This window comes from Pan troglodytes, chromosome 1 (assembly GCF_028858775.2).
Source record: "Pan troglodytes isolate AG18354 chromosome 1, NHGRI_mPanTro3-v2.0_pri, whole genome shotgun sequence".
Classification (NCBI taxonomy): domain Eukaryota; kingdom Metazoa; phylum Chordata; class Mammalia; order Primates; family Hominidae; genus Pan; species Pan troglodytes.
In genome coordinates this window covers 218,476,217-218,535,654 of record NC_072398.2, presented here as the reverse complement: position 1 = coordinate 218,535,654, position 59,438 = coordinate 218,476,217, and the positions used below count along the sequence as shown (strand labels likewise).

Below are 59,438 nucleotides of genomic sequence, written 5' to 3'. Positions count from 1 at the left end.
GCTACAACAGCCTGAAGAAGATAGTGATGTCATTCCCAAGAAAACAGAATAAAAAGCTGTGTATATCGAATGGTCACCTCGGTTTTATGCTATCTAACATAGCAGATCATATGCACATTCAGGTAGAAGAAAGGAACCACTGAGGGTGTGATCTATCTCAAGACTAAGTCAAGGCTTCACTGAAGGAAATCAGCACAAAATGACCAAGTGAGGTGCGAACTGAGCGGAATGAGACTAGGTTTTCTAATGGGAACCTGCAAAGGAAACAAGACAATGTAAAACATGGTGGTTATCTTGTGGGCATCTAGATGTCAGGACTCAAAGTCCTTTGTCAAGATTGAGTTTATTTATTGATTGTTTAATTTCAGACTGGGCCAACATCTGTCACCCAGGCTGGAGTGCAGTGGCATGATTTCAGCTCACTGCAACCTCAACCTTCTGGGTTCAAGCGATTTTCTCACCTTGCCTCCCGAGTAGCTGGGAATTATGGGTGCGCTCCAACATGCCCCACTAATTTTTGTATTTTTAGTTGAGATGGGGTTTCACCATGTTGGCCCGGCTGGTCTCGAACTCTTGACCTCAAGTGATCTCCCCACCTCAGCCTCCCAAAGTGCTGGGATTACAGGCATCAGCCATCTCACACACCCTAGATTGAGTTCAGAAATTCAAAGGAGAATCATCAAAAGAGATAGGTCAGACTCTTAAACCATAACATTGGCTTTGAGAACACAGGGGGCAGGTATAGTCTTGGCCCTACTAGAAGGTAAAGGGTGTTTACCCACAAAAATGATGGGCTCCTCTCAGAAAACCAGCATGCAAAGATGGAATCTGAGAATGTGAGCTGAAGCAGAGGCCAGAGAGAAGATCGGGGCCACACTTGGGAAGGGAAAGCAAGCAAGCTCAGGCCTCCAATCCCAGCCCTTTGGGAAGCCAAGAAAGGCAGAGTGCTAGAGCTCAGGAATTTGTGAGGAATATGGGCAATGTGATGAGACCCTGTCTCTAATACAAATACAAGATATTAGCCGAGGGGAGGCAGTGTGCACCTGTAGGCCAAGCTGCCCGAGAAGTTGAGGTGGGAGGATCACCTGAGCCCAGTGAGGCTTCTACTTCCCACGCCCCACTTTGTCAACCTGAGGCTGAGGGTGAGCTCAGCACCAATAATGGTTGTGAGAATCTGTGTTCACTGAGCATCCACGAGGCACAACAGACGGCTGGTACCGATCATCCCGGACCTCAGCTCTTCCTCATGGAGAATCTAAGGCATGTTGCTATTTTCCCCATTTCTAACCTGATAAACCTGAGACTTGGCCAGAGAAAAACCTGCCCATGTTCTGGCAGCAAATGATTGGCAAACAGGCATGAGCCACCACGGTCAGCCATAAAAAAGTACTTAATAAATTACCAGCTAACTAAATGCAACACTGCATTAGAAAGTGATAGACAGGCCAGGCTCCATGGCTCATGCCTGCAATCCCAGCACTTTGAGAGGCTGAGGCAGGTGGATCACCTCAGGTCTGGAGTTCGACACCAGCCTGCAACATGGAGAAACCCCATCCCTACTAAAAATACAAAATTAGCCAGGCGTGGTGGCGCATGCCTGTAATCCCAGCAACTCAGGAGGCTGAGGCTGGAGATTCGCTTGAACCAAGAAGGTGGAGGTTGCAGTGAGTCAAGATCGTGCCATTGCACTTCGGCTTGGGCAACAAGAGTGAAACTCCATCTCAAAAAAAAAAAAAAAAGAAAGAAAGAAAACAATATAGTGATATATAATGGCCATTCCAGGAATGCCAGCCAATCACAGAAAAATCGAAGTGTAATTCAGCATACTGACAAACTAAAGGGGGAAAAGCAAGGTTCCTACAAAATGCAGAAAGGAATTGAAGAAAAATCAAATTAAATTTATCATAGCATATTTTGGAAAATGAAATGTTGTGCTAAAAACTTGCATTAAACATCAGATGTAATGGATAAACATTAGCTCCCTTCCTACTGAGATATGAAACAAGGTAAGACCCTCAGCACCTTAGGATTTGAAGGCACGTAGGTATTTTGGTTAGTAGTAAAGACTCCAGATCCAGCAGATCCAGACTGTTTAATTTAAGTTCAAAACTGGCTCAGTACCATCCTGGCTAACACGGTGAATCCCCATCTCTACTAAAAATACAAAAATTAGCCAGACATGGTGGCAGGCACCTGTAGTCCCAGCTACTCGGGAGGCTGAGGCAGGAGAATGGAGTGAACCTGGGAAGCAGAGCTTGCAGTGAGCCGAGATCGCGCCACTGCACTCCAGCCTGGGCGACAGCACGAGACTCTGTCCCAAAAAAAAAACTGGCTCAGTGGCCAATGGCTCTGTGGTCTTACCCAACTTACTTAACCTCTCTGTGCCTTAGCTCATTCACATATAAAATGGGATAATATCAATATTGACTTCACAGAGTGTTATAAGTTAATCTATTTAAGTACTTCGAGCTGGATTTGACATAGGGCAAGCAAGGATATTTTTATTGTTATTATATTTGAAAAATATATTAGTTACAAACTTAGGTGAGAGACCAAGGTCTATGGTAAAGTTGATTATAAGCCTTCATACACCCCTGTCATTCTGAAAATCTTAATTATAACAAGGCCCGGTGGAGTGGCTCACGTCTATAATCCCAGCACTTTGGGAGGCTGAGGTGGGTGGATCACCTGAGGTGAGGTGGGCGGATCACCTGAGGTCAGGAGTTCGAGACCAGCCTCACCAAAGTGGCAAAACTATCTCTCTATTAAAATACAAAAAATAGCTGGGCATGGTGGTGGACACCTGTAATCCCAGGTACTCGGTAGGCTGAGGCAGGAGAATCACTTGAATCCAGGAGGCAGAGTTTGCAGTGAACCAAGATGGAACTATTGCTCTCCAGCCTGGCGACAGAGTGAGACTCCATCTCCAAAAAAAAATAATTAATTATAACAGCATGTCCATTCACTCTCCAAAGTGTCTAGGACTGGACAATTAATTGTCAGGCCCTCTTCTGTAGCACCCTACACTATAGCATATATGTGGATTAATATAAATACACATACAAAGTTCAAGTATATATTCCATATACTTTCTATATACTTATATTCTAAGAGGTCACATGCAAATTCAAGGCTACGTCAAAGAGTAGAGTGGCTATCTATGGAAAGGGGAGTGGAAGTGAATCATGGTAATAAAAAATAGGTGTAGATATAGATATGAATATGTAGACATACACACACATAGCGGCAAGAAAAGGGAATGTCATGGACCAATGATGACAGTGAGCCATGTAAAAAGGCTACAATTTTTGTGATTGTGTGTCCATTTTCAGGATGGGTTGTAGCTTACCTTTTTAGAAAGGCTGATGGCATAGTCATAGTGAATAAATGATTATAAAATGTGTTTCATTTCTGGTGCACCTCTGGAGAAACTTGACACAGAGTCTCTGATGCCCAAGCTGGAGTACAGTGGTGCTATCTCAGCTCACTGCAACCTCTGCCTCCTGGGTTCAAGTAATTCTCATGCCTCAGCCTCCCAAGTAGCTGGGATTACAGGCATGCCACCACACCCAGCTAATTTTTGTATTTTTAGTAGATAATGGGGTTTCACCATGTTGCCCAGGCTGGTCAACTCCTGGCTTCAAGTGTTCCGCCAGCCTCAGCCTCCCAAAGTGCTGAGATTACAGGTGTGAGCCACCACGCCTAGGAAGACTGGATTACTTTAATATAATTTTTACCACCCCATGGGAAAATACAGCCAGACCCCTCATAAGGTATTTTTTTTCACCAACTACAATCAGAAGCACTGATCATAAAGTATTTACTGGAGAACCTATGCCTTTGATAATAGAACCTCATGTATCCCCTGCACATTTTAGCTCTGACCGTGTAATCAGGGGTTCAACTCCAACGGATTAACCATTGCTTAAGTTGCAAAGCCTAAATTGCTCAGGCATGTCCGATGGGAAAAAGGTTTAACCTCTTAACTGTTAACACAGCCTGGCTGACTGTTTGAATTGGCATCACCTGAAACCAGTTGGAAAGGCCATGTGAGCTTGCTCCACTATCTCCAGATTGGGGAGACAGGCTTGGAACTTGTCTCCTGTCTCCCTGTCAGTTAACTATTTTTTATTTTTTTTTTATTTTTTTCTTTGAGACAGAGTCTTGCTCTGTTGCCCAGGCTGGAGTGCAGTTGCATGATCTCAGCTCAGTGCAAACTTGGCCTTCCGGGTTCAAGTGATTCCTGCCTCAGCCTCCCCAGTAGATGGGATTACAGGCGTGCATCACCATGCCTGACTAATTTTTGTATTTTTAGTAGAGAGGGAGTTTCACCATATTGGTCAGCCTGGTCTGGAACTCCTGACCTTGTGATCTGCCCGCCTCGGCCTCCTAAAGTGCTGGGATTACAGGCATGAGCCATTGTGCCCAGCCCAGTTAACTCCTAATAATTTTTAATTTTTTCCCAAAATGGAGTCTTGCCCTGTCACCCAGGCTGGACTGCAGAGGTGCAATCTCAGCTCACTGCAACCTCTGCCTCCCAGGATCATGCCATTCTTCTGACTCAGCCTCCCGAGTAGCTGGGATTACAGGAATGGATCACCACACCAGCTAATTTGTGTATTTTTAGTAGAGACAGGGTTTTCCCATGTTGTCCAAGTGGTCTCAAACTCCTGACCTTGTGATCTGACTCCCTCGGCCTCCTAAAGTGCTGGTATTATAGGCACGAACCACCGTGCCCAGCCTTTTTTGCTTTTCTCAAACCATGGTGGTGTACTATTGGGTTCTATGCACTTAGGAGAGTGAGCTCATCATTCAGTAACAATATGACTCAGTACCACGAGACCTTTCAAAGACTATTTCCAGTAGGTGAAGGAGGCTTTCGATGATGATTGGACCTTCATGCCCTATCATTTGGAGATTGTGTCTTTTAAAATGGCCCTAAGGGAAATCTGCCCATGAGCAGCATTGGATGAGACCATACCAGGTGACTTAAAATTAAGGATAACCAAGGAAAAAAGCCTTTCTTAGAAGCAGACATCATCACATGGTAGACAGCTTTTTTAAGAAAATGGAACAAAACTCCATTCGATCTCCTTCCATTGACTGAGACTTGGTTTTGTTTTGTATTAACACAAAATGATCAAGCCTACATTTTATTTTCTTACGTACTTTCACCACTCAAAGCAAACACTTTCTAAGGTCTCTTGTTCAAAATTTAGCCACTGTCACTAACCAAAGCAATTGCTGGCTATGGAGTCATTTAGATGAATGGGAAGGATCACAACTAATAGTAGAACCTGCTCTCACACACGGTTGGGTAATATTTATAATTAAATGACTCGGCACTGAGAAGAAGCTATAGATGCAAATGGGTGGCCTATGACTATTATTGATTTCATTACTGGTAACTTATCTCTATGCATAGGAAACATTAGTGTAACTGGGTCTAATCTAGGTGGTGTCCCAGACTCTTGTTGCCCAGGCTGGAGCGCAATGGCACAATCTCAGCCCACTGCAACCTCCACCTCCCGGGTTCAAGTGATTCTACTGTCTCAGCCTCCCAAGTAGCAGGGATTACAGGCATGTGCCACTACAGCCAGCTAATTTTGTATTTTTAGTAGAGACATGGTTTCTCTGTGTTGGTCAGGCTGGTCTCCAACACCCAACCTCAGGTTATCCTCCGGCCTTGGCCTCCCAAAGTGATAGGATTACAGGCACGAGCCACCGAACCTGGATAGAGAACATTTCTGATGGCTCCATATTGATGGAACTTCAAATAACTCTCTGGTAAATTATTTTCTGTAATACCCTTAAATAAAAAATGGAGAAGCTGAGATCCAGATCAATGTAGACTTTGGTACAGAGTTGGTGGTACCAGGGCTGCCATATCCAGTTTACACCCCAACCTGATATATCAGCAAATCTCTTGGAGTAAGGAAAATATTTCTGAGGAGGGGTTTCACATGAAGTTCAGAAAACTCCTGTGTTTGAAGCAGTCCAAATGACATTTTGTGGCAACAAAATATATGGTCTACTTAACAGAGAAGGAGACTATGTAAGAAAAAAAAAAAAAGATGTTTATCCTGAAATGAGCAAAGCATTGGGAATGGATGTGAGATTATTTTGGGAGAAAAATAGAAGACGAAGGTTTTGAAAGGAAAAATAAGGAGGATTATATAAATTGTTTTGAAAGACCCATCCTTGGTCCTAATAATCAAAACCAAAGGGGCATCAGTGAAATGTTGGATAGATTCCTCCTCCACCCCCTCAGTAACCCCCAACATGTTTACCAAGTCTTGGTTCACTCCCTGGATCCCATTAAAACACCAAGCTCAACCAAGCCCATCCTCTACCCTCACTTGCCTTTGCAATTTTGACATGATTTTGTTACAGGACCATCAGATTCCTATGCCTGCTGCACAGTAGCTTACCAATATTTTGAGACAGCAGTGTTTGCAGCAGAGAGTTTAATGATCACAGGGTGGCTAAATGAGAAGCTAGGAGGAGATCCTCAAATTCATCTCCCCAAGGAGTACTGAGGGTTTCCAGTGGATCCTGGATAGCAAGGGGCTGGAAAGTTGATATAGAGTTAAGAGGGATGAAGTCATCAGGATGTCAAAACTGCATTCTTTGGTGAGTTGGTGCCTTGCAGAGCCCTTCAGATCAGCTGGCATCTGTACTTTCACTGACATGCAGAACGTAAGAATATCTCAAATGAAAAAGTTAATGTTTTACAAGGCTTAAATTGTTGTCTGCAGGGCAGTTAAGGGGAACTGTAATCTAAGGTCTAAATGATTTGGGGACAGTAGGCTGCCAGCAACCATGAGGAAGAAGGTCAGAGAGCAAGCTGACCTCATGGTGAATGCTGAATGCACTGCAAGCTTGGTTTATTTTTGTTTCTCCCCCTCCCTTCTTCACTGATTAAATTTATAAAGTTTATAGGTATCGTTTCAATTTCTTCCAAAGAAGCCTTAACCTAAGCACTGAGACCACTCACGCCCTGAGCGGCACCTCTCTTCCACCAGCACGAGGGAATAAACTGCTACCTTAGGTGATATAAAACCCACAAGACCATTCCATACATGGAGATTTTTATTCTTATTTTGTAGGGATGACTCCTCTGTTTTTATAAAGCTGTTTTAACTAGAAAGCATTTTTATAATTTTGATGTGGCCAAAGATCTCCCCACAACACTACTTTCAGGTTTTATTTTTCTGTCTAATATCCGGAACAGATCAACCCCTTCCCTGCCTCACACTCAGGACATGAAGGCAACATATCAGTAAAATTCCATCAGTGTTTGTGGATTTCATGAATGAATGCATTTTTTTTTTTTTGACAAAATCTCCCTCTGTCACCCAGTCAGGAGGGCAATGGTGTAATCTCGGCTCACTGCAAACTCAGCCTCCAGGGTTCAAGGGATTCTCCCACCTCAGCCGCATGAGTAGCTGGACTACAGGCAGCCACCATCGTGCCTGGCTAACTTTTCTATTTTTGTAGAGACAGGGTTTCACCATGTGGGCCAGGCTGGACTTGAACTCCTGACCTCCCGTGATCCACCTACCTTGGCCTCCCAAAGTGCTGGGATTACAGGTGTGAGCCACCTCACCTGGCCTTGAGTGAATGAATTCTTGACTTCCACTGTATCCCTAACGCTGTCAATTTCTTAATTCATGAAATGAATATGCATATGTGATATGAATGGATATCTGGTTCAATCCATTAGTCTTCGGACAGCCAAAAACCCAATCAGGATTAACTGAGTGGAGCTTCAGAAATGCAACCAGATATCGCTTTTTGATTGGAAGCTAGCAGCGGATATGGGGAGGGGCGTGGGTGGGAGTTGTGATGAGAAAGGTCAATAAAAGCTTCTAAAGACCCACAGGACAGACTCAAAGTCTTCAAGCCTGGAGTTCCTGCTTGGCTCTTCCTGAGGTCTGAGCACCTTCTAAACTACATCCAGATCTGGTAAGTCACTAATTTCTGTAAGGACACTCCCATCTGACCTACAGTCAGCCGATGTAGAATGATGACAGTGCAGCCTACGACGGCACAGAACTATATCCTGTCTTTTTTTCTTTTTTTCATAAGAACGGTTTCAAGCTTTGATCTTTTTTTTTCTAAATGCAGTTTTGTCCTTATTTCAAAAATGTTGATTGTGCTTTTCTTTACGTCATTTCAGAATTCTTGTTGGGAGCCATTTTGTGAAGAGAGGAAGACTGAGCTGTTTTGGCTGCATTTCTGGCCTCGAGCTGCAGTCAGCTTCTCCACGTAGAACCCGGCAGTAGGAGACTTAGAATCGAATCTCTTCTCCCTCCCGCCTCCTGTTTTTGGCTTTTGGAGAAACCTTATCATCCAACACAATGGCCAGCAACGTTACCAACAAGATGGATCCTCACTCCATGAACTCCCGTGTGTTCATTGGGAATCTCAACACTCTTGTTGTCAAGAAATCGGATGTGGAGGTGATCTTTTCCAAGTATGGCAAAATTGCGGGCTGCTCTGTTCATAAGGGCTTTGCCTTCGTTCAATATGATAAGGAGAAAAATGCCCGGGCTGCTGTAGCAGGAGAGGATGGCAGAATGATTGCTGACCAGGTTGTAGATATTAACCTGGCTGCAGAGCGAAAAGTGAACCGAGGAAACGCAGGTGTGAAACGATCAGCAGCGGAGATGTACGGCTCCTCTTTTGACTTGGACTATGGCTTTCAACGGCATTATTATGATGGGATGTACAGTTTCCCAGCACGTGTACCTCCTCCTCCTCCCATTGCTCTGGCTGTAGTGCCCTCGAAACGTCAGCGTGTATCAGGAAACACCTCACGAAGGGGCAAAAGTGGCTTCAATTCTAAGAGTGGAAAGCGGGGATCTTCCAAGTCTGGAAAGCTGAAAGGAGATGACCTTCAGGCCATTAAGCAGGAGTTGACCCAGATAAAAGAGAAAGTGGATTCTCTCCTGGAAAACCTGGAAAAAATTGGAAAGGAACAGAGCAAACAAGAGGTAGAGGTGAAAAATGCTAAGTCAGAAGAGGAGCAGAGCAGTAGCTCCATGAAGAACGATGAGACTCATGTGAAGATGGAGTCTGAGGGGGGTGCAGAAGACTCTGCTGAGGAGGGGGACCCACTGGATGATGATGATAATGAAGATCAGGGGGACAACCAGCTGGAGTTGATCAAGAATAATGAAAAAGAGGCTGAGGAAGGAGAGGATAACAGAGACAGCACCAATGGCCAGGATGACTCTTAAGCACATAGTGGGGTTGAGAAATCTTATCCCATTGTTTCTTTACCTAGGAGCTTGTCTAACAACAAATTTTTCACCAGATCCTCTCCCTTAGTATCTTCAGCACATGCTTACTGTTCTCCCCATCCTTGTCCTTCCCACATTCATTAATTCATATTGCCCTGCACCTAGTCCCATTTTCACTTCCCTTGACACCCCTAGTAGTTTTCCTAAGTCTTACCCTGTAATTTTTGCTTTTAATTTTGACACCTCTTTATGACCTAACAGTAAAAAGGACGTATGGTTTTTATCAACTGTCTCCAAAATAATTTCTTTTTTTGCAGGGAATACGGTTCTTTTCTTTCATACATAAGTTCAGTAGTTGCTTCCCTAACTGCAAAGGCAATCTCATTGAGTTGAGTAGCTCCTGAAAGCAGCTTGGAGTTAGAAGTATGTGTGTTACACCCCATATTAGTGTGCTGTGTGGGGCAGTTCAACAAAAATCTAACAATGTATTTTTGTGAATGAGAGTTGGCATGTCAAATGCATCCTCAGAAACACAATTGGTGTTATAGTCTTCAAACGTGTTTTCTAAAGTTGATACTGTGGGTTATTTTTGTGAACAGCTTCATGTTTGGGACCTTTTTCCTCAAAATAAACAAGTCCTTATTAAACCAGCAATTTAAAGAAAAAAAATTCTTGGTGGGAGCAGTGACCCATGCCTGTAACTACAACACTTTGGGAGGCCAAGGCGGGAGGATCATTTGAGCCCAGGGGTTCGAGACCAACCTGGGCAACATGGCAAAACCCTATCTTTACAAAACATTTGTTTTGAGGGGTGGGATGGAGTTTCACTCTGTTACCCAGGCTGGAATGGAGTGGCACAATCTCAGCTCACTCCAACATCCACCTCCCAGGCTCAAGCAATTCTCATGCCTCAGCCTCCTGAGTAGCTGGGATTATAGCCACCCGCCACCATGCACAGCTCATTTTTATATTTTTGGTAGAGACGGCGGTTCACCATGTTGGCCAGGCTGGTCTCGAACTCCTAACCTCAAGTGATCCACGTGCCTTGGCCTCCCAAAGGGCTGAGATTACACCAGTGAGCCACCAATGCCCTGCCTCTTTTTTAAAAAATTAGACGGGCATGGTTGAAGAGGAGCAGCCCCTCCACACCTGTGGGTATATCGCATCAGGTGGGACGAGAGACTGAGAAAAGAAATAAGACACAAAGTATGGAGAAAGAACAGTGGGCCCAGGGGACTGGTGCTCAGCATAAAACATGTGAGAAAAGGAATGTGTGTCACAAATAAGTTCAAGGGAAGGTACTCTGCCTGGATGTGCATGTAGGCCAGATGTATGCTTCTCTCCACCCAAGCATCTCAGTGGAGTAGAGAATAACAGAGCAGCATTGCTGCCAACATGTCTCACCTCACACCACAGGGCAGTTTTCCTCCTATCTCAGAATAGAACAAATCTGCAATTGGGTTTTATCCTGAGACATTCCATTCCCAGGGGGAGGCAGGAGACAGAGGCCTTCCTCTTATCTCAGCTGCAAGAGGCCTTAATCTTTTACTAATCCTCCTCAGCACAGACCCTTCACGGGTGTGGGGCTGGGGGATGGTCAGGTCTTTTCCATCCCAAGAGGCCATATCTCAGGCTATCACATGGGGAGAAACCTTGGACAATATCCGGCTTTCCAGGACAGAAGTCCCTGTGGCTTTCCACAGTGCATTGTGCCCCTGGTTTATCGAGAATGGAGAATGGCAATGATTTTACCAAGCATATTGCCTGTAAACATATTGTTAACAAGGCACATCCTGCACTGCCCTAGATCCCTTATACCTTGATTCCATACAACACGTGTTTTTGTGAGCTCAAGGTTGGGGCAAAGTTACAGATTAGCAGCATCTCAGGGCAAAGCAATTCTTCAGGGTACAGGTCAAAATGGAGTTGCTTATGTCTTCCTTTTCTACATAGACACAGTAACAGTCTGATCTCTCTTTTCCCTACACATAGTGGCATGCATCTGTAGTCCCAGCTATTTGGGTGGCTGAGGTGGGAGGATCCCTTGAACCCAGAAGATTGATGCTGCAGTGAGCCATGCTCACACCAGTGCTGTACTCCAGCCTGGGCAGCAGAGTCAGACTCTGTCGGAAAAAAAAAAAAAATCTTAACCAAGCAGTTAAAAAAAATCCAATTAATTGTAATCAGTAGGCAGATCCCAAATGCCTCAAAGAGGGAGAGAAAGAGTTTAGAAGGCTCTACATGCTAGCATCCCATTCAGACTGTTTAATCCTACCATTGTGGTTTTGTAAGAAAAACAGTCTTAAAGATTTCCAATAATTCTCATTATGGTCATAAATTATCCTGGCTGTCATTTTCCCATCAACTTAAAAAGGCACGTGAGAGGCCGGGCACAGTGGCTCACACCTGTAATCCCAGCACTTTGGGAAGCCGAGGCAGGTGGAACACCTGAGATCAGGAGTTCGAGACCAGCCTGGCCAACATGGAGAAACTCCATTTCTACTAAAAATACAAAAAATAGCCGGGCGTGGTGGTAGGCATCTGTAATCTCAGGTACTTGGGAGACTGAGGCAGGAGAAACAGTTGAACCCGAGAGGTGGAGGTTGCATTGAGCCAAGATAGCACCTTTGCACTCCAGCCTGGCCACAGAGCAAGACTCCATCTCCAAAAAATACTACTAATAATAATTATAACAGCATGTCCACTCACTCTCCAAAGTGTCCAGGACTGGACAATTAATTGTGAGGCCCTCTTCTCTAGCACCCTACGCTATAGCATATATGTGGATTAAAATAAATACACATAAAAATGCAAGTATATATTCTATATACTTTCCATATACTTATATTATATAAGGTCACATGCAAATTCAAGGCTAGGTCAAAGAGTAGAGTGGCTATATGTGGAAAGGGGAGTGGAAGTGAATAATGGTAATAAAAGGAAACAGATAGATATAGATATAGATATGAACAAGTAGACATACACATATATAGCTCCAAGAAAGGGGGTTGTCATGGACCAATGATGACAGTGAGCCGTGTAAAAAGGCTAAAATTTTTGTGATTGTGTTTCCATTTTCAGGATGAGTTGTAGCTTACCTTTTTAAAAAGGCTGATGATGCAGTCATAGCAAATAAGTGATTATAAAATGTGTTTCCTTTCTGGGGCAATTCTGGAGAAATCTCTAATGGTATGAGAATTCAGTTTACTGGGCAGGTTATCACACAGATAAAATTTTACAGATCCAATGACACTAGCATTAACTTCATTATCCTTGGTATTCTATAAAGGTTGAGTGAACAAATGGTATCTTTAAACGAAAATTAGCTAAACTGACAAAGAAAATTGGATTATTATTATTTATTTTTGAGACAGAGTCTCTGTTGCCCAGGCTGGAGTACAGTGGTGCTACATTGGCTCACTGCAACCTCTGCCTCCCGGGTTCAAGGGGTTCTCCTGCCTCAGTCACCTAAGTAGCTGGGATTACAGGCACACACCACCACACCCAGCTAATTTTTGAATTTTTGGCAGAAGCGGGATTTCACCATGTTGGCCAGGTTGGTCTCGAACCCTTGACATCGGGATCTGCCTGCCTCGGCCTCCTAAAGTGCTGGGATTATAGGTGTCAGCCACCATACCAGGCCGAATCTTTTTTGCTTTTCTCAAAGATGGTGTCATAGTATTGGGTTCTATGCACTTAAGAGAGTGATCCCATCATTCAGTAACAATATGAATCAATACTGCAAGACCTTGATGCAGAATTTCAAAGACTATTTCCAGTAGGTGAAGGAGGCTTTCAGTGATGCTTAGATCTTCCTGCCATAGCATTTGGAGATTGCATCCTTTAGAAATGACACCAAGGGAAATCTGCCCATGAACAGCATTGGATGGGACTGTACCAGATGACTTAAACTTAAGGATATCCGAGGAAAAGCCTTCCCTAGAAGCAGACATCATCACATGTTAGACAGCTTTTCCAACACAATGGAGCAAGACTCCATTTGATCTTCTTCCATTGACTGAGACTTGGTTTTGTTTTGTATTAACACAAAATTCTCAAACCTGTATTTTATATTGTTACGTACTTTCACCACTCAAAGCAAACACTTTCTAAGGTCTCCTGTTCAAAATGTAGCCACTCTCACTAACCAAAGCAATTGCTGGCTATGGAGTCATTTACATGAAAGGGAAGGATCACAAATAATAGTAGAACCTGCTCTCATACACAGTTGGGTAGGAATTGAGGATGCTAACTTCATGATAAGGTTTGTTATCCTTCCTTTGGAAGGTTGGTTAATATTGATAATTAAATGACTTGGTACTGAGAAGAAGCTCTAGGTGCAAATGGGTGGCCTATGACTATTATTGATTTCATTACTGGTAATTTATCTTTATGCCTAGAAAACATTAGTGTAACTGGGTCTAACCTAGATAGTGTTCCAGACTCCCACTGGAATCAAACTCTTTGGTTTGACACGCATTATGTAGATGGGAATGCTATAGATATCGACATAGACATAGAGTCAGAACATGACCATGTTACCCTCTGCCAAATAATCAGAGAACTTACTGAAACTAGGCACTGGTTCACTGGAAACTCTAGAGGCAAATAGAATGCATCTATAGCTCTACTGTATGAAATAATAGTTTTATTTATTGGATGCATCAATACTCAGGACATATTTGGAGAGGAAACTATTCTTTCTTCAATGGAGATGGCATGCAAGGATTACTTTATAAAACACACAGAAATATTTTTTCTTCCCACCCCAATTCCAACCATTACCGTGCAACCTGTTGTCAATAGACGTTAAGGCAGTTGAGGCAGAAATAATTAAATAAAGCTTCATTGGAAGCTAAATGTCAGGATCGACTTGGAAGACACACACTGACAAAATCAGTGTTTTCCAAAGTCTGTTACAAGTTGGAATGCTTTTATAAGAAAGGTTGAAAGAAGGGAATGGGACTCCTCCTATCAGTTGTTTTTTTTTTTTTTAATTTTCTTTTGTTTTATCCTGGCAAGGCTCTAATAGAGTTGAGCTTTTTTGTTTTTGTTTTTTCCATTGGAAGGGACAATACAGAGGTTACAATCATTGACTTTAGATGACAACATGACAGGCAAAAATATTTTCCTTGCAAGACAACCAGCAAAACTTCACGATCAGAATCAAATCAGTGTCCTTCTCACTGTCACTGGGTGAAGCCTTCATCAGTACTTGAAGAGTCTCAGGCACTCATGAAGTCAAGATCAGATTCTTTACTCAGGGACAGGATGTAAGCCAATCATAAGACCTTCCACAGATGATTAATTTGGAAGTCTACCTAATGTGACCTGCAGGTTTTCACTGGCAATATGCAGGTGCAGATATGACAAAGAATAATCCTGACCTTCATATCACCCCCAGCTGATGAGGATTGGGATTCTTTTGTCCCTTTCTCTCCATAAAACCAGGTTACTCATCTTGTGTGGCAACAAAATATATGGTCTACTTAACAGAGAAAGAGACTCCACAGAAAAAAAAAACGGATTTTTATTATGAAATGAGCAAAGCCATGGGAATAGATGTGAGATTACTCGGGGAGGTAAAGGAAGACAAAGGTTTTGAAAGGAAAAATGAGGAGAATTACATAAAGTTTTTTGAAAGACTCATTCTTGGTCACAAGTATGAAAACCAAGGGAGCCTCAGTGCAATGTTGGAAAGATTCCTCCTCCACCCTCTCAATAACCCCCAACACATTTACCAAGTCTTCGTTCACTCCCTGGATTCCATTAAAACACCCAGCTCAACACTGAGCAGCCTCCACCTTCACTTCCCTTTATAATTTTGACATAAATTTGTTACAGGACCATCAGGTTCCTATGCCTGCTGCACAGTAGCTTAGCAATATTCTGAGACAGCAGGGTTTGCAGCAGAAAGTTTAATGATCACAAGGTGGCTGAATGAGAAGCTGGGAGGAGATCCTCAAATTCATCGCCCCAAGGAGTACTGAGGGTTTCCAGTGGATCCTGGATAGCAAGGGGCTGGAAAGTTGGTGTAGTTTGATGGCAATAAGAGGTATGAAGTTATCACGATGTCAGAACGGCATTCTTTGGTGAGTGGATGCCTTGCAGGGCCCTTCAGATCAGCTCGCATCAGTAGTTTCACTGACATGCAGAACCTGAAAGAATATCTCAAATGAAAAAGTGAATGTTTCACAATGCTTAAATTGTTGTCTGCAGCGTAGTTAAGGGGAATTGTAGTCTAAGTTCTACACGATTTTGGGACAGTAGGCTGCCAGCAACCATGAGGAAGCAGGTCAGAGGGCAAGCTGACCTCCTGGTGAATGCTGAATGCGCTGCAAGCTTGGTTTGTTTTTGTTCCTCCCCCTCTCTTTTTCACTGATTAAATTTATAAAGTTTAGAGATACGGTTTCAATTTCTTCCAGACAAGCCTTAACCTAAGCCCTGAGACCACTCAAGCCCTCAGTGGCACCTCTCTTCCACCAGCATGAGCAAATAAATTGCTACCTTAGGTGATATAAAACCCACAAGACCATTCGATACATGGAGATTTTTTTTCTGATTTTGTAGGGATGACTTCTCTGTTTTTATAAAGCTGTTTTAACTATAAAACAATTTTATAATTTTAATGTGGCCAAAGATCTCCCAACACTACTTTCAGGTTTTATTTTTCTGTCTAATATCCGGAACAGATCAAACCCTTCCCTGCCTCAAACTCAGGACTATATAGGTCATATATCAGTAAAATTCCATCAGTGTTTGTGGAGTTCATGAATGAATGAATTCTTTTTTTTGTTTTTTTTTGGACAAAGTCTACCTCTGTCACCCAGAACTGTGTGAAATGGTGCAATCTTGGCTCACTGCAACCATTGCCTCCTGGATTCAAGCGATTCTCCCACCTCAGCCTCCTGAGTAGCTGGATTACAGGCACCTGCCATCATGCCAGGATAATTTTTGTGTTTTTGTAGACATGGGGTTTCACCATGTTGGCCTTGCAGGTCTTGATCGCCTGACCTCAGGTGATCCAGCCAACTTGGACTCTCAAAGTGCAGGGATTACAGGTGTGAGCCACCTCACCCGGCCTTTAATGAGTGAATTCTTGATTTCCACCCTATTCCTAACACTGTCAATTTCTTGATTCATGAACTTAATATGGATAGCTGATATGAATGGATATCTGATTCAATCCAGTAATCTGGGGACAGCCAAAAACCCAATCAAGATTAACTGGGTGGAGCTTCAGAAATGCAATCAGATAGCACTTTTTGACTGGAAGCAAGCACTGAATACTTGGAGGGGTGTGGGTGGGAGTTGTGATTAGAAAGATCAATAAAAGTTTCTGAAGACCCACAGGAGAGACCCAAAGTCTTCAAGTCTGGAGTTCCTGCTTGGTTCTTCCTGAGATCTAAGCATGCTGCAAACTCAGTCCAGATCTAGTAAGTCACTCATTTCTGGAAGGACACTCCCATCTGACCTGTAGTCAGCCGGTCTGGGACGGGGACAGTGCAGCCTATGATGGCACCGAGCTATATCTGTCTTTTTTATATATTCCAGCTAACTGGGAGACTGAGGCAGGAGAATCACTTGAACAGGGAGGCAGAGGTTGCAGTGAGCCGAGATCGCACCATTGCACTCCAGCCTGGAAAACAAGAGTGAAACTCCATCTCAAAAAAAAATTAATAAATAAATACATTATAAATAAATTAATTAATTAATGCTTTAAAGAAAAAAGAAATAAACTTTGCCTACAAGTTTCATATGCAATAGAATACCTCTTAAATTTTGATGTGAACCGACCAGGCATGGTGGCTGAGGCCTGTAATCCCAGCACTTTGGGAGGCCGAGGCGGGCAGACCACGAAGTCAGGAGATTGAGACCATCCTAGTTAACATGGTGAAACCCCGTCTTTACTAAAAATACAAAAAATTAGCCAGGTGTAGTGGCATGCACCTGTAGTCCCGGCTATTTAGGAGGCTGAGGCAGGAAAATTGCTTGAACCCGGGAGGCAGAGGTCGAAGTGAGCTGAGATCGTGCCACTGCATTCCAGCCTGGTGACGGAGCGAGACTCCATCTCAAAAAATAAATGAATAAAATAAATAAATCAATAAATAAATAAAAACACTGTGACAGGAACCAACATTGCTCAACTTGTACACTAATGTCTTACAAAATCCTTTCCTTGTCACCTTCAAATCTCCATTTCAAATGCTACACTTTGCAAAACTCTACCACTTTGTTGCCATTTCCTGATGATGGAGAAGACCATACGTGTGTGTGGCATCAGAACTATTGACTCCTCCTATTGATGTTTAAGATATTCCATTACACAAACCTGGGTTCATACTTTTTGTTGATAGATCTTATGCCAAAAATGTAGGCAAAAAATGCCAAGCAGGAAATGCTATCAGTTCTGAAGATGAATTCATAGAGATGGAAATTCTTTCAGAATTTATTTTTCCAGCTTTTTTCTTTGTTTGTTTGTTCCTTTGCGTTTGTTTGTTTTCAGACGGAGTCTCGCTCTGTCACCAAGTTGGAGTGCAGTGATGAAATCTTGGCTGACTGCAACCTCCTCCTCCTGAGTTCAAGCGACTCTCCTGCCTCAGTCTCTTGAGTAGCTAGGATTATGGGTGGGTGCCAACATGCTCAGCTAATTTTTGTATTTTTAGCAGAGACAGGGTTTCACCATGTTGGCTAGGATGGTCTCAATTTTTTGGCATCGTGATCTACCTGCCTTGGCCTCCTGAAGTGCTGGGATTACAGGTGTGAGCCACCACCGTGCCCGGCCTTTTTTTTTTTTTTCTTTTGAGATGGAGTCTCACTCTATTGCCCGGGCTGGGAATGGGACTCCTCCTATCAATTATTTTTTTAAATTTTCTTTTGTTTTATTGACCTGACAAGGCTCAAATAGAGTTGAGTTTTTGTTTTCGTTTTTTCCATTGGAAGGGACAATACAGAGGTTACAATCATTGGCTTTAGATGACAAGATAAAAGAATAAAACATATTCCTTGCAAGACAACCAGCAAACTTCATGATCAGCATCAAATCAGTGCCTTCTCACTGTCAGTGGGTGGAAGCCTTCATCAATACTTGTAGAGTTTGAAGCACTCATGAACTCACGATCAGACTCTTTACTCAGGGACAGGATGTAAGCCAAGCAAAAGACCTGCCACAGGTGGTGAATTTGGAAGCCTGCCCAATGTGACCTGCAAGTTTTCACTGGCAACATGCAGGTGCAGATATGACAAAGAATAACCATGACCTTTACATCACCCCCAGCTGTTGAGGAATGGGATCCTTTTGACCCTTTCTGTCCAGAGAACCAGGTTGCTCATTTGTGTGGCAACAACATATATGGTCTACTTAACAGAGAAGAAGACTCTGTAAAAAAAAAAATGTTTATTATTAAGTAAGCAAAGAAATGGGAATAGATGTGAGATTATTTGGGGAGATAAAGGAAGTTGAAGGTTTTGAAAGGAAAAATAAGGAGGATTATACAAATTGTTTTGAAAGACTCATACTTGGTCATAAGGATTAAAACCAAAAGGGCATCAGTGCAATGTTAGATAGATTCCTCTTACACCCACTCAATAACCCCCAACATGTTCAGCAAGTCTTAGTTCACTCCCAGGTTCCCATTAAAAACCCAGCTCAACCCTGACCAGCTCCACCCTCACTTCCCATTTGTAATTTTCACATGACTTTATTACAGGACCATCAGGTTCCTATGCCTGCTGCACAGTAGCTTAGCAATATTCTGAGACAGCAGGGTTTGCAGCAGAGAGTTTACTGATCACAAGGTGGCTGAATGAGAAGCTAGGAGGAGATCCTCAAATTCATCTCCCCAAGGAGTACTGAGGGTTTCCAGTGGATGCTGGATAGCAAGGGGCTGGAAAGTTGGGGTAGCAGTAAGAGGGAAGAAGTCAACAGGATGTAGAAACTGCATTCTTTGGTGAGTTGGTGCATTTCAGGGCCCTTCAGATCAGCTGGCATCAGTAGTTTCACTGACATGCAGAACCTGAAAGAATATCTCAGATGAAAAAGTTAATGTTTTGCAATGCTTGAATCGTTGTCTGCAGGGAAGTTAAGGGGAACTGTAATCTAAGGTCTATATGATTTTGGAACAGTAGGCTGCCAGCAACCATGAGGAACCAGGTCAGAGAGCAAGAAGACCTCCTGATGAATGCTGAATGTGTTGCAAGCTTGGTTTATTTTTGTTTCTCTCCCTCCCTTCTTCACTGATTAAATTTATAAAGTTTATCGATGTGGTTTCAATTTCTTCCAAAGAAGCCTTAACCTAAGCCCTGAGACCACTCGCGCCGTCAGTGGCACCTCTCCTCCACCAGAACGAGCATGTAATCTGCTACCTTAGGTTATACAAAATCCCGAAGACCATTCAATACATTGAGATTTTCATTCTGATTTCGTAGGGATGACTCCTCTGTTTTTAGAAAGCTTTTTAAAGTATAAAGCATTTTTATATTTCGATGTGGCCAAGGATCTCCTAACAACACTACTTTCAGATTTTATTTTTCTGTCTAATGTCGTAAACAGATCAAATCCTTCCCTGCCTCACACTCAAGACTATGAAGTGCACATATTAGTAAAATACCATCAGTGTTTGTGGAGTTCATGAATGAATGATTTTTTTATTTTTTGACAGAATGTCCCTCTGTCACCCAGACTGGAGTGCAGTGGCACAATTCTGGCTCACTGCAACCATTGCCTCCTGGGTTCAAGCAATTCTCCTGCCTCAGCCTCCCAAGTAGCTGGGTTTCAGGCACCTGCCATCATGCCCAGCTAATTTTTGTATTTTTGTATTTTTGTAGAGACGGGGTTTCACCTTTTTGACCTGGCTCCTCTTGAACCCCTGACATCAGGTGATTTACTCACCTTGTCCTTCCAAAGTTCTGGAATTACAGGTATGAGCCACCTCGCCCACCCTTGAATGAAAGTATTCTTGACTTCTACCCTATCCCTAACACTGTCAATTTCTTGCTTCACGAACTGAATATAGATATGTGATATGAATGGATATCTGACTCAATCCATTAATCTGGGGAAAGCCAAAAACCCAATCAGGATTAACTGGGTGGAGCTTCACAAATGTAATCATATATTGCTTTTTGATTGGAAGCTAGCAGCGGATACGTGGAGGGGCGTGGGTGGGAGTTGTGATTAGAAAGGTCAATAAAAGCTTCTAAAGACCCACAGGAGAGACCCAAAGTCTTCAAGCCTGGAGTTCCTGCCTGGTTCTTCCTGAGGTCTGAGCACCTTCTAAACTACATCCAGATCTGGTAAGTCACTAATTTCTGTAAGGACACTCCCATCTGACCTACAATCAGTCGGTCTGGGATGGTGACAGTGCAGCCTACGATGGCACAGAGCTATATCCTGTCCTTTTTTTTTTTTCATATGAACAATTTGAAGCTTTGAATGTTTTCCTCTAAATGCAGTTCTGTCTTTATTTCAAAAAAGTTGATTGTGCTTTGGTTTAGGTCATTTCAAAATTCTTGAAGGGAGCAGTGACTCATGCCTTTAACCCCAACACTTTTGGAGGCCAAAGTGGGAGGATCATTTCAGCCCAGGGGTTTGAGACCAACCTGGGCAACATGACAAAAACCCTCCTCTACACAGTGTTTTTTTTTTTTTGAGGGTGGGGATGGAGTCTCACTGTGTTGCCCAGACTGGAGTGCAGTGGCACGATCTCAACTCACTGCAACCTTTACTTCCCGGGTTCAAGCAATTCTCATGCCTCAGTCTCCATCCTCAGAAGCTGGTGTCACAGACATCTGAAACCATGCCTGGCTAAGTTTTGTATTTTTAGTAGAGGTGGGGTTTCACCACGCTGGCCAGGTTGGTCTCAAACACCTGACCTCAAGTGATCCACCTGCCTTGGCCTCCCAAAGTGCTGGGATTACAGCTGTGAGTCACTGGTGCTTGGCCTCTACTTTTTATTTTAATTAGCTGAGCATGGTGACATGCATCTGTAGTCCCAGCTATTTGGGTGGTTGGTGTGGGAGAATCACTTGAGCCCAGAAGGGTGAGGCTGTAGTGAGCCATGCTTACACCACTGCTGTACTCCAGCCTGGGCAAAAGAGAGAGACCCTGTCCAAAAAAACAAAAACAAAATCAATCAAAAAGGATCTTTGACGTTAATTTTAAACCAATCACATCCTCTTCCACCCAAATGGAGACATGGGTGTGGGGGTGCATGCCTGTAATCCCAGCTACGTGGAAGGCTGAAGCATGAGAATTGCTTGAATCTCAGAGGTGGAGGTTACAGTGAGCTGAGATGGCACCGTTGTACTCCAGCCTGGGCGACAAAGTCAGACTTAGCTTCATCCACACCAAAAAAAATTAGATTATACCACCCAGGTGATCATTAGATACATGAAGATTTCTACTGTGTTTTCTTAGGGACTGTCATCTCTGTCTTTGAAAACTGTTTTAACTCTGAAATATTTTGATAAATTTGACGTGGCCAAGGATCCCTCAACAAAGATACTTTCAAGTTTTTTCTTTCTGTCTAATATCAGGAAGAGATTCAACCCTTCCCTATCTCACACTCAGGACTGTGAAGGACACATATTAGTAAAACTCCATGTTTGTGGAGGGAATCAGTGAATGAGTCCTGGACTTTCACCCTAACCCTAAATCTTTCACTTTCATGGATGAATATCTAATTCCATCAGTAAACCTGGAAGAAACCCAAAAATCCAATCAGGATTAACTGGGTAGAAGTCGAATCAAATGTAGTTCTCTTTCTCTCTTTTTTCTTTTTCTTTTTCTTTTTTTCTTTTTTCTTTTTTTTTTTTTTTTTTTTTTTTGAACCTAGCGTATTTTCCAGGCTGGAGTTCAGTGGTGTATTGTCAGCACACTGCAACCTCTGCCTCCTGGGTTCAAGCGATCCTCCTGCCTCAGCCTCCCTAGTAGCTTGGACTATAGGCGCAGACCACCGCAACTGGCTAATTTTTGTAATTTTAGTAGAGGTAGGGTTTTACCATGTTGGCCAGGCTGGTCTCAAACTCCTGACCTCAGATAATCCACCTGCCTCTGCCTCCCAGAGTGCTGGGATTACAGGTGTGAGCCACTTCGTCTGGCCTTGAATGAATGTATTCTTGACTTCTACCCTATCCCTAACACTGTCAATTTCTTGCTTCATGAAGTGAATATAGATATGTGATATGAATGGACATCTGATTCAATCCATTAATCTGGGGAGAGCCAAAAACCCAATCAGGATTACCTGGGTGGAGCTTCACAAAAGCAATCAGATATCATTTTCTGATTGAAAGCTAGCAGCGGATACGTGGAGGGGTGTGGGTGGGAGTTGTGATTAGAAAGGTCAATAAAATCTTCTAAAGACCCACAGGAGAGACCCAAAGTCTTCAAGCCTGGAGTTCCTGCCTGGTTCTTCCTGAGGTCTGAGCACCTTCTAAACTACATCCAGATCTGGTAAGTCACTAATTTCTGTAAGGACACTCCCATCTGACCTAGAGTCAGTCAGTCTGGGATGGTGACAGTGCAGCCAACGATGGCACAGAGTTATATCCTGTCCTTTTTCTTTTTCATATGAACAATTTGAGGCTTTGAATTTTTTCCTCTAAATGCAGTTCTGTCTTTATTTCAAAAAAGTTGATTGTGCTTTGGTTTAGGTCATTTCAAAATTCTTGAAGGGAGCAGTGACTTATGCCTTTAACCCCAACACTTTTGGAGGCTAAAGTGGGAGGATCATTTCAGCCCAGGGGTTTGAGACCAACCTGGGCAACATGACAAAAACCCTCCTCTACACAGTGTTTTTTTTTTTTTGAGGGTGGGGATGGAGTCTCACTGTGTTGCCCAGACTGGAGTGCAGTGGCACGATCTCAACTCACTGCAACCTTTACTTCCCGGGTTCAAGCAATTCTCATGCCTCAGTCTCCATCCTCAGAAGCTGGTGTCACAGACATCTGAAACCATGCCTGGCTAAGTTTTGTATTTTTAGTAGAGGTGGGGTTTCACCATGCTGGCCAGGTTGGTCTTGAACACCTGACCTCAAGTGATCCACCTGCCTTGGCCTCCCAAAGTGCTGGGATTACAGCTGTGAGTCACTGGTGCTTGGCCTCTACTTTTTTTTTTTTAAATTAGCCGAGCATGGCGGCATGCATCTGTAGTCCCAGCTATTTGGGTGGCTGGTGTGGGAGAATCACTTGAGCCCAGAAGATTGAGGCTGCAGTGAGCCATGCTCACACCACTGCTGTACTCCAGCCTGGGCAAAAGAGAGAGACCCTGTCCAAAAAACAAAAACAAAATCAATCAAAAAGGATCTTTGACTTAATTTTAAACCAATCACATCCTCTTCCACCCAAATGGAGACATGGCTGTGGGGGGTGCATGCCTGTAGTCCCAGCTACGTGGAAGGCTGGAGCATGAGAATTGCTTGAATCTTGGAGGCTGAGGTAACAGTGAGCCGAGATGACACCACTGCACTCTAGCCTGGCCGATGAAGTGAGATTCAGCTCCCTCAACACCGAAAAGAATTTCGCCACCTAGGTGATCTTTGGATATATGAAGATTTCTACTGTGTTTTCTTAGGGACTGTCATCTCTGTCTTTGAAAACTGTTTTAACTCTGAAATATTTTGATAAATTTGACGTGGCCAAGGATCCCTCAACAAAGATACTTTCAAGTTTTCTTTCTTTCTGTCTAATATCAGGAAGAGATTCAACCCTTCCCTATCTCACACTCAGGACTTTGAAGGACACATATTAGTAAAACTCCATGTTTGTGAAGGGAATCAGTGAATGAGTCCTGGACTTTCACCCTATCCCTAAATCTTTCATTTTGATGGATGAATATCTAATTCGATCAGTTAATATTTAAGAAAGTCAAAAATCCAAACAGGATTAACTGGGTAGACATTAAGAATTCTAATCAAATGTAGCTCTCTCTGTCTCTCTGTTCAATCTAGCCTATTTCCCAGGCTGGAGTGGAGTGGTATAATGTCAGCTCACTGCAACTTCTGCCTCCTGGGTTCAAGCGATCCTCCTACCTCAGCCTCCCTATTAGCTTGGACTACAGGCGGAGACCACTGCATCTCACTGAAATTTTCAATAATGAGGCTGGGGCGGAGGCTCACACCTATAATCCCAGTATGATGGGAGGCCAAGAGGGGTAGATTGCTTGAGACTAGGAGTTGAAGACCAGCTTGGAAAACATAGCGAAATCCACTGTCTTTACAAAAAGTCAAAAAATAAAAGATGAGCTGGGTGTGGTGATGCATAACTGTGGTCCCAGCTACTTGAGAGGCTGAGGAGGAAGAATCCTTTGAGCTGGAAGGTCAAGGCTGCACTGAGCTGAGATCCCACCACTACACTCCAGGCTGGGTGACAAAGCAAGACCCTGTCAGAAAGAGAGTGAGAGAGGGAGAGAGAGAGAGAGAGAGAGAGAATGAGAGAAGGGAGGCAGGGAAAGAAGACAAGAAAGAAAGAAGGGAGAGAGAGGGGGAAAGAAAGAAAGAAGGGAGTGAGAGAGGGAAAGAAGGAAAGAAGAAAGAGAGAGAAAGAGAAAGCAAGCTTAAATAATGAAAAGAAAACAAATAGAACCTGTTCTAGGCATGCCCCATGAATGTTCCCAACAAGCTTATTTGTAGGAACTGAAAATGTGGGCATGTAGGCTTGTGACACTCCCATTCCCATTGTTTTAGAAACTTAAGGAATTAGTAATTTCCCCCAATGGTAGGAGGGGTTCGCTTTCAGGTTCCTCCACACTCACTAGTCACTGGATGGAACACTGGATAGAAAGGAAGGGCTAGTGGTGGCCCTGCTTCCTCACTCCTTCGGAGACGCTCATGCTGATGCAGCAGAAGCAGAATGCTGGCTTAATGGCCACTGAGTACAGAGCAGAATTGGACTAAACTGAGGGCTCTTTCACCATTGCCAGAGCAGTGACTTTGGCCCTGGGAGAAGATGAGATTGCATGGGCTTGGCCTGAGAGTGATGCCTTTTCTCTGGGTTTGTCCTCTGGAAGTTTTCCCTGCAGATTCATGAAGATGAGCATCCGGACTCCACCCAGAATCCTGGAGCTTGCGGGGCGGAACCTGCTGAGGGATCAAGCCTTGGCCATCTCCGCCCTGGAGGAGCTGCCCACAGAACTTTTCCCCCCACTGTTCATGGAGGCCTTCAGCAGGAGACGCTGTCAGGCCCTGAAGCTGATGGTGCAGGCCTGGCCCTTCCGCCGCCTCCCTCTGAGGCCTCTGATAAAGATGCCTTGTCTGGAGGCCTTCAAAGCTGTGCTCGATGGGCTTGATGCACTGCTTACCCAAGGGGTTCGTCCCAGGTGAGGTGGCCCAGGTGGGCTGGTGGGGAGGGCCCAGGTGTCCAACAGAAGGAACAGCTGGGTCATGAGAAGTGAGGAGGCCCGAGTGGGGGATGGTGGTGGTGAGGAAGCTGAGAGGACTTGGCCATTCACCAGCTCCTCAGGGAAAGCACTGCTCGCCACACAAGGTCCATGGAGGTAAGAGGAACCTCTCCTCTAATGGCACTGAAAGGCACCATGAAAAGTGAGAACTGGGCCAGGCACGGTGGCTCACAATGTAATCCCAGCACATTGGGAGGCTGAGGTCAAGAGTTGGAGGCCAGCCTGTCCAACATGGTAAACCCCAACTCTACTAAAAATACTAAAATTAGCTGGGCATGGTGGTGGGTTCCTGTAATCCCAGTTACTTGTGAGGTTGAGGCAGGAGAATCATTTGAACCCGGGAAGCAGAGGTTGCAGTGAGGTGACCTCACACCACTGCACTCCAGCCTGGGTGACAGAGGGAGACTTGGTCTCAAAAAAAAAAAATGTGGAAGTGGGCAGGATCCAAGGGGAAAACAGGGTGAAGAAAAGTCAGAGAGAGGGACAAGAAGCAGGGAGGGGAGGAGCTGCTATCCAGGATGTGGAGTTTAAGATCAGAAATGAGTTCTGAAATTCTCAGTCTCACCTCTATTTTCCCACAGGAGGTGGAAACTTCAAGTGCTGGATTTACAGGATGTCTGTGAGAACTTCTGGATGGTTTGGTCTGAAGCTATGGCCCATGGGTGCTTCCTCAATGCCAAGAGGAACAAAAAACCAGTGCAGGACTGTCCAAGGATGAGAGGACGGCAGCCCTTGACTGTGTTCATAGAACTTTGGCTCAAGAACAGGACTCTGGATGAATACCTCACCTGCCTCCTTCTATGGGTCAAGCAGAGGAGAGATTTACTACACCTGTGCTTTAAGAAGCTGAAAATTTTGGGAATGCCCTTCCACAATATCAGAAGCATCCTGAAAATGGTGAACCTAGACTGTATCCAGGAGGTGGAAGTGAATTGCAAGTGGATACTGCCCATCCTGACAGTTTACCCCATACCTGGGCCACATGAGGAATCTTCAGAAGCTCGTTCTCTCCCACATGGATGTCTCTCGCTACGTTTCCCCAGAGCAGAAGAAGGAGATTGTTACCCAGTTCACCACTCAGTTCCTCAAGCTGTGCTGCCTCCAAAAGCTTTATATGAACTCTGTTTCTTTCCTCGAAGGCCACCTGGACCAGCTGCTCAGGTGAGGGAGAGTGGTGAGATTTCTCTGCAGACCACAGCAGAGCCTGTTACAGTAAACACTAGTGGGCATCTACTGTGAGCCAGCCTATGAGGATGAAACAGTGAAGGGGATACTAGAATGTCCATGCATTGTCCTGTTGGCGGCCCTGTCCTGAAATGGGTATCATGCAACCCTCCCAATAGAGGCAGAGGGATCAGCTAGGGGAGATGCTATAGAGAGGCTGCCATGCTAGGAAGCTAGCTACTGGAGGGTTCAGATCTAGTGAGGGTGCCTTTCTGGATTCTTCCTGAGGACGTGTGTCTAAGTTAAGATGAGGAAAATTGGCCAGGGGCGGTGGCTCATGCCTGTAATCCTAGCATTCTGGGAGTCTGAGGCAAGAGGATAGCTTGAGCCTAGGAGTTTAAGACCAGTCTGGGTAACATACCAAGACCCCTGTCAGAAATGAATAAATAAAAGTAAAAACAAACAAGATAACTTTTTTTTTTCTGAGATGGATTTTCACTTTGATGGTCCAGGCTGGAGAGCAGTTGTGACATCTCAGCTCGCAGCAACTTCTGCCTCCCAGGTTCAAACGATTCTCCTGCCTCAGCCTCCCGAGTACCTGGGATTACACGCGTGGGCCACCACACCTGGCTAATTTTTATATTTTAAGTAGAGACAGGGTTTCACCATGTTGGCCAGGTTATTCTCCAACTCCTGATTTCAAGTGATCCACCGACCTTGGACTCCCGAAGTGCTGGGATTATAGGCGAGAGCTACCATGCCCAGCCAACAAGATAATTTTTAAGAAGATGATGTGAAGTAGGGAAGTGAAGTGGGCACTGAAGAGGGGAATGCTCAGCAAACCTGCACATGTCAGAAAATCAGCTTACTGCCCCACAGTTTGGTGAACATGAATGATCCCATCTCTAATTCCCTGTTGTAAAAGTTTCTTTTGAGCTCCAGGTAAATTAATTACCTAGGAAATGTATGATTCTGAAACAGAGGGTCAGGGAGCAGGCACAAAGAATGGTGAAAGTGATAGATGGTTTGCTGATGATACAGGCGTGTCAGGGACGCCTGCAGCCCGCCCACCCCAGCTGATGCTGCAGGATCCTGTCTGGGTTTGTCCTTTATGCCTGCATCTCCACTGGGCTCCTGTGGCCCAGGGATGTGGTTTTCTGCCTGACAGATGAGGAAAGGGAGCTTTAGGGATTCTGTGAACTTGATCCATTCCTATAAATGATGGTGAAATGAGTCAGCCTCAAATGGAATTATTTTTTCTCCTTTTTTTTTTTAATAGAGTCTCGCTCTGTCACCCAGGCTGGAGTGTAGTGGCATGATCTCTGCTCACTGCAACCTACACCTCCTGGGTTCAAGCGATTCTCCTCCCTCAGCTTCCCAAGTAGCTGGAATTGCAGGCTCCCACCACCACACCTGACTAATTTTTGGATTTTTAGTAGAGAGGAGGTTTTGCCATGTTCACCAGGCTGGTCTCAAACTCCTGATCTCAAGGAATCCACCAGTCTCAGCCTCCCAAAGTTCTGGGATTACAGGTGTGAGTTACTGGGCCGGGTCTAAAGTGGAATTGACCTCGGTGGCAAAGCTCTTCATCACGCATCATCCTAAGTGTTGACCATCAGGCCATGAGAATGATCCTGGACTTGGGCAAAATGGTCTCCATCCATTACCTTGAAGCCATTCCCCACCACCCTCCACTCACCCCTATGATTCCCGAGAATTACCTTCTTGCTCTCTCTCCCCAGCTGTCTGAAGACCTCGTTAAAGGTCCTCGCAATAACTAACTGTGGGCTTTTGGAATCAGACTTGAAGCATCTATCCCAGTGCCCGAGTATCAGTCAACTAAAGACCCTGGACCTGAGTGGCATCAGACTGACCAATTACAGTCTTGTGCCTCTCCAAATTCTCCTAGAAAAAGTTGCAGCCACCCTTGAGTACCTGAATTTAGATGACTGTGACATCATAGACTCCCAAGTCAATGCCATCCTGCCTGCCCTGAGCCGCTGCTTTGAGCTCAACACCTTCAGCTTCTGTGGAAATCCCATCTCCATGGCCACCCTGGAGAACCTGCTGAGCCACACAATCATACTCAAAAACTTATGCCTGGAGCTGTATCCTGCCCCGCGGGACAGTTATGGTGCTGATGGTACTCTCTGCTGGAGCAGATTTGCTCAAATTAGGGTTGAGCTGTTGAAGAGAGTGAGGGACTTCAGGCACCCCAAGAGGATCTTGTTCTGTACTGACAACTGCCCTGACCGTGACGACAGGTCATTTTATGACCTGGAGGCAGATCAAGACTGCTGTTGAATGCCTGCCTATTTGGATGGATAAGTCAAACGCTTTCTTCTGGACACTTGGAAACTAAAACCTAGGTCTTAGGTACATCCTAAAGGGAGCACAGAACCCATCGTTTCACACATGGGCTCTGAAAGTGGGAAAGGAAAGGTGATCAAGCAGGGGCAGGACTTGGGGGAAATGTTGCCATGGATTTGATGGGACTTTGGGAACCTGTATCCTGTAGAGTCGAAAATGGGAATCTGAATGTCTAGAGTGGAATTCAGGCTTGAGAATACATGAGGGAGTTACTCTTGCATGGATGGTTGTAAAGAAACAATCAGAAATAAAGGAAAACTGAGCAGAATCTGTCTGGTGCCGTCTATTATTAAGTAACCTGTTTTCCAGTTTAAGCCTCAGGAATCTTCAGTTATTGATGGAAAAACAAAAGGCACTGACTGAGTTGTCCAATCAATAAGATGCAGCCCAAGAAAATCAAGGCATTGAAATGAAATTTGGTTATTGTAACCAATTTCCTCCCATTCTTTTATTTGAGACAGAGTTTCACTCTTGTTGCCCAGGCTGGAGTTTAGAGTGCAATGGTGCCATCTCAGCTGACTGCAACCTCCACCTGGGGTTTCAATGATTCTCCTGCCTCAGCCTCCCAAGTAGCTGGGATTACAAGCATGCACCACCATGCCCAGCTAATTTGTGTATGTTTAGTAGAGACAGGGTTTCCTCACTATGTTGGCCAGGCTGGTCTCAAACTCCTGACTTTGGGTGATTCATGCAAGTAGGCCTACCAAAATGCTGGGATTACAGGTGTGAGCCACTGTGTCAGGCTTTTGTTTTTGTTTTTGTTTTTTAAAGGTCTCCTGTCACTCAGGCTACAGTGCAGTGGCACAATCATACCTCATTGCAGCCTCAATTTCCTGGGTTCAAGCGATCTTCCCACCTCAGCCTCCTGAGTAGCTAGGACTACAGCTGTGTGAGCCACCACACCTGGATACATTTTTTTAGTAGAGACAAGGCCTCGCTGTCTTCCCCAGGCTGATCTGGAACTCCTGAGCTTGTGATTCTCCTGCCTTGGCCTCCCAAAATGCAGGGAGTATAGGCGTGGACCACCACGCTTGGCTTGGCCTCCTCCAGTTCTTCACTTCTTTAGATGTCTGTTAACTCCTTGTTAGTTGCTGTGGCTGTTCAGTGGGTTAATACACACTAGGTGGACACCAAAGGCCTGGAACATTACTGGGCAAGAACAGTGAGCCAATCCACACGGAAAGCACCTTCTTCTCAGGTTCTTTCACCGCTAGCCAGATGCTGAGACCCCGCCCACTCCCTGTGAGTCTCCACATGCTTCCAGAAGCCTTAGTTGGTGGACGTCAGCTTCACTGCACAAGGAGCCACTCTCTTCCCGCTGCCGTGGAAGGGGATGTCCATATTGTGTATTAGCTGGAGACTCTGGGCAGCATCAACCCTTGCTTGTTCTCCTGATGACCAGCAGCCCTTCTTGAATTAAACTCGTTGTAGCCAGTAAAGACAGCCACATTCCCTTTAAGTAAAATACTAAAACTATAAAGGCATGTAACACTTTTTAAATATTTCCATCTGACATTTTAAAAGTTACATCTTTTTGGGGAGCTAGGTCAGATTGATGAGAGATTTTCTCATAACACCTTCCCTCTCTCCCTATCAAGGAAGAGACTAGTGCAGCGTGTTCTGGAATCTGACAGCATCAAAGGGTGGATAACGATCAAGGGCCTGTGGGTGATGAGTGACCTTCCCTGTGCTGAGGAAGCCTGCATAATGGGCACCCAAGTGAAGGATCCTGCTGAGTACTCAGGGGCTGGTGTTGCTGTCAGGGATGTTAGCCAAGAGCCTCAGCTTCCTGTAAAATGAGGATGATGATGTCCAACAGCTTATAGGACCTTGGTAGGATCCAATAAGACGGTCCATGTTTAGGGCTTGGCATGGGGTCTGGCACACAGTAAGATCAATACATCTTGTTCTTTTTTCTCTTCTCAGCAGAAGTGCCAGCATTTTTCATCTTTCAATCTCACCTCCTTTTCCTGATAATAGAGAGGCAACAAGAACTCAGGGCATGCAATGGGGCTCAACTTCTACCCTCTGCCACAACTTCATCATGACTCCCCCAAACAGCAGAGCCCCAGGAGCCAGCAGGGGGCAGGGTGGGCATTTCTGGACTGGATTCATTCATAATAAGATCAAAATTTCCAATCCGTATGTCTCGGGTGCCATCTGCTGATAGATCCGACCAGATGGTATAATTGAGTGTTGCAAGGATTATATTTTATGGTGTTTTTAAAAATTTACTATTATGAGCCAGGTGCAGTGGGTCATACCTGTAATTCCAGCACTTTGGGAGGCTGAGGCAGGTGGATTACCTGAGGTTGGGAGTTTGAGACCAGCCTGAGCAACATGAAGAAACCCCTTCTCTACTTAAAATACAAAAAATTAGCCAGGCGTGGTGGCGCACGTCTGTAATTGCAGCTACTTGATAGGCTGAGGTGGGAGAATCGTTTGTACCTGGGAGGTGGAGGTTGTGGTGAGCTCAGACTGAGCCATTGCACTCCAGCCTGGGCAACAGTAGCAAAACTCCGCCTCAAAAAAAAAAAGATAAAATAAAATTTATTATTATGGCCGGGCATGGTGTCTCACACTTCTAATCCCACCACTTTGGGAGGCCAAGGCAGCCTCGGGATTTTGAGACCAGCCTGGCCAACATGGTGAAACCCCGTCTCTACTAAAAATACACAAAATTTGCTGGGAATGGTGCCATTCGCCTGTAATCCCAGGTATTCAGGAGGCTGAGGCAGGACAATCACTTGAACCCGGGAGGTGAGGGTTGCAATGAGACGAGATCGCACCACTGCACTCCAGCCTGGGCGACAGAGCATGAAAAAAAAGTTACTATAATGTGAATACTATTAGAGTATAAATATTTGTGTTGTAACTTATGTATATGAAAGATTAGAAGTTTTAAAGAATGCAACGTGATATTTCAAGAATGGTTAATGGCCAGGTGTGGTGGCTCATGCCTGTATTCCTGGCACTTTGGGAGGCCGAGGTGGGCAGATCACGAGGTCAGGAGTTCCAGACCAGCCTGGCCAACATGATGAAACCCCGTCTCTCCTAAAAATACAAAAAATTAGCCTGGCGTGGTGACAGGTGCCTGTAATCCCACATAGTCAGGAGGCTGAGGCAAGAGAATCGCTTGAACCTGCGAGGCAAAGGTTGCAGTGAGCCAAGAATGCACCACTGCACTCCAGCCTGGGTGAAAGAGGAAGACTCCGTCTCAAGGAGGGTGAGAAAAAGAATACTTAACTTGGTTTGAAATGTCAAAACAAATGAGATTTTAAAAACTAATTTTAAATACACTGAACAATAATCATTTCTGCTTTAAAATATATTTAGAATAATACAATTTTAGCTTTGAAAGGAAACATTACAGTTTTTAAAAATATTGAGTTTATTTTATTTTATTTTATTTTATTTGGAGACAAAGTCTCACTCAGTCGTCCAGATTGGAGTGCAGTGGCATGATCACGGCTCACTGCAGCCTTGACCTCCTAGGCTCAGGTGATCTCCCTGCCTCAGTCCCCCGAGTAGCTGGAACAACAGGCATGCACCATCATGCCTGGCTTATTTTTGTATTCTTAGTGAAGACCAGGTTTCACCATGTTGCCCAGACTGGTCTTGAAATTCTGGGCTCAAGCGAACCACCTGCCTCGGCCTCCTAAATTGCTGGGAGTGAGCCCTTATAGGCATGAGCCACCGCACCCAGCCTTGAGTTTATTTATTTATTTTGGAGATGGAGTCTTACTCTTTCACCCAGGCTGGAGTGCAGTGGTACGATCTCAGCTCACTGCAACCTCTGCCTCGAGAGTTCAAGCAATTCTCCTGTCTCAGCCTCCAGAGTAGCTGGGATTACAGGCATGCACCACCACACCTGATTAATTTTTGTATTATTATTATTATTTTTTTTTAGTAGAGACAGGGTTTTGTCATTTTAGCCAGGCTGGTCTGGAACCCCTGACCTCAGGTGATCCACCCGCCTCGGCTTCCCAAAATGCTACGACTATAGACGTGAGCCACCACGCCCAGCCTATTTTTTTCTTTACAGCAGTTTTAGATTCACAGAAAAACTAAGCAGAAACTGCAGAGTTCTCATCTACCTTCTTCCCCCTTCAATACACAGCACCCCCACAGGATCAGCACCCACACCAGCACAGAGCATTCATCACAAACAATGAGCCACAGGGACACATCATTATCACCCAATGTCCATAGTTCACATGAGGGATCATTGCTGGTTTTGTAAATTCTGTGTATTTTAACAAAGGGATAATGACATGTATCCACCATTAGAGCATCATGGAGAGTAGTTTTCTTTCCCTAAAAGTCCTCTGTCCTCTTCCCATTCATCCCATTGTACTCCCAACCCCTTGCATCCACTGGGCTTTCTACTGTCTCCTTAGAAAAATGCAAAAGCTTTTTCTGGAATGTCTAACAGGATGAGTCTTTTCAGATTGCCTTCTTTCACTTGTACAATAACGTGCATTTAGGAATTTTTCATGTCTTTTTACAGCTTTATAATAGTTCACTGACTGGATGGATCAGTTTGCTTATCCAGTCACTGACCGAAGGGCAACTTGCTAGCTTCCAAGTTTTGGCGATTATGAATAAGTTGCTGTAAACATCCAGGTGTGGGTTTACTCACTTCATTAAATATCCAGGAGCATGATTACGGAATTGTAGGGGTATGGTATGTTTTACAATGATTTCTTCTTTCTTGACAATCTCACTTGTTCGATATTGTTGCTAAAGGTCAGGAACTTTGTCTCCATCATCCTGTGTTCCCACTGCTGAGCATGGAATGTGGCACTTGGTAGCAAATGCTGTTGACCACGTGATGCATGGAAACGTTTATCATTGGTATAGTCACTAAATTGCTACCTTGGGGACATCAACATTAGCTCACTACCAATAATATAAATAAATTGGATTATGGAAAAAAATGGCCCTTGTGATACTGTGGATACTCCAGGTGTATCATGAATGTCCAGCAATTGACCAGGCACAGTGGCTCACATCTGTAATCTCAGCACTTTCAGAGACTGAGGTGGGTGGATCACTTCAGTCAGGAGTTCGAGACGACTCTGGCCAACATGATGAAACCCTGTCTCTATTAAAGATAAAAAATTAACTAGGGGGTTGAGCCAAGATGGCCGAATAGGAACAGCTCCAGTCTACAGCTCCCAGCATGAGCGGTGCAGAAGACGGGTGATTTCTGCATTTCCAACTGAGGTACCAGGTTCTTCTCACTGGGGAGTGTCAGAAAGTGGGTGCAGGACAGTGGGTGCAGTGCACCGAGCGTGAGCCAAAGCAGCGTGAGGCATTGCCTCTCCTGGGAAGTGCAAGGAGTCAGGGAATTCCCTTTCCTAGTCAAAGAAAGGGGTGACAGATGGCACCTGTAAAATCCGGTCACTCCCACCCTAATACTGTGCTTTTCCAACAGTCTTAGCAAATGGCACACCAGGAGATTATATCCCGTGACTGGCTCAAAAGGTCCTATGCCCACGGAGCCTCACTCATTGCTAGCACAGCAGTCTGAGATCAAACTGCAAGGCGGCAGCAAGGCTGGGGGAGGGGCGCCTGCCATTGCCGAGGCTTGAGTAGGTAAACAAAGCAGCCAGGAAGCTGGAACTGGGTGGAGCCCACTGCAGCTCAAGGAGGCCTGCCTGCCTCCGCAGACTCCATTTCTGGGGGCAGGGCATTGCCAAACAAAAGGCAGCAGAATCCTCTGTAGACTTAAATGTCCCTGTCTGACAGCTTTGAAGAGAATAGTGGTTCTCCCAGCACGCAGCTGGAGATCTGAGAATGGACAGACTGCCTCCTCAAGTGGGTCTGTGACCCCTAAGTAGCCTAACTGGGAGGCACCCACCAGCAGGGGCAGACTGACACCTCACATGGCCAGGTACTCCTCTGAGACAAAACTTCCACAGGAACGATCAGGCAGCAACATTTGCTGTTCACCAATATCCACTGTTCTGCAGCCTCTGCTGCTGATACCCAAGCAAACAGGTTCTGGAGTGGACCTCCAACAAACTCCAACAGACCTGCAGTGAGGGTCCTGACTTTTAGAAGGAAAACTAACAAACAGAAAGGACATCCATACCAAAACCCAGTCTGTACATCAGCATCATCAAAGACCAAAGGTAGATAAAACCACAAAGATGGGGAAAAAACAGAGCAGAAAAACGGGAAACTCTAAAAATCAGAGTTCCTCTCCTCCTCCAAAGGAACGCAGCTCCTCACCAGCAATGGAACAAAGCTAGAGGGAGAAGGATTTTGATGAGTTCAGAGATGAAGGCTTCAGATGATCAAACTACTCTGAGCTAAAAGAGGAAGTTTGAACCCATGGCAAAGAAGTCAAAAACATTGAAAAAAAATTAGATGAATGGCTAACTAAAATAACCAATGCAGAGAAGTCCTTGAAGGACCTGATGGAGCTGAAAACCATGGCACGAGAACTACGTAACAAATGTACAAGCCTCAGTAGCTGATTCAATCAACTGGAAGAAAGGGTATCAGTGAGGGAAGATCAAATGAATGAAATGAAGCGAGAAGAGAAGTTCAGAGATAAAAGAATAAGAGGAAATGAACAAAGCCTCCAAGAAATATGGGACTATGTGAAAAGACCAAATCTATGTCTGACTGGTGTACCTGAAAGTGATGGGGAGAATGGAACCAAGCTGGAAAACACTCTTCAGGATATTATCCAGCAGAACTTTCCCAATCTAGCAAGGCAGGCCAACATTCAAATTCAGGAAATACAGAGAATGCCACAAAGATACTCGTTGAGAAGAGCAACTCCAAGACACATAACTGTCAGGTTCACCAAAGTTGAAATGAAGGAAAAAATGTTAAGGGCAACCAGAGAGAAAGGTTGGGTTACCCACAAAGGGAAGCCCATCAGACTAACAGCGGATCTCTCGGCAGAAACTCTACAAGCTAGAAGAGAGTGGGGGCCTATATTCAACATTCTTAAGAAAAGAATTTTCGACCCAGAATTTCATATGCAACCAAACTAAGCTTCGTAAGTGAAGGAGAAATAAATTCCTTTACAGACAAGCAAATGCTGAGAGATTTTGTCACCACCAGGCCTGCCCTATAAGAGCTCCTGAAGGAAGCACTAAACACGGAAAGGAACAACTGGTACCAGCCACTTCAAAAACATGCCAAATTGGAAAGACCATCGATACTAGGAAGAAACTGCATCAACTAAAGAGCAAAATAACCAGCTAACATCATAATGACAGGATCAAATTCACACATAACAATATTAACCTAAAATGTAAATGGGCTAAATGCTCCAATTAAAAAACACAGACTGGCAAATTGGATAAAGAGTCAAGACCCATCAGTGTGCTGTATTCAGGAAACCCATCTCACATGCAGAGACACACATAGGCTCAAAATAAAGGGATGGAGGAAGATCTTCCAAGCAAATGGAAAACACAAAAAGGCAGGAGTTGCCATCCTAGTCTCGGATAAAACAGACTTTAAACCAACAAAGATCAAAAGAGACAAAGAAGGCCATTACATCATGGTAAAGGGATCAATTCAACAAGAAGAGCTAACTATCCTAAATATAGATGCACCCAATACAGGAGCACCCAGATTCATAAAGCAAGTCCTTAGAGACCTACAAAGAGACTCAGACTCCCACACAATAATAATGGGAGACTTCAACACCCCACTGTCAACATTAGACACATCAATGAGACAGAAAGTTAACAAGGATATACAGGAATTGAACTCAGCTCTGCGCCAAGAGGACCTAATAGACATCTACAGAACTCACCATCCAAAATCAACGGAATATACATTCTCCTCAGCACCACACTGCACTTATTCCAAAAATTGACCACATAGTTGGAAGTAAAGCACACCTCAGTAAATGTAAGAGAACAGAAATTAAAACAAACTGTCTCTCAGACCACAGTGCAATCAAACTAGAACTCAGGATTAAGAAACTCACTCAGTGTGTGACGTTCCCTTTCCTGTGTCCATGTGTTCTCATTGTTCAATTCCCAGCTATGAGTGAGAACATGCAGTGTTTGGTTTTTTGTGCTTGTGATAGTTTGCTGAGAATGATGGTTTCCAGCTTCATCCATGTCCCTACCAAGGACATGAACTCATCATTTTTTATGGCTGCATAGGATACCATTAGGAGGTATACCTAAGGCTAAATGACGAGTTAATGTGTGCAGCACACCAACATGGCACACGTATACATATGTAACAAACCTGCACGTTGTTCACATGTACCCTAAAACTTAAAGCATAATAATAATAAAAAAAGAAACTCACTCAAAACCGCTCAACTACATGGAAATTGAACAACCTGCTCCTGAATGACTACTGGGTACATAACGAAATGAAGACAGAAATAAAGACATTCTTTGAAACCAATGAGAAAAAAGACACAACATACCAGAATCTCTGGGACACTTTCAAAGCAGTGTGTAGAGGGAAATTTATAGCACTAAATGCCCACAAGAGAAAGCAGGAAAGATCTAAAATTGACAACCTAACATCACAATTAAAAGAACTAGAGAAGCAAGGGCAAACATATTCAAAAGCTAGTAGAAAGCAAGAAATAACTAAGATCAGAGCAGACCTGAAGGAAATAGAGACACAAAAAACCCTTCAAAAAATCAATGAATCCAGGAGTTGGTTTTTTGAAAAGATCAACAAAATTGATAGACTGCTAGCAAGACTAATAAAGAAGAAAAGAGAGAAGAATCAAATAGATGCAATAAAAAATGATAAAGGGCATATCACCACGGATCCCACAGAAATACAAACTACCATCAGAGAATACTATAAACACCTCTATGCAAATAAACTAGAAAATCTAGAAGAAATGGATAAATTCCTCAACACATACACCCTCCCCAGAATAAACCAGGAAGAAGGTGAATCTCTGAATAGACCAATAACAGGCTCTGAAATTGAGGAAATAATTAATAGCTTACCAACCAAAAAAAGTCCAGGACCAGATGGATTCACAGCCGAATTCTACCAGAGGTACAAGGAGGAGCTGGTACCATTCCTTCTGAAACTATTCCACTTAATAGAAAAAGAGGGAAACCTCCCTAACTCATTTTATGAGGCCAGCATCATCCTGACACCAAAGCCTCGCAGAGACACAACAAAAAAAGAGAATTTTAGACCAATATCCCTGATGAACATCGATGCAAAAATCCTCAATAAAATACTGGCAAACCGAATCCAGCAGCACATCAAAAAGCTTATCCACCAATATCAAGTCGGCTTCATCCCTGATATGCAAGGCTGGTTCCACTTACGCAAATCAATAAACGTAATCCATCACATAAACAGAACCAATGACAAAAACCACATGATTATTTCAGTATCTGCAGAAAAGGCCTTCGATAAAATTCAACACCCTTTCAGGCTAAAAACTCTAGATAAACTAGGTATTGATGGAATGTATGTAAAAGTAATAAGAGCCATTTATGACAAAACCACAGCCAATATCATACTGAATGGGCAAAAGCTAGAAGCATTCCCTTTGAAAACCAGCACAATGCATGGATGCCCTCTCGCACCACTCCTATTCAACATAGTATTGGAAGTTCCGGCCAGGGCAATCAGGCAAGAGAAAGAAATAAAAAGTATTCAAATAGGAAGAGAGGAAGTCAAATTGTCTCTGTTTGCAGATGACATGATTGTATATTTAGAAAACCCCATCGTCTCAGCCCAAAATCTCCTAAAGCTGATAAGCAACTTCAACAAAGTCTCAGGATACAAAATCAATGTGCAAAAATCAAAATCATTCCTATACATCAACAATAGACAAACGGAGAGCCAATCATGAGTGAACTCCCATTCACAATTGCTAAAAGAAAATAAAATACATAGGAATACAACTTAGAAGGGATGTGAAGGACCTCTTCAAGGAGAACTACAAACCACTGCTTAAGGAAATAAGAGAGGACACTAACACATGGAAAAACATTCCATGCTCATGGGTCTGAAGAATCAATATCATGAAAATGGCCATACTGCCCAAAGTAATTTATAGATTCAATGCTATCCCCATCAAGCTCTAATGGAGTTTCTTCACAGAATTAGAAAAAACTACTTAAAACTTCATATGGAAGCAAAAAAGAACCTGTATACACAACACAATCCTAAGCAAAAAGAACAAAGCTGGAGGCATCACGCTACCTGACTTCAAACTATACGACAAGGCTACAGTAACCAAAACAACATGGTACAGTTATCAAAACAGATGTGTAGACCAATGGAACAGAACAGAGGACTCACAAATAATGCCACACATCTACAACCATCTGATCCTTGACAAACCTGACAAAAACAGCTAATGGGGAAAGGATTCCCTATTTAATAAATGGTGTTGGGAAAACTGGCTAGCCATATGCAGAAAACTGAAACTGAACCCCTTCCTTTCACCTTATACAAAAATTAACTCAAGATGGATTAAAGACTTAAATGTAAGACCTAAAGCCATAAAAACCCTAGCAGAAAACCTAGGTGATACCATTCAGGACATAGGCATGGGCAAAGACTTCATGGCTAAAACGCTAAAACCAATGGCAACAAAAGCCAAAATTGACAAATGGGATCTAATTAAAATAAAGAGCTTTTGTACAGCAAAAGAAACTATCATCAGAGTCAACAGGCAACCTATAGAATGGGAAAATTTTTTGCAATCTATCCATCAGACAAATGGCTAATATCCAGAATCTACAAGGAACTTAAGCAAATTTACAAGAAAAAAACAAACAACCCTGTCAAAAAGTGGGTGAAGGATACTAACAGACAACTCTCCAAAAAAACCATTTATCCAGCCAACAAACATATGAAAAAATGTTCATCACCACTGGTCATTTAATTTGCATTTCTCTAATGCAAATCAAAACCACAGTGAGATACCATCTCATGCCAGTTAGAATGGTGATCATTAAAAAGTCAGGAAACAACATATGCTGGAAAGGATGTGGAGAAATAGGAATGCTTTGACACTGTTGGTGGGAGTGTAAATTAGTTCAACCATTGTGGAAGACAGTGTGGCAATTCCTCAAGGATCTAGAACCAGAAATACCATTTGATCCAGCAATCCCTTTACTGGGTATATATCCAAAGGATTATAAATCCTTCTACTATAAAGACACATGCACAAGTATGTTTATTGCAGCACTATTCACAACAGCAAAGACTTGGAACCAACCCAAATGCCCATCAATGATAGACTGGATAAAGCAAATGTGGCACATATACATCATGGAATACTATGCAGTCATAAAAAATAAGTTCATTTCCTTTGCAGGGACATGAATGATGCTAGAAACCATCATTCTCAGCAAACTAACACAGGAACAGTAAACCAAAACACCACATAAGTGGGAGTTGAACAATGAGAACTCATGGTCACAGATAGGGGAACATTACACATCAGGGCCTCTCGGGGTGTGGAGGCCTAGGAGAGAGGTAGCATTAGGAGAAATACCTAATGTAGATGACGGGTTGATGGGTGCAGCAAACCACCATGGCATGTGTATACGTATGTAACAAAACCGCACATTCTGCACATGTATCCCAGAACTTAAAGTGGAAAGAAGAAAGAAAGAAAGAAAGAAAGAAAGAAAGAAAGAAAGAAAGAAAGAAAGAAAGAAAGAAAGGAAAGATGGAAGGAAGGAAGGAAGGAAGGAAGGAAGGAAGGAAGGAAGGAAGGACGGAGAGAGAGAGAAAGAAAGAAAGAAAGAAAAGAAAGAAAGAAAGAAAGAAGAAAGAAAGAAGGAAAGAAAGAAAAGAAAAGAAAAAAGAAAAGACAGTGGAGGGGAGTGGAGGGGAGGGGAGAGGAGGTGAAGGGAAGGGAAGGGAAGGGAGAAGAAAAGAAATACCCATAAAATAGGAAAGCGGGCTGGTCACAGGAGAAGCATGAAAATATCAAGCAGTGATTTCATATAGCAGCAAGAAAAGAGCTTGTAAAATTAGCTGCAAGAATAAGGATAAGCCTTGACCAATAAGATCCGAGCAAGCAGGAAGGGGCTATGCTGGCTGACACTGAATTGGTCAGACATGGCACTGGGTTTGACCCTTGCCCTACCCCAGGCCTAATTATACACCTATTATGACAGTAAGTCACAAACCAGCGCCAGGACGGTTCTGAGAATGCCCATATTTAGTATAAAAATAGTTAACACCTAGCCAGGTGCAGTGGCTCATGCCTGTAATCCCAACATTTTGGGAACCTGAGGCAGGCGGATCACCTGGTGTCGGGAGTTTGAGACCACCCTGACCAACATGGAGAAATCTCGTCTCTACTAAAAATACAAAATTAGCCGAGTGTGGTGGTGCATGTCTGTAACCCCAGCTACTCCAGAGGCTGAGGCAGGAGTATTGCTTGAACCCAGGAGGCAGAGGTTGCAGTGAGCCAAGATCGCGCCATTGCACTCCAGCCTGGGCAACAAGAGCGAAACTCCATCTCAAAACATAAATAAATAAATAAATAAATAAATAGGTGACACCTCAGTTCTAAGAAAACTTCACCATTTTTTCTTAAAATCCTAATGATTACTTCCACCTCTCCTTAGAAATCCTATAAAATTAGAAACCCAAACTCTCTTGTACCTGACTCGCTCTCCTGAATAAGCCCTCTCTTGAGTGTGTTCCTTTGCTTTGCAATAGACACTTCTTGCCTTTTGCTTCATTCTGCCTACTTCCTAAACTCTTTCTTGCAGCGGTGACAAGAATGTGGACACTGGTTGGTGATTGAGTCTCTGGGCACCTGGAGACGACCTAAGCACTATGGCAATAGTCAGTCTAAAAATCACACAGGATATCCCAATTCACTCTCTGGTTTTCTTGGGGGAAAAATCCAGTAACTTTGGCCCCATATCCCCAAGGGGCATCACTCAGCACAAACTGAGAAGCAGCAGTCCTACCGCTGGGTTGTAAGTATGTGGCTTTATTCCGGGGTTCTCTATTCCATTCCATTGGTCTATGTCTCGACCTTCATACTGGCACCACGCAGTTTTGCTTACTATTGCCTTACTGTATAAATTGAAGTCAGGTAATGTGATGCCTCCATATTTGTTCATTTTGCTTAGGATTGCTTTGGCTCTTCAGCCTCTTTTTCATCTCCATATGAATCTTAGGATTCTTTTTTTAATCTTGTGAAAATGGTGTTTGTATTTTGGTGTATGAAATTTTTAGACTGACACTTTTAGATTGATGTTTGATGTTTGCAGTTTTTAGATTGCTTTGGGCAGTGTGGTCATTTTCACAATATTGTGTCTGTCAATCCATGAGCATGGGATGTTTTTCTACTTTTTTGTTGTCTATGATTTTTTTCAGCAGTGTCTTGTAGTTCATCTAATAGAGATCCTTTACCTAATGGTTAAGTGTATTCCTAGGTTGTTTTTGTTATTGTCACTGTTTTTGTTGTTGTTTTGCAACTATTGTGAAGGGATGGAGTTCTTGAATTGATTCTCAGCTTGCTTGTTGTTGGTATCAAACAGTGGTACTGATTTGTACATATTCATTTTGTACCTGAGATTTAAGTGAATTCACTTATCGCATCTACGAGTCTTGGTGGAATCTTTCCAGTTTTCTAAGCACATATGATCACATCATTGGCAAACACAGGTAGTTTCACTTCCTTCTTTCCAATTTAATTATACTTTATTCCTTTTGCTTACCAGATTGCTCTGACAAAAATTTTCAGTCCTATGTTGATTACAAGTGGATAAAGTGAGCATTTTTGTCTTCTTGTAGTTCCTAGCAGGAATACTTTCAACGTTTCTTCATTCAATATGATGTTGCATGTGGATTTGTCATTTTTGGCTTCTATTATTTTGATGTATGTTCTTTCTAGGCAGAGTTTGTGTAAGCGTAGTCTATTATTTTACAAGCTCAGATTTGTATTCTGTTTTACCTGAGTGCATTGTGAGATTTGGCATCTATTTTACCTGATATAAGTACAGCTACTCTTGCTGTTTTTGGTTTCCAGTTGCATGGAATATCTTATTCTACCCCTTCACTTTCCATCTACATGTATGCTTATAGGTGAATTGAGTTTCTGGAAAACAGCCTACAGTAGGGTCTTATTTTTTTACTCATTCAAAGACCCTATGCCTTTCACTTGCAGAAGTGAGATAAATTATATTCATTGTTTTTATTGATAAAGGCTTAGTGCTCCCATTTCATTTCTTGTTTTTTGGTTGTTTAGAGACTTCTCTCTTCCATCCTTTTCTTATTGTCTTTCTTTGTGTTTAAGTAATTTTCTCTTCTGGAATCCTTGGAATGTGACTCTTCTGGCCAGAAACCTCTGTGGCTGGGGGCACCTTTGCCAGAGTTTTGATGGGGTTCACTGGGTTCGTTCTGCCCGTGCAGCCTGGTAGACTATGCTTGACTCATGTTTTAGGCCTGGAGCACATGCCTATTAAGGGCGGGTCAGGGCTGGAGTGGTGAGGGGTGTGTGAGTGAGCAGGGGGTCTGGCCACTTTGGACGGTCACCGGCTGCTGCTGCTGCAGCAGTGGGATGGGCAGCTCCAGGTGCCAGCATGGGTGCCAGATTTCTTCAAGGCTGCAAATGAATCAGGCACAGCACAAACAGCTTCCATGGTTGTCACTGGAATACACAGTGACACCAACACTGAAAGCTTGGAAATGCCAGGAACTGCAGAACCCCCAAAAGGGAGTCACAGCCCTGGCTCAGGAAGCTCCCACATCTGGGCTCCTGGAAGAGTAGTCGCTCTTCTCTTTTTCTCTTCACCTACAATTTGGTGAGCAAGGGGCATGTTTCAGCTTTATTTGTGTTATTGCTCTTTTACCCCACCATTAGGCGGGTCTCAAGTTTTTGTCCTGTGACCAGGAAGAGTGAAATATGCAGGCAAGTGGAGGGTGAGTGAGATAAAGAGGAGCTTTACTGAGCAATAGAATAGCTCAGAGACCCACAGTGGGTAACTTCTTTCTACAGCCAGGGCGTCCTGATGAGTGTTTAGCTCTGAGCAGAGAGGAGGCCCTGGGGTGCGTGACCCCTCCCTCCTGGCAGGTTATTCGATCATCACCACAGCTCTCAGTAGAGAGGAGGCCCTGGAGTGGGTTGCTGCTCTCTGCAGGAAAGTCATCTCATCATCTCTACAGCTCTCAGCAGAGAAAAGGACCCGGAGTGGGTTGCTTGTCTCTACAGGAAAATCATCCCAACAGTGGGTAGTTCCTCTCTGCCACTGGTCTTCCTAATGTTCTCCCTGAGTCTGGGGTTTTTTTGACATCAGACAGGAGAAAGTACGCACTCATTGGGTCATAGGTGGCCATGAGCAGGCACAGAAAAGGCAACACATGTTCCCACTCTGGTCCATAGGACTGGTGGCCCAGCCCACGGGCTTCATGCCCTCCTTGATCAGAAGGTGGAGCTTCACCAGTGACCCTCACCTTCCTGTCCAGGATTCTGTCTGCCTCCCACCACCAACCATGGAGTCCAGGTCACTTGTACCAAGGAGCATCCAAAGACCAGTGCTGATCAGTCCGCAACACCCCTCAGCCTCCCTCCTACACTCATCAAGGCCCAAAGTCCAGAGGGTTCAAGACAGCAGTGGGATGGTGCATCAGCACTGACCCGAGTGTGCACAGACCCGCCTGGGCTGTGACAGCATCTGGGCTTGACCACAACCACACTCCAAAATTAGAGCAGGTGCCATGAGAGATGAGGCAGTGAGAGCGGACACCCCCAAGCTGCAGGAGAAGGGGGGATCTCCTGGACCCTCGAGAGTACTGGGGGACCTCATTTGGTAACTGTGACCTGGACAGCTTCAGTTGCATCTTTGGAGCTACTGCCCTGCCAACTCAGGAGGACCAGGACTCCCTCTTGTCCCAGGCTCCCATCAGCTCTGAAGTGTACGCAGCCTTGGCTGTGCCCTTTCTCTGTGTTTCCCTGCAGAAGTGACAGGTGAGAAGCAGGTACACAGCAGCTCTGGCCAACCCCGCACAAACAAACCCAATGCTCCTGGGTGTGGTTTAACCAGCCCCAACTGCACTATCATCCAGGAGCTTGCAGGCTAACAGCAGGCAGTGAGCAGTGAAGTAGAGGCTGTGGTGGAGACTCCAGACCTGGGACAAGGTTCCATTTTGCCATGAGAGGGTTTGGGTGGCACAGCTGGCTGCCTCAGGGAAATGGAGCACAGGCCTGCCTCATGACCCAGTCAACGGGGGTGCCTCCAGGAGTGGTTCATGGTTCCCAGGCCCAGCAATCGGGCTGGTCACCCCTATGGGGGGCGGATCTCGGAAACACAGCATGGGGTGGATCTGCATAGAACCTCCCTTCAAGACCTGGGAGCTTGACACTGTTAGCAGGATGGGCACAGTGGCCAGATAGCTGGCCAGGTCCTTGAAACAGGTGCCATTTCTGCTTCTCACCCTGGCCCCCTAATGGATGGCCCCAGCTATGCCTTCTGGGCCTGGCATCCGCACATCTTGTGCGAGCGTGGCACCACCCCATTCCTATCTTCTCCTTGGGGCCCCTCTCTGCCCGTCCCTTCGCGCCTGACCGAGCTGCTCCCCTTGGGTAAAAAAGTAAGAAAAAAACTGATGACTGAAGAGAAGTAAAGAATGGGTGGAGATCATCTGTATGCCTGTTTTCCCAGCGCTTTGGGAGGCCAAGGTCAGTGGATCACTCAAAGCCAGGATCTTGAGACCAGGCTGATCAACATGGAAAAACCCCATCTCTATTAAAAATACAAAAATCAGCCAGTCTTGGTGGAACGTGCCTGCAGTCCCAGCTATTTGAGTGGTTGAGGCACAAGAATCACTTGAGCCCTGAAGGAAAGGATTGCAATGAGCCCAGATTGCACCACCGCACTCCAGCCTAAATGACAAACTGAGATATTGTCTCCAAAACAAAACAAAGAACAAGAATGGGTGGGAAATACTTAAAATGATCAAATTTTATTTGGTTGCTTTGATGTTCTACAGCTGAAACTCAATCACAGACAAAGTAGTATTTCATTATTTTTCCATCAGTAACTCAATAACTAGATATTTCTGGTGGATAAATTGCTACAACAGGTTAAAAGTTTTCATTCAGGTGCTCTTTATTTCTGATATTCCTTGGTAACCATCCTTGCAGGGATAACATTCTCATCACTGTAGAACTTTAGCTTCTCTTTCCGACTCTGTAGGACACGGGTCCCTGAAGTTCTCATTCATGTCACCTCAATATTTTCCTCCAGCCTTGCCCCCTGCTGTTATGTTTTTTTCCCTCACACTGAGCACTTCCCTGTGCTTCCTTTAAGTTGCATGTGGCCTGGACACAGTCACTCATGCCAGTAATCCCAGCACTTTAGGAAGCTGAGGCAGGAGGATCCCATAAGCCCAGCGGAGGCAGGAGGATCCCAGAGCAACACAGAGAAACCCTGTCTCAAATTGTCTTTAATAAAAATTTTGGAATTATTAAAAAATGAAATAAATAAGAAAAGAGAAAAATAGTTTGCACCTACATAGTAGATTTTAGTGTCCAAGTGCCTGGAAGAGAACTTTGGATTTCTCTACCCCACTGGGCACGCCTTCCCTAGCAGCAAAGATGGAGCTCCAGTTCCTCAGACGGTGATGAGCCACAGGAAGGGCAGGGGGTGGGGCCAATGAAGATCCTCTTGGGCTGCCTGACTTCCCTCAGTGTACACATCAGCTCAGCCCGAAGTGGGGTGAAGATCTCCCAAATGACACGAACCAAGGAATTCAAACTCTCCTCAGGGGCAGGATATGTCTCCAGGCTTAACTTGCTCAGCCCACGGGTGTGGCACAACAGGTCCTTCAGGGCGTCAATAGACATGCAATTTCTGCCAAAGTAGAAGGTGGTGAGCTGGGAGCAGTGGCTCAGGCCAGGCAGGACGGCACTGAGTTGGGAGTAGTGGATCTGACAGCCCTCCAACACGAGGGTCTCAAGAGAGGCAGCAATTTTCTCTAGCAGAGCTCCTAGGGGTTCAAGACTGATGCGGAACAGCAGCACGTAGCTGAGATTCAGATGCTTTAGGTAACCGAGGCTTGGGAACTGGGAGAGACACTTCACATCCTCTTCCAATAGGTTGCCACAAGTTAATTCCAAGTTCTACAAGGGGTTCTGGAGGCACCTGTGGAGATCAAGAAGTTAGTTCTGGGCAATGGTACCAGTTAGATGAAGGTAGTGGGGAATAACCTCAAGGAAAATACCTGCTTCAACCAAACACAAGTTTGTTGCCACCATCTGATGATGGTCCTCATGCAAGTTGCTGCATCATGAGGACCCTGATCGTTCAGGGGCTGTCCCATTTTAGCCTCAGCCCTTTCACCATGGCTTGTGTGATTGGCTCAAGGCCATGAAATCTCTAAAGCCTTTTTTTTTCATCTTTTAGCAGAAAACTTCATCTCTGGGCCACAGGTACCCGGTGGGAGATGTGCACAAAGAACTCAACTGAGCAAGGTCTAGGGACATCAGCTAGGGCTACATGTCAGCAGGGGCTCCCTGACATGCCTGCATCTGCAAACCAACTGTCACTTTTTACCACTCTCATGCCTACTCCCTCACCTCCATCCCCGAAGCACACATTTCCCATGTCAATTACCTTTCCTGGAGTTCAAAACAACCTTTTACAAACAGGGAATTAGAGACAGGATCCTTCGTGATCACTAAGCTGGTGAGGACAGACCTTCTATTGTGAAATGGACAGGTTTGATGTGCTTTCCCTCCTTTCATACCCTCCTCTATTATCTCTTTGACATCATATCAACTTGAAACACACTTTGTAACAGGAAATTCACACGTGCACCCCCAATAGAGCTGAAACCCCCACTAACTAGCTTGTACATGATGTCCCTCTCTAGCTTCTACCCCAGGTGACCCCTCTGCCCTTATTGCAGTGATCCTGTGATAGCCACTCCAGGACATGGAACACTGAATGGGACAATGTGTTGACATTCTGGTGTCCCCTTCACTGTGACGTTGCCACTGGCTGGCACACAGTACATGCCTTCTAGTGTTTGCTGTAACAGAACAAGTCTGTGCTGTGGTCTGCATACAAAGTGCACAATCCTTTCTCACCTGATCAGCTGTTCCAGGTGCCCACTGAAGAAGGTGATCAATTTTATTTTAAGCAACTGGAGGTGTTCCAGCCTGAGGAACACAGAGCTGAATTTGGCGACTAACCATCCCTGGAGTTCATTATCTGACGTGTAATGATGGCACCTGGAGAAAACAAGTTTGCCAAGAGTCTTCATCTCCTTCAGGTAACAACGAAGCTTTCTTATCAGATGTGGCCAGCACGTGTTGTGAATTTCTAGCTCCTCAATACTATTCAGGTATATTATTTTCTTTTTTTTATTATACTTTAAGTTTTAGGGTACATGTGCACATTATTTTCAATGACTTTCTGAGATATTTAATTGACATTAGATAATTGACCAGCTTACTACAGCACAGGTGTACTAAACTTCTCCTTTGGTAAACCCACTGAAAGAGGTATCTCAGGCATTCATCCTGGGGTATTTCCTTGAGGCAGATGTCTATGAACACCTTTAAGGGCTGGTGCTCTCCCGTCCTTGGACAGTCCTCTGCTGTCTGCCTCTTACTCATGGCCTCTGGGAAGCAGGACAGGGCCCAGGCTCCAGGCCATATGGCCCAGAAATTCTCATCAACATCCCACAAATCCAGCACTTGAAGTTTCCACCTCCTATGGATAAAGTAAGGGAGAGGCTCAGAATTTAGAAGGACCCATCCCTGACCTTTGCTTTCATTCTCATCCCATAAATCAGTTGCTCCTGTCCTCAGTGCTCCCTGTTCTCTTTGTCTTTTCTCAATCCCTTTTCCCTTTGGATTCTGACTGGTCCCCACTTCTATTCCCTTTACCTTCCCCTGAGTAAAAGCCGGTTTCTGTTCCCACAGTGGACCCTGTATGGTGAGCAGTCCTTTCTCTGAGGATCTGGACAATGGCCAAAGCCTCCCTGAGCTTCCTCGCCAACACCATCAGAAGACTCTGGGCCACACTTGGGTTACTTCTCTGCCTGACCCTGCTGTTCTTTCTCTGGACACCTAAGCCCTATCTATCAGCCCTCCTGGGTCACCTCACCTGGGGCGATCCTTCTGTGTAAGCAGCATATGAAGCCCTTCCAGCAATGCTTTCAACGGCTCCAGATGAAGCGTCTTCATCAGCGATCCCAGAGGGAGGCATGTGAAAGGCCAGGCCTGCACCATCACCATCAGAGTCTGGAAGTGTCTCCTGCTGAAGGCCTCCATGAAGAGTGGGAGATAGAGTACCCTGGGCAGCTCCTCCACAGCAGAGATGGCCAAGGCCTGGTCTCTTAGCAGGCTCTGCCCTGCCAGCTCCAGGAGTCTCGGTGGGGCCTGGATGCTCATCCTGATGGATCTTCAAGAAAAATCTCTAGAAGACAAATCCAGGGAAAATGTATCACTCTCAGGGCAAACACAATCACCTCATCTTCCCCTAGGACCAATATCATTGCTCTGGTAGAGGTAGAAAAATTACCACTTTACCCCAATTCCACTGTGCTTGGTGGCCTCACATCTATACTTCTGCTTCTGCTGGCACCAGGAAGAATATCTTCCAAACACCAAGGAGGGAGGGGTCAAAGAGACCATTGACCCATTAATTTTCATCCTTCACTCCACTGAATCCCAGAACCACTGGACAGTGCCACTGAGGATCCTGAAATCCAAGCTCTACCTCTTTGAGGAAAAATTTCTTGTCACTTACCACCCTAAAGCATTCAGAATGAGTGTCCCGTGGGCCCAGACAGCCTCCATTCTCAGTTTACACCATGAACATGCTGGGGGAACACTAAAGGGATTCCCTAAAATCGATGCCATTATTTTTTATTTTGAAAATTTTCTACCAGAAATGGACCAGGTGCTGTGGCTCATGTCTGTAATCCCAACACTGCTGGACACCAAGGCAGGCAGATCACTTGAGGTCAGGAGTTCAAGAACAGCCTGGCCTACATAATGAAACCATGTCTCTACTAAATATACAAAAATTAAGAATCATTTGACTCCAGAAGGCAGAGGTTGCAGTGAGCCGACATCGTACCACTGCACTCCAGCCTGGGTGACAGAGTTGGACTCTGACTCAAAAATAAACAAATTGATAAATTAATTAATTTAAATATTAGCCAGATGTGGTCATGCATGACTGTAATCCTAGCTACTCTGGAGGCAGAGGAAGGAGAATCACTTGAAGCCCAGAGGCAGAGTTTCCAGGGAGCCCAGCTCAGGGCCCTGCACTCCAGTCTGGGTGACACACTCAGAGTACATCACAGAGAAAAACAAACTAATTCACTGGAACTGTAAAAGTGGTGTGATGGTATTCCACAGCATTTGGAAGGTATGTATAGAAATGCTAACTGTAGCTGGGCGTGCTGGCTCACTCCTGTAATCCCAGCACTTTGGGAGTCTGAGGTGGGCAGATCTCCTGAGGTCAGGAGTTTGAGTCCAGCGTGGCCAACATGACAAAACCCCGTGTCTACTAAAAATACAAAAATTAGCTGGGCATGGTGGTGAGTGCCTGTAATCCAAGCTACTCAGGAGGCTGAAGCAGGAGAATCACATGTAACTAGGAGGCAGAAATTTCAGTGAGCCAAACCACACCATGGCACTCCAGCCTGGGCAACAATAGGGAAACTCCATCTCAAAAAGAAAATTAACCAGAAACTGTAAAAGTGCTACCACGCTATTCTAGAGCACTGTTTCAAGCTTCGATTTTTTTTCTAAATGCAATTTTGTCTTTATTTCAAAAAGGTTGATTGTGCTTTTCTTTACGTCATTTCAGAATTCTTGTTGGGAGCCATTATGTGACGAGAGGAAGACTGAGCTGTTGTGGCCACATTTCTGGCCTCGAGCCGCAGTCAGCTTCTCCACGTAGAACCCGGCAGTAGGAGACTTAGAATCGAATCTCTTCTCCCTCCCTCCTCCTGTTTTTGGCTTTTGGAGAAACCTTATCATCCAACACAATGGCCAGCAGCATTACCAACAAGATGGATCCTCACTCCATGAACTCCCGTGTGTTCATTGGGAATCTCAACGCTCTTGTTGTCAAGAAATCGGATGTGGAGGTGATCTTTCCCAAGTATGGCAAAATTGCGGGCTGCTCTGTTCATAAGGGCTTTGCCTTCGTTCAATATGATAAGGAGAAAAATGCCCGGGCTGCTGTAGCAGGAGAGGATGGCAGAATGATTGCTGACCAGGTTGTAGATATTAACCTGGCTGCAGAGCCAAAAGTGAACCGAGGAAACGCAGGTGTGAAACGATCAGCAGCGGAGATGTACGGCTCCTCTTTTGACTTGGACTATGGCTTTCAACGGCATTATTATGATGGGATGTACAGTTTCCCAGCACGTGTACCTCCTCCTCCTCCCATTGCTCTGGCTGTAGCGCCCTCGAAACGTCAGTGTGTATCAGGAAATACCTCACGAAGGGGCAAAAGTGGCTTCAATTCTAAGAATGGAAAGCGGGGATCTTCCAAGTCTGCAAAGCTGAAAGGAGATGACCTTCAGGCCATTAAGCAGGAGTTGACCCAGATAAAACAGAAAGTGGATTCTCTCCTGGAAAACCTGGAAAAAATTGAAAAGGAACAGAGCAAACAAGAGGTAGAGGTGAAAAATGCTAAGTCAGAAGAGGAGCAGAGCAGTAGCTCCATGAAGAACGATGAGACTCATGTGAAGATGGAGTCTGAGGGGGGTGCAGAAGACTCTGCTGAGGAGGGGGACCCACTGGATGATGATGATAATGAAGATCAGGGGGACAACAAGCTGGAGTTGATCAACAATAATGAAAAAGAGGCTGAGGAAGGAGAGGATAACAGAGACAGCACCAATGGCCAGGATGACTCTTAAGCACATAGTGGGGTTGAGAAATCTTATCCCATTGTTTCTTTACCTAGGAGCTTGTCTAACAACAAATTTTTCACCAGATCCTCTCCCTTAGTATCTTCAGCACATGCTTACTGTTCTCCCCATCCTTGTCCTTCCCACATTCATTAATTCATATTGCCCTGCGCCTAGTCCCATTTTCACTTCCCTTGACACCCCTAGTAGTTTTCCTAAGTCTTACCCTGTAATTTTTGCTTTTAATTTTGACACCTCTTTACGACTTAACAGTAAAAAGGACGTATGGTTTTTATCAACTGTCTCCAAAATAATTTCTTTTTTTGCAGGGAATACGGTTCTTTTCTTTCATACATAAGTTCAGTAGTTGCTTCCCTAACTGCAAAGGCAATCTCATTGAGTTGAGTAGCTCCTGATAGCAGCTTGGAGTTAGAAGTATGTGTGTTACACCCCATATTAGTGTGCTGTGTGGGGCAGTTCAACAAAAATCTAACAATGTATTTTTGTGAATGAGAGTTGGCAGGCATGTCAAATGCATCCTCAGAAACATAATTGGTGTTATAGTCTTCAAATGTGTTTTCTAAAGTTGATACTGTGGGTTCTTTTTGTGAACAGCTTGATGTTTGGGACCTTTTCTCTCAAAATAAACAAGTCCTTATTAAACCAGCAATTTAAAGAAAAAAAATTCTTGGTGGGAGCAGTGACCCATGCCTGTAACTACGACACTTTGGGAGGCCAAGGCGGGAGGATCATTTGAGCCCAGGGGTTCGAGACCAACCTGGGCAACATGGCAAAACCCTATCTCTACAAAACATTTGTTTTGAGGGGCGGGGTGGAGGCTCACTCTGTTACCCAGGCTGGAATGGAGTGGCACAATCTCAGCTCACTCCAACCTCTGCCTCCCAGGCTCAAGCTATTCTCATGCCTCAGCCTGCTGAGTAGCTGGGATTATAGCCACCCACCACCATGAGCAGCTCATTTTCATATTTTTGATAGAGATGGCAGTTCACCATGTTGGCCAGGCTGGTCTCAAACTCCTAACCTCAAGTGATCCACCTGCTTTGGCCTCCCAAAGGGCTGGGATTACACCAGTGAGCCACCAATGCCCTGCCTCTTTTTTAAAAAATGAGATGGGCATGGTTGAAGGGGAGCAGCCTCTCCATACCTGTGGGTATATCGCATCAGGTGGGACGACAGACTGTGAAAAGAAATAAGACACAGAGACAAAGTATGGAGAAAGAACAGGGGGCCCAGGGGACCGGCGCTCAGCATAAAACGTGAGCAAAGGAATCTGTGTCACAAATAAGTTCAAGGGAAGGTACTCTGCTTGGATGTGCGTGTAGGCCAGATGTATGCTTCCCTCCACCCAAACATCTCAGTGGAGTAAAGAATAAAAGAGCAGCATTGCTGCCAACATGTCTCACCTCCCAACACAGGACAGTTTGTCTCCTATCTCAGAATAGAACAAATCTACAATTGGGTTTTATACCAAGACATTCCATTCCCAGGGACAGGCAGGAGACAGAGGCCTTCCTCTTACCTCAACTGCAAGAGGCCTTCCTCTTTTACTAATACTCCTCAGCACAGACCCTTCACGGGAGTTGGGCTGGGGATGGTCAGGTCTCTCCCATCCCAAGAGGCCATATCTCAGGCTATCACATGGGGAGAAACCTTAGACAATACCCAGCTTTCCAGGGCAGAGTTCCCTGTGGCTTTCCACAGTGCATTGTGCCCCTGGTTTATCAAGAATGGAGAATGGCGATGATTTTACCAAGCATATTGCCTGTATACATATTGTTAACAAGGCACATCCTGCACTGCCCTAGATCCCTTAAACCTTGATTCCATGCAACACGTGTTTTTGTGAGCTCAAGGTTGGGGCAAAGTTACAGATTAATAGCATCTCAGGGCAAAGCAATTCTTCAGGGTACAGGTCAAAATGGAGTTTCTTATGTCTTCCTTTTCTACATAGACACAGTAACAGTCTGATCTCTCTTTCTTTTCCCTACACATGGTGGCATGCATCTGTAGTCCCAGCTACTTGGGTGGCTGAGGTGGGAGAATCCCTTGAACCCAGAAGATTGATGCTGCAGTGAGCCATGCTCACACCAGTGCTGTACTCCAGCCTGGGCAGCAGAGTCAGACTGTCGAAAAAAAAAAAGATCTTAATCAAACAGTTTAAAAAGTGCAATTAATTGTAATCAGTAGGCAGATCCCAAATTCCCCAAAAAAGGAGAGAAAGAGAGTTTAGAAGGCTCTACATGCTAGCGTCCCATTCAGACTGTTTAATCCTACCATTGTGGTTTTGTAAGAAAAACAGTCTTAAAGATTTCCAATAATTCTCACTATGGTCATAAATTATCCTGGCTGTCATTTTCCCATCAACTTAAAAAGGCACGCGAGAGGCCGGGCATGGTGGCTCATACCTGTAATCCCAGCAATTTGGGAAGCCGAGGCAGGTGGATCACCTGAGATCAGGAGTTTGAGACCAGCCTGGCCAACATGGAGAAACTCCATTTCTACTAAAAATACAAAAAATAGCCGGGCATGGTGGTAGGCACCTGTATTCTCAAGTACTTGGGAGGCTGAGGCAGGAAAAACAGTTGAACCCGAGAGGTGGAGGTTGCATTGAGCCAAGATAGCACCTTTGCACTCCAGCCTGGCCACACAGCAAGATTCCATCTCCAAAAAATACTACTAATAGTAATTATAACAGCATATCCATTCACTCTCCAAAGTGTCCGGGACTGGACAATTAATTGTGAGGCCCTCTTCTCTAGCACCCTACGCTATAGCATATATGTGGATTAAAATAAATACACATAAAAATGCAAGTATATATTCTATATACTTTCCATATACTTATATTATATAAGGTCACATGCAAATTCAAGGCTAGGTCAAAGAGTAGAGTGGCAATATATGGAAAGGGGAGTGGAAGTGAATAATGGTAATAAAAGGAAACAGATAGATATAGATATAGATATGAATAGGTAGACATACACATATATAGCTGCAAGAAAGGGGGTTGTCATGGACCAATGATGACAGTGAGCCGTGTAAAAAGGCTAAAATTCTTGTGATTGTGTTTCCATTTTCAGGATGAGTTGTAGCTTACCTTTTTAGAAAGGCTGATGATGCAGTCATAGCAAATAAGTGTTTATAAAATGTGTTTCCTTTCTGGGGCAATTCTGGAGAAATCTCTAATGGTATGAGAATTCAGTTTACTGGGCAGGTTATCACACAGATAAAATTTTACAGATCCAATGACACTAGCATTAACTTCATTATCCTTGGTATTCTATAAAGGTTGAGTGAACAAATGGTATCTTTAAACTAAAATTAGCTAAACTGACAAAGAAATCTGGATTATTATTATTTATCTTTGAGATAGAGTCTCTGTTGCCCAGGCTGGAGTACAGTGGTGCTACCTTGGCTCACTGCAACCTCTGCCTCCCGGGTTCAAGGGGTTCTCCTGCCTCAGCCACCTAAGTAGCTGGGATTACAGGCACACACCACCACACCCAGCTAATTTTATTATTTTTGGCAGAAGTGGGGTTTCACCATGTTGGCCAGGTTGGTCTTGAACCCCTGACATCGGGATCTGCCTGCCTCAGCCTCCTAAAGTGCTGGGATTATAGGCATGAGCCACCACACCTGGCTGAATCTTTTTTTCTTTTCTCAAAGATGGTGTCATAGTATTGGGTTCTATGCACTTAGGAGAGTGAGCCCATCATTCAGTAACAATATGAATTAATACTGCAAGACCTTGATGCAGAATTTCAAAGACTATTTCCAGTAGGTGAAGGAGGCTTTCAGTGATGCTTAGATCTTCCTGCCCTAGCATTTGGAGATTGCATCCTTTAGAAATGACACCAAGGGAAATCTGCGCATGAGCAGCAATGGACGGGACCGTACCAGATGACTGAAACTTAAAGATACCCTAGGAAAAGTCTTCCCTAGAAGCAGACATCATCACCTGGCAGACAGCTTTTCCAAGACAATGGAACAAGACTCCATTTGATCTTCTTCCATTGACTGAGACTTGGTTTTGTTTTGTATTAACACAAAATTCTCAAACCTGTATTTTATATTGTTAGGTACTTTCACCACTCAAACCAAACACTTTCTAACGTCTCCTGTTCAAAATGTAGCCACTCTCACTAACCAAAGCAATTACTGGCTATGGAGTCATTTAGATGAAAGGGAAGGATCCCAAATAATAGTAGAACCTGCTCTCATACACAGTTGGGTAGCAATTGAGGATGCTAACTTCATGATAAGGTTTGTTATCCTTCCTTTGGAAGGTTGGTTAATATTGATAATTAAATGACTTGGTACTGGAAGAAGCTATAGGTGCAAATGGGTGGCCTATGACTATTATTGATTTCATTACTGGTAATTTATCTCTATGCATAGAAAACATTAGTGTAACTGGGTCTAATCTAGGTGGTGTCCCAGACTCTTGTTGCCCAGGCTGTTGAGGCAGAAATAATTAAACAAAGCTTCATTGGAAGCTAAATGTCAGGATCGACCTGGAAGACACACACTGACAAAATGAGTGTTTTCCAAAGTCTGTTACAAGTTGGAATGCTTTTATAAGAAAGGTTGAAAGAAGGGAATGGGACTCCTCCTATCAGTTGTTTTTTTTTTTTAATTTTCTTTTGTTTTATCCTGGCAAGGCTCTAACAGAGTTGAGCTTTTTTGTTTTTGTTTTTTCCATTGGAAGGGACAATACAGAGGTTACAATCATTGACTTTAGATGACAACATGACAGGCAAAAATATTTTCCTTGCAAGACAACCAGCAAAACTTCACGATCAGAATCAAATCAGTGTCCTTCTCACTGTCACTGGGTGAAGCCTTCATCAGTCTACTTGAAGAGTCTCAGGCACTCATGAAGTCAAGATCAGATTCTTTACTCAGGGACAGGATGTAAGCCAATCATAAGACCTTCCACAGATGATTAATTTGGAAGTCTACCTAATGTGACCTGCAGGTTTTCACTGGCAATATGCAGGTGCAGATATGACAAAGAATAATCCTGACCTTCATATCACTAGCTGTTGAGGATTGGGATTCTTTTGTCCCTTTCTCTCCAGAAAACCAGGTTACTCATCTTGTGTGGCAACAAAATATATGGTCTACTTAACAGAGAAAGAGACTCCACAAAAAAAAAAAAAAAAAAGGATTTTTATTATGAAATGAGCAAAGCCATGGGAATGGATGTGAGATTATTCGGGGAGGTAAAGGAAGACAAAGGTTTTGAAAGGAAAAATGAGGAGAATTGCATAAATTTTTTTGAAAGACTCATTCTTGGTCACAAGTATGAAAACCAAGGGAGCCTCAGTGCAATGTTGGAAAGATTCCTCCTCCACCCTCTCAATAAACCCCAACACATTTACCAAGTCTTCATTCACTCCCAGGATTCCATTAAAATACCCAGCTCCACTCTGACCAGCCTCCACCTTCACTTCCCTTTATAATTTTGACATAAATTTGTTACAGGACCATCAGGTTCCTATGCCTGCTGCACAGTAGCTTACCAATATTCTGAGACAGCAGGGTTTGCAGCACAAAGTTTAATGATCACAAGGTGGCTGAATGAGAAGCTGGGAGGAGATCCTCAAATTCATCTCCCCAAGGAGTACTGAGGGTTTCCAGTGGATCCTGGATAGCAAGGGGCTGGAAAGTTGGTGTAGTTTGATGGCAATAAGAGGTATGAAGTTATCACGATGTCAGAACGGCATTCTTTGGTGAGTGGATGCCTTGCAGGGCCCTTCAGATCAGCTCGCATCAGTAGTTTCACTGACATGCAGAACCTGAAAGAATATCTCAAATGAAAAAGTGAATGTTTCACAATGCTTAAATTGTTGTCTGCAGCGTAGTTAAGGGGAAGTGTAGTCTAAGTTCTACACGATTTGGGGACAGTAGGCTGCCAGCAACCATGATGAAGCAGGTCAGAGGGCAAGCTGACCTCCTGGTGAATGCTGAATGTGCTGCAAGCTTGGTTTGTTTTTGTTTCTCCCCTTCTCCTTTTCACTGATTAAAGTTATAAAGTTTAGAGATACGGTTTCAATTTCTTCCAGACAAGCCTTAACCTAAGCCCTGAGACCACTCAAGCCCTCAGTGGCACCTCTCTTCCACCAGCATGAGCAAATAAATTGCTACCTTAGGTGATATAAAACCCACAAGACCATTCGATACATGGAGATTTTTTTTCTGATTTTGTAGGGATGACTCCTCTGTTTTATAAAGCTGTTTTAACTATAAAACAATTTTATAATTTTGATGTGGCCAAAGATCTCCCAACACTACTTTCAGGTTTTATTTTTCTGTCTACTATCCGGAACCGATCAAACCCTTCCCTGCCTCAACCTCGGGACTATGTAGGTCATATATCAGTAAAATTCCATCAGTGTTTGCGGAGTTCATGAATGAATGAATTCTTTTTTTTTTTTTTTTTTTTTTTGACAAAGTCTAACTCTGTCACCCAGAACGGTGTGAAATGGTGCAATCTTGGCTCACTGCAACCATTGCCTCCTGGATTCAAGCGATTCTCCCACCTCAGCCTCCTGAGTAGCTGGATTACAGGCACCTGCCATCATGCCAGGATAATTTTTGTGTTCTTGTAGAGATGGGGTTTCACCATGTTGGCCTTGCAGGTCTTGATCGCCTGACCTCAGGTGATCCAGCCAACTTGGACTCTCAAAGTGCAGGGATTACAGGTGTGAGCCACCTCACCCGGCCTTTAATGAGTGAATTCTTGATTTCCACCCTATTCCTAACACTGTCAATTTCTTGATTCATGAACTTAATATGGATAGCTGATATGAATGGATATCTGATTCAATCCAGTAATCTGGGGACAGCCAAAAACCCAATCAAGATTAACTGGGTGGAGCTTCAGAAATGCAATCCGATAGCACTTGTTGATTGGAAGCAAGCACTGAATACATGGAGGGGTGTGGGTGGGAATTGTGATTAGAAAGATCAATAAAAGTTTCTGAAGACCCACAGGAGAGACCCAAAGTCTTCAAGTCTGGAGTTCCTGCTTGGTTCTTCCTGAGGTCTAAGCACTCTGCAAACTCAGTCCAGATCTAGTAAGTCACTCATTTCTGGAAGGACACTCCCATCTGATCTATAGTCAGCTGGTCTAGGACTGGGACAATGCAGCCTTTGATGGCACCGAGCTATATCTGTCTTTTATATATATATATGAACAATTTGAAGATTTGAATTTTTTCCTCTATATGCAGTTTTGTCTTTATTTCAAAAAATTGGATTGTGCTTTGGTTTATGTCATTTCAAAATTCTTGATGGGAGCAATGACTCATGCCCATAACCTCAACACCTTGGGAGGCCAAAGCGAGAGGATCATTTGAGCCCAGGGGTTTGAGACCAACCTG

General features: G+C 44.2%; 2 protein-coding genes and 2 pseudogenes across 2 annotated transcripts; 3 read left to right on the top strand and 1 right to left on the bottom strand.

Annotated features, from left to right (window-relative positions):
* The first annotated feature begins 8,219 nt into the window (after positions 1-8,219).
* On the top strand, positions 8,220-9,403 carry LOC742000 (heterogeneous nuclear ribonucleoprotein C-like 2). The gene has a single exon (XM_024353790.3). It carries the CDS (start codon positions 8,364-8,366, stop codon positions 9,243-9,245), a length of 882 nt encoding a protein of 293 aa, XP_024209558.2. The 5' UTR covers positions 8,220-8,363; the 3' UTR covers positions 9,246-9,403.
* Positions 9,404-25,258: 15,855 nt separating this feature from the next.
* LOC129143335 (PRAME family member 11-like) lies at positions 25,259-29,449 on the top strand (annotated as a pseudogene).
* A 16,760-nt stretch (positions 29,450-46,209) lies between these two features.
* On the bottom strand, positions 46,210-49,546 carry LOC129143338 (PRAME family member 2-like; annotated as a pseudogene).
* Positions 49,547-51,141: 1,595 nt separating this feature from the next.
* On the top strand, positions 51,142-52,276 carry LOC129143339 (heterogeneous nuclear ribonucleoprotein C-like 2). The gene has a single exon (XM_054679391.2). It carries the CDS (start codon positions 51,157-51,159, stop codon positions 52,036-52,038), a length of 882 nt encoding a protein of 293 aa, XP_054535366.1. The 5' UTR covers positions 51,142-51,156; the 3' UTR covers positions 52,039-52,276.
* Positions 52,277-59,438: the final 7,162 nt, after the last annotated feature.

Excerpts from the sequence above, each read along its gene's own strand:
- LOC129143339 (XM_054679391.2), top strand. The coding sequence starts at position 51,157 with ATGGCCAGCAGCATTACCAACAAGATGGATCCTCACTCCATGAACTCC.
- LOC742000 (XM_024353790.3), top strand. The coding sequence starts at position 8,364 with ATGGCCAGCAACGTTACCAACAAGATGGATCCTCACTCCATGAACTCC.